Below are 72,089 nucleotides of genomic sequence, written 5' to 3'. Positions count from 1 at the left end.
ACTAGTTACTAGCAAATGGTAAAAATCAAAGTAATAATGTAAAAACGTTTAAACTGAATATCTGTGGTTTTAAACATATTTTATATCGTATGACTCAATCGCTAAATGTATATTATTCAAAACATAAGAAAAAATCAATTTTTAATGAATTTTAATTCCCACTGTTATCTAATTGTAGAACAATACTATGTTATTCTAATTTTTTATTTTAAAAACGAACATAATAATATGTACTGATATTGTATAACAAGACAGAACCCGTTCGTTTTTCGAATATGATATTTTCGTTAATTGTGTATGTATAACCCGTAAAATTGATATTATATGGATAAATATAAAACAGTATATTATAATAAATAATAATATATAAGTATAGTAAATTATATTGAGGTGGAAAGAATATATTTGTTATTGATTTGGAGCGCGAGCATTATTGTTTTATTGGCCCAATGGAAAAATATTGTCGATATCTGTTGTAGTAAACCAGCGTATGTATAAATGTATTATTTTCTCGGAAACGTAACAACGTATTTGCCGGTCGTTTGGCATTCTAAAAAGGGTCCATAAATCAGACATTTTTTAAAAACGCCGCCGCAACATTGTGTCCCGCAACGTCCCGAATCTCTCACGCGCACGCCGCACACTAAACATATTATACAGGAATACAGCCGCGCTTGTAAACGTCTCCGGCGATTAAAAACGGTTTTCACTAATCTATTCGACGACCTCAATAATTCATCGAGAACTGCGTAAGCGGCGAGAAAACGGCGGTGGGCGCCCAGCCACGTCCAGCTCACCGGTATTACGACGACACAAACACACGTCGCACACGCTCGGCATATACACACATAATATTATATATATTATATTTTATTATTTTAAACCTGTACGAGTATTATCTAAACGCTAACGTGGAGCATGTATGTGTATGAAAGAAAGAGAGAGAGAGAAAGAGTGAGATAGTGTGTGTATACTTTATTCTCGGCGTATGTGAAATAACGTATAAATCAAATAACCCGAACGGCAGACGCAGTAGAGTGCGGATGACGAGGGGGGTACGCCAAGTTTTCGGAAGGGCACCCGGTTGATATATGAGCCCGCAACGCCCCTTGAAAACGCCAACTACCTCATACCGTATACATATAAGTACCCGCCCTCGTTTACACGCCGCTTATTGCTGGCGTGCGGGACACTGCGTTTCGCAGTGAAAGGGGATTATTATAGTACGCCGACGATTTGTTTTTATGTACATTTATTACATAATACGGTCAACTATTGTAATATCGCGACGTATTATAATATTAATAATACACAATATTACCTGGCGTTATACGTGGTAGGTATGTCGTAAACGTATACATTCTATAATTAAGTCATAAATTTAAGATTTAATATAAATTTAAAATTTACTATTTATCTTGGCATTTAATTAAATCTTCTTAGATTGTTTTAGTAGTTTTATTATGAATTCAGCTCATACTAAAAAAAAAAAAATTACAAGAAATACTTATACTTTAAAATATTTAATTATTTAATTAAATACTTTGTTATTTATACACAAAGTAAGGTAATTTTAATTTTTCAGGAAATATAATTGCTTAATTGCTATAGTACCTAAAAACAAATTCATGAAAAATGTAATTAAAATTTAAAATTGTAAAAATAACAGTATAAGTTAATAGAAGAAGTTGATTAGCGGAGCGTGTAGTAAAATTTTTTTTTACATTTTTAATTGCATTTTTGCAATTTTAAATATTGAGAAACAGCAAAATATTATAATCGCATAAAGCATAATATTATCAACAAGAATTTTTTTAGCCATATAACGCTTAAACTAAACTCATATAACATTAACGTAGGTATCACCTATATTGCCAAAATATTGTGTTGTTTGACCTTATTAATATAATTGATTATTTACATCTTAAATAAACGCTGTAAGTCTAACTACATAGCTAATTTTTATCCACTAAAGCTTTCATCGGACACAAGTTTTTTTGAAACAAAGTATATCAAGTTAGAGAGTATGATTCACATTAATAGTACCTCGTTACTATATTGTACGTCTTGTACAACTATTCATAAAATACTACTATTTTTAAACATACATTATTTTCGTACAGTGCACAAGAAGTTATATAATAGAAATGCATAAAACCTTTGAATGTGTGAACATTTATAATGTATCATTATAAACAATATAATTATTATTTTAACTACCTCATATAATTAAAAAATTTTATCAGACATTTACAAACTTTTAAGTAAATAATATTACACAATACTCGATGTTTATTTCATATATATATATATATATATATATATATATATTGTGTGTTGGTGTGTTTATTTGAATTATACAATCTATAGAGTGTTTAGTATAATAAGCATAATAGATGGTTAGAAAGAGAAAACAAAATATAACAGAGGGACTTGAGTTGAGAATCCGCCCACTGGCGACACTCTGATTTTCATATAAAATTTTTAAAAAAAACATGTTGGATTTAAATAATAATTTCCGTATTTAATTCTTTAGTAATAAAATGTCATAAATGGGAACTATACTATACTTATTTTATAACACAAAATTAAACAATGCAGTAAATTTTAACTTATTTCTTATAAAATATTTATTACATCCCAACATTAAAATATAATACCCATTATCAATAAAACAATTCACAGGTCATCATATTATATTTCAACATTTTATACTTTTACAATTAAGTTATTATTATATAACATATATTGTTTTTGAAAAAAATGAAGATAATTATATAATATATATTTAAAATAATTATATTACCGATTGCAAGAATTTTTTCATAAATGTGTGTATGCAAATATTATATGCAATAATTATAATACGTATATATAACTACATATAATTATAATTTAATATATTACAAATATAAAAAAAAGAATATAATATTTTTTTTTTTTAATTCAAGTAAATATTTAGAATAATACAGTGAAAATAATTAAAAAATAATTCATTATAATATGTACTTATTATATATATAAATAAATATTTCGTGGCCTGGTGTGGCACGGTGATTGGCTTCAGTCACTAATATGTTCAAAGATCAAGCATGGGCCGGCGTCAATAGCTTTTGGATGGGTGACCACTTGAGTTCTTAGTGATTAATTCATGGCACACACACGTGTTTTAACCCTATTAATCAAACCTTACACAAAAAACCTAATATTCCTATGCCACAGCTAATGGCCTTAGTTTCCGGGCTTAAATAATATCAATAAAAAAATAAATAAATAAATATGTTTTATTACGTTTTAGTATTTAAAATAATAAATTTATTAAATAAGAAAATAATTATTAATATTATATCACATTTATATTTATATATATATACTTGTACACATAACTCAAGAAACACCATCAGTATTATATGTTAGAAAATAATAAAACAAAATAATTTCAATATAGAATGATTATATGATAACGATTTTTGAGTGTACGAAAAACTTTCTAAATAATTGAGTTCCAGTTGGTAAAATAAATAGATATTTCAATTTTAAATAATGTTTAAATAATGTTTTAATTACATTACATACTTACGGAAATAATTAAAATAAAAAAGATGTGTATGAAAATATTTAAAGTGTATTTATATATCAATAATAGTAACTAATTAAATCTAAAATTCAACTTCAATAAAATCCCATTAGTTACATGAATTGTTTAACTTTTAAACATTTTATTAGTTTATCTTTATTTACTGAGAAAACTAATAAATCACAGAAACAAATTATCATATTATCCTATAATGGATATTATATATATTACGGTATAAAACAAAATTATATCCTTACTAACTACTTAACACATCATCAATATTTTAATGTTTTTTTTTTTTTTGTGCTAAATGTTGTATTTATAAGATAATAAATAGATATCATTATGTATTTTTTTCTTCGTATTTATATTGCCTATACAACGCGCCGTCATAAAGAGCTTTGTTTTAACATTATTACGTAATTGTTAATATATTTTGTAGCAATAATATTATTTTAGAATTTACTTTTTATCTAATCAATTAACATTACTTTATTATCTATATGTATAACAATACTGATAAAAAAACTCCATAAATTAATATATAATCTTATATAAACACTTCAAAAAAAATTATATTTATAGCTTATAATTCATGTATGTATTAGATTCAACGTATAGATGTATGTGATGATATAAATAAAATATAAAAATAGACTGTTATTTTAAATTAGATTAATTAGTAAATTATAAAAATCAACAGTAAAATATTCAATTGTATATAGAAGGGTACTTTATTTTACGAAAAGAAGTACACAACATCTTGGCATTTAGTCAACATTAACAAAATATACTATTTTTGTCAATTATAAAAAAAAAAACATAACATATTATTCAGAAAAATCTAACAAAATAATAAAATTTTAGGTTTAGACTAGGTATAAAAATATATCACTTAATAAAATGTTTAAAATGGATTTCAAAATTGATGAGTTATATTCATTAATTTAAGATCAAAAATGTAAATATATATTTATAATTAACTCAAAGTTCATAATAATATGTCGAAATGTAATAATTTTTCTAAAATAACCAATTCAATAATTAAAACCAAACATAATATTCACCATAATATAATATTATGATGGTTAATAATAACTATATCAAAACTATGTTTATGCAAATATTATAATGAGGTTAAGAGGAAAATTAATAGATTAAAATAAAACCGTTTGATTGAATCAGTTATACATGAAAAACTAGGTTATATCACTAAATTATTTTTTTAGATTATTATAGAGTAGATAAAAAAATATGTAGATTTTATCAAAACTTTAGTTTTGAGATAACTTATTTTCAGAAAATATCCTCGTACCCTTATAATATTCTCTTTAGTGAGTTAATAATTTCTTCCTGGAGCAAAACACAACCATTTCATTACAAGACAATTTAAGTTTCCGGAGAATCGTTTTCCCGAGTCATTACGGCGCGGTGGCGCCCCATCGACCGTCGTGAACTTTCAACCGAAACGATCTCGAAGGCTCAAATTACCGGAAGTGCATGCGTTTCCATTACAGATAAATATAAGGGCTGCTATTCGAAAATATATAAATATAATTTATACGATTAAGTGATTTTTCTGACTTCATGTTAGGCACATTATACAGCAGTATGACATGATCTTAATATATTTATATATTACATAATAATCATATTAAAATTATAATACATGGATATCTATTTAATAATTAAAAAGGTGCATAGAAATTTTCATGGATACCAAATATTTTTCACTCAATGTACCTATCAAAATATATAAAAAAATTATTTATTTTAAATTATTTAGATTTTACATAATTTTATTAAAATATATGAATATCTAAAAATTGTGGAATTAATAAACACAATTTATTTCGTTAGATGTTTTTTCTACTAACTATAAATTATATTAATAACATATAATAATATAATTCTGAAAATAAATTAAATTATTCAACAAGAAAATACATGAATTAAGTGCAAAAGTTAAAAATTTTATTTACGTTAAAAATACTTTAAGAAATAACTAAAACTATTAAACATTTTTCTACGCTTAATTAAAGCAGTAACACGAGTAATTCCATATGAAACCCTTGCAAGACAACTAATTTAAGGCAACAATAAGCTTAAAAATACTAAATATTTATACATTTTCTCATTAATATTTATAAATTATGTTTATTAAACCAATATATTTTATAATTTAAACTTGCAAAAATGCACTCATGTATTACTTGAATTTAATAATTAATTAAGTTTTCTATACTTTTAATAATGACATTTATATTGTTTCTAATGTTTCTATAAGATTATTATCGTTAATTTAATCTCGTGGAAACATGAACTAGCTAAGATACTTCCGACGCATACACAATAACTAGCAATCGGTAAGTTGGCATTAGACAAGGCAATTTCCGATGTTTCTACACCGGCTTCCGTTTCAATACTGGAACTTAGATAGAAACATAAGATTTGCTTCTAAGCTGTCATTATCATTCTACTTTCCACTCGTTATGGTAGAAAGTAACTTCAAAAATACAGAAATCATTTAAATAATTAGTTTTGTAGCTATCTACGATTAAAATGCTTAAAGAAAATCACAATTTTATAATCATATTATAAAGGTTTAAAATAACATGAATTGAAGAATAAAACATTTAAATTTAATCTAAAAAATTATAATTTATAAATAATAATATTAGCGACAAATATCTTAGTAATAAAATAAAATAAATTTAGCTTAACAAAAAAAAAAATAATGTAATATATTTTTTCTTCAAAATAGTAAAATGACATATTTCCTCTTAAATAGCTAATATATATTTATGATAGATATAAATCACTCAAGTGCCCGTTGTTATTCTCTATTATAATTAAAACTATTGGTACTTAAATAAATATAATATATTTAAAATATTTTGGCCATTTTTTCAAAAACAGTAATCATAAATTGATCAACCGCCTTGGTGAAGACTTTATTATGATACATTAAGACATATACTAGATATATATGTATTATGAAAAAAAAACATATTTATAGGTCAATTATATCTTTAATATCTTAAGAGTATATAAATGGCTCATATCATTATAATTAAATGCTAAATATAAAAATTAAAATGATTCAATATTTTTTACAATACCTATAAGTTTTTGTAACCCCATTGACTCAAAGACTTAAGTAAATAAAGTAACATGTAAGTATTTTATTAATCTTAAATTATAATTAAGTTTTTAGAAATATATTTTTTTTCGTGCACGGCAAACACTAACACATTATTTATATCTAAAAACAATACACAACTTGAAGTATTACAAAAATGCATAACAACAGAGATGAAAATTTAAATACATATTTATAGGGTTAATAAATAGATAAATATTCTCAACTTTGAATCTGGAGGATAAATATTGCTCATGCTAATTTAATATGATTGATTTAAAGACCTAAAAATTCATAAAAAACAAACTTAGATAAATAGATAATTATAAAATTATTATATATAGTATGATTTTTGATAAAAAATAATTTAATGTTTAATTCAAAACAATTTTAAAGCGTAAATATATGAATACAATAAATACATCCTCTTTTGTAATTACAAATAAACAAATATCATATTTTTAAACTAACCAAACGTTAAACTAATGAACAAAAACTACCATGGTAACTTTAAATTCTCGTGTGCAGGTTTGTGACCTCGAGAATATTTCTTAGTGGATAATGAGATTTTAATTTTTGTCCTAATTGCACAATTAATGATGTTCATAGATAAAAATGTTTTGTAACCCTAAAATTATATTTTGAAGGCGTTCGAACATATCGTGACGGTAATTTAAATGAAAACGCAAATCAAATGTGAATTACCAAATATAAATTGATACTTTGAACCCTACTGTAATCTACATTAAGCACTATTAAACGCATCTGTGCTCGAACATATTACAATATAGACAACAATGTTATCAACCCACTTGGAATTTTTACTGTGTTTATGATATCAACTACCAATACATATATAAGTATTCTTCTGATGCAGAACTATTACAATGGTTTTTAAAGTTACGATCAAAATATAATAATAAAAGTTGTTTTAATGTAATATATTTATTTATATATTATTTATGTGTGTCAAATATTTATATATATATATATATATTGACTACACATAGTCACATAGATATAAAATATATATCAAAAAGGGACTTTGAGTTTTACTCGTAACTCATTTGGCTGCCGACATTTTCAACCTTTCTGTTTCACTGAACCGTAACGATTAAAAAACGCCATCAATTTTCAATTGGTAGACATGGCGTAGGTAATGCACAACAGCTGATGACGCTCAGACTTTCGAAAAATCATTTTCATTCTTTCTCAAAGTGTTGTACAGAAACATCATAAAACGTGATTTATCATAAGACATGTAAGCATACTACTATTCACGAAATCGAAACATAATAATTCAGTATTCAATCCATTTACATTAATTAAAAAATATCAGTAATATAGCCTCAAATTTAGAACGTTCTATTTCATCATTTGGTTGGTGATAAACTATTATTAAAATGCCATCGCAGGTTATTTTATTTGGTACCATCATAATGTCACCGTAATGTATTAAATTTAAACCAAGCCATTCAATTAAATTGTTCAGTGCAATCAGTAGGATGGGAATGGAGAGCCGTCGAAAAAATTACAAATCGGATACGTGTCAATAAAATGATATAGGTACTTTATTAATTTCTCCTTACACTTTTGTTTCCCACGTATGAGATAATAGCAATGATGAGGTTTTTTATTTTTTTTATTCGTGTAAACATTTTTTTTCCATCATGTATAATAAACATTTACGTTCAGGCTTTGATCATGGGCATATTATCATATTGTTTCTTTATAGGGTGCGGTTGAGGAGTTAGGGTAAGTTTATAGGGTGCAGTTGTGGAGCTAGAATAAGTACAAACGCACCCACGAACATAAATCATATGCGCCAACAAGCCGTTTAGGCATTTGGGTGCGGAGATCAGTCGAAATACATCACCAAAAAATCTCAGGCTGTTTTAAATCAATTCAATCCGAGAGAAGATATTATAAAACATATACGTGTGTATGAAGTCTGACTACGGGAAATTACTACCGTTACCGATAGCAGTTCTAAAAATCCTCTCCGAATTCGGTCGCATCCTGTACGTCTGATAGTTACGCAACGCCAAAGCTACTTCCGGCGATTTAACGCGCGCATACACGTGACTGGTGACTTTCTGCGTTCAATTCGACCGTCTATTGCGGGCTTTATCGTTTAACCAACACCCTCTAGATTGTGTATTATATAAGGCCCAAATTAGTACACGAAAGGCGAAATGTTATTGCACGTTCCAACCATCGCCGCGGCGTTTGATTAAACTTTTCCGATTTATCGCGACCCCGTAATATTATACATTTATAATATTGAATTAATTACTACTATTATTATTTTAATGTGGACAACTTATATAATTTAATATTAGTGTGGGTTTTGAAAAGCGACTAGAACGTCGTCGATTATATAGTAACTTCTTGTCACGTGGATAAACCCTCGCCGGATGGACCTTATCCGATCAAGTTTAACCGCTTTGAACGACTACTGCCGTGTTTACAATTCAAAAACGTTTCTATATTAAATAATTATAATAATAATAAATATGATGGTATGCGTATATTAGTACCAATAAATTATTTTTAACAATTTACAATTATTTGACGGTTAGTCAAAATATTCACTGTAATTTTATACAAAACTGTACGTTTTAAAACTTTTATTATTGATCATAAAAGAACATTTGCTTTTCAAAAGTGTATTTATATTATTTTACTTTTATAACATTTCTATTTTAGTTTAAAAATAAAACAGCTATATGTTAACTTGTAAATAATGATATTATGTTCAATAATAAGTTACGAGTATAATTATATAGTCTATTCCTAATAAAATTATAAATCAAAGCTCTATATAACTCGAGATAGCTCGGTTAGGTTAGGTTAAAAAAATCGCAGTTATTTGAATAAAAAGATACATTTAGGTATACTCAATAATTCAATTTAAAATTTAAAGTAAAACAGCCGCTAATAGCAACAATTTAGGTTCCTATATCAAACAAATTTATCATGTTTTTGTTTTATATAAATATGCTTTATCCTTCTACAGAGACTCCAATATAAAACACAAAACAACGGTAAAACAAAGTACCTATGCAGTTACTTCAAGTAATACGTGGTAAAAATGGTAACTTCTGTCGAATTTAAATGTAGTTATAACATATTTTAGGTAACTCGGAGTATTGCTTACAATGCGCAAAATAAAATAAAAATGTTGGAGACGGTCGGTTGATAAACAATGGCAATGACTATGATCTTGCTTCCTATAGAGTAACTGCGTCAGATTGGTGTCGTATACAGAAAAAGTCTTCTGAGTATAAGAACTGATTAATTTTTGATTTTCATACAATTTATTTTTATTTTCATGATACTTAGACTAATTTATCTTTAGTATAATCTAATTATTTCGATTGAAACGTCTGCTAACTGACAAATTATCTAAAAATACATTCAAATAATAGGTTAGATTATAAAATTACCTAAGAATAATATAACGTAACTTGTGATTTCTGTCACATTAACAGAATTGATTTTACTGGAAAATTTTAAGTAATCGTGATGATCGATAAACACTTCGATAATTTATACTCAATTACTATGTGTTTATGAGCATAATAATATAACGTAAAAAATATAATTGATCTTCAATCGATACATCTGCCAAAAATAAAACGTATGTGTATTTTTAAGCACTTGTATTATTTATATTATTTTCAATATAGTGACAAAAACCTTATAGAATTTTACACTCAATAAATTCAATAATAGTAATAATCTAAAAGTTTAACACCAAACATCGAAATAGAGAAAAGGCAATAAAAAATGCATTTATATTTTCTAGAAAATAAAAGTAAAATTAAGTTTATTCCATTTTAATAGAAATTAAATTATATTTCTAAATACATATGTTGGCAAGTGAGTACTATTCTGCTGTACAGTATATGTCAAGTAGGTCACTGTGATGGATGTTTTAAATTTTAGTTCAATGATAAATCATAATGCATACGAAAAACGATTCTGAATGGAAACGGTATATCAACCTATCGCTTCGCTCAGAATCTAAAATTTTTTTTTTCAAAAGCATTTGTTTTTAAATTTAAGTCCCATCTTTATAAGTATAAAAACAAATCGAAAAATGGCCTTTTTAAGTACTTACTTACAAATTGAAACTTATATCTAAAAGTCTAAAAAAATCTCATAAAGCTTTTTAAATATTATTAATTATACACATACAAATATTTTTATTGTGCAACTTGTATATTTTGAGTTTATTCGTGATCAAAAAATACGATAAATTCTGATAGTTTAAAAGTGGATGATTATATTTTTAAAATCTAATTTTTTTTTTTATCTAATCATTAAAATTAAAATAATTTACAATTTACTTTAAAAATAATCCAACATCAAGAAAAGTATATTTTTTTATTTATTAAAATTCAAATTTTTAATAGTAATCAATATGTATGTATTTTGATAATATATGTTTTTTTTAATTTTTAACTCGTATAGAAGATATTTATACAAATAATTTAAACGAATTCATTAACATTTGACTTTTTATAACGAAATAGTTATTTAATTAAAGAGCTAAATAAAAAACACACTTATTAATCCACTATTATCTTGCGCTTTTCACACTATAGAATTTTTAACTATTTATTTAAAATATATACACCAAGAATTTTCGATTATTGTTATTTCATGCAGTTTATAACTTAGTTATGAACTTATTCTACTAATATTTATTTGTAAAAGCTAAATAATATCATTAAGTAAAACATGTTTATCATATGATTATTCATAAAAATATTATATCACACAAATTTTTATGATCTATCGTCAGAATACTAAAGAGATATATATTTTACCGTTTATTTGAATAAAAAAACACACATATATATATGTATATATATACAAACGCTGTTACGTTTTGTGACTTATAGGGTCGATCTAATATTTGTAGATGACTTCATAAATGAAATATGTTATCCAATGATGACGGCGAAGCATATGATTTGAAAATAATGGCCGCAGTTTCCTTATCCTGTTGACGTGAAGTTCGTGATTTTTTTTCTGCTCCACTGTACTTTATCTAACGAGCGTTATTTTACCGAGTTGTATTATTTTTTGGGGAAAAGTGTACCACATCAGCAGCCGCGAGGCGTACACGACAAATTGCGTCTGTATAATCGAGCTTGTGAAGATGTGCACAGAAAAAATAATGCTGAAATACTCGGTTAGAAAACGGCTTTCTAATGAGAAGCTTTTATAAACTATTTGAAAAAATATATAAAAAATGCTGAATAGCAATAATCCAAGTTATTTGTGGACAGATAAAATGCATAGAACTGGTGAAAATGCTTGTCTCAATAAGTATTTTGGATCGCTTTTAAAATACCATGTTACCATTGCCAGTCTAATGGAACTAGTGTGTGGTTTTCAAAGAACCGACAACTAACAAAAATTTACAGTATATTGTTATTCATAGTTATTGATAGTTTAGCAAAAAAAGGTTTTTTACTATAGTATATCATATTAGTCAAGGTGACAAAATATTTTATAAGTACTCAAATTTAAAGTATATTCTCACTTTATGCATTAAGTATCAAAATATTTTAATTACGTCTTTTTTAAAATTATATTGTATTAAACCTTGATTTTAAAAAGCTTGCTTCACAATATTCTTAGATTTTTCAATTTTTATAAAAATTGTCTACTCCATTCAGACACAATTTCTTCAAATTATATAATCCATCTGTGTTTAACTTCTGATCTATAAATAAGAATCTACGAGTATATAACATTAATTTATTATTAAAATAATATTTTTCCAACAAATTATAGCACACGTTTGTAATCAGAGGTATATTTTTAAGTGGCATTATTGCCCCAATTGGATCTGTATTTTATGTGATAAAATATTATATGAAAATTATGATTTATCTATATCAAATAATTATATTTTAATTATATATTTGCCATTTTAAACTAAATAATCTGAATTAGTAAATAAATAGATACACTGAAACTGGTATAACAGTATAATTTTCAAAATAATTTAATTAAGTTAGGGGTTTTTATTTAAAACTCAAATAACTACACCGTGATAGCTTATAATATCCTCTAAGACTTAGACTAAGACTTAAAGTCTGAGTAATACAAGGGCTGCCAGATGCGATGATTGGGCAAAACCCCTACTGTGATCAAATCAAAAGACCAAAGGTAAATTTAAATCTATTGTATCTACTCAAATATTGAAGCTGAACAGTACAAATTTCACAGAATACTATAGTATAAAATAGCATTCACTGTACATAAGAATTACATTTACGCATGGCAATGCATTTTATAAGCCATGTTTGTGTCAGGGAAATTGTCATTTCAATAATTCATCGTTGAAAACAATCTGCTTAAAACTATAATAACTGAATAATATAGCAAGCTATATTTCTAGAGATATGATTCTTTTCCCTCTTAAAAATGTCATATTATAAATACGTACATTTAAATATTGTAAAATATACACAAAATCAATTGATAAATAATAATAAAATTATAAATACTAAAAAAACTGTTCGATTGTTGCCAAAATAAATATTCTTGTGAGTAAAAACAAAATAAAATATAAAATCATTAGTATGTAAACTTTGATTAATATTGTAAATTTACTAAAAAATATCAAAATATAATAAAAATGTAAGAAATTACAATATTTTAAAATGTATTTCTATCATAAAAACACAATTATCTCATTCTGCATTTCACAATATTTCTTCGCAAATTCACTAATACTAATAAACTAATTTTATAATAATTATATAATGTTTAATTAAAGACACTGAGCTAATAAAAATATGAAATGTTTATTTTTTATTCATATATGTAAAAAATTGTTTTAAGAAGTACATATTTAGAAAAATAATGGACTTTTTTCAAATTTTTATATCATGTTAAATACATTTTATGGCTTTTGAATTTAGACTTAATAATGTAATAGTTTAAGTTTCATTATTTAAATTTAGACTCGATATTGTTATCACATTTAAAAAAATACTCTAACTGCCAAACTGAATATTTTAAATAATTTTTTCTAATATTTTATAAAAATGTTTACCAAAAAATAAAAACAAAACCAATTTTTGTTAAACGCCAATTTTTTTAGGTTTTTTTTTCATATAATATGTATTCATAATAATCATATTTAAGTAATTCATTAATGTTTAATGGTTCAAAAAATATAGTAAAAAAAAAATAACAACATATGAAAAAATGTTATAATTCATTTATATGTTTCTTATCCCTTTTTGTAACATTTATTTCGAAAAAACTATTTTGAGACTCATAAAACAAATATAATAATAATAAAATCATTCATGACTAAACATAATAATAGCACCTAATAAATGTATGAACCGAAAAATAATTCAATCATAAATGTTAAGTTTTAGATTATTTAAAGAATATTTAAAATATTTAAGTATAAAATTAAATTAAATTATTTTTGTTTAACAACATTACATTTAAAATGTTTAGGTAATATCTTATATATGTGTGAAAAACAATATTTAAGTAATACATTGATCGAAATTAATGAATTAAATATACAGCTTCAGCATAATATTTTAAATGATATATGTTTTCTAATTATATTTCCATAAATAATCTTTCTGAATCAAGACGAATAAATCTCTAAAATTAAGGAATAATTGTAGGTAACTAAGTAAATACTTACTAAAATTAAACTAGGATAAACTACAAAACATTATTTATTTATTAAACATTAATTTTTTTATTTTTGCATAGCAATATATCTTTGAAATACCTACAAAACAATCAAATAAATATGCATCTCTGTACGCAAATTCGTTATTTTCCTAAAACATTTTTATATTAATATTTGTCAAGCAAAAATATATGCCACACATAATTTCAGTTTAAAAACATATAATAATTAATTTTTACACATTTTCATATTTAATATAATATATATTAAATATCTATAATTATTTATTGGGTTACATTTTATAAAAGCTAAACAAGATTAGTAGTATTTAATATTATTTTTTTAAATACCTAGGTAAGTGTTTTTATTTGTCGAATTTATAATATCAATATAATTAACTATAATAAGAAAAATAAATGATCGCGAACAAAAGACATAATTAAATAAACTAAATTTAAAAAGTAGTGTGTATTTTGTATGAATATTCACCACACATAATATTGAGTTTTCATTTACTTTAATCGTTATATTGACCATAAAAGTGAAGATGTAATTTGCAACACGGTCGGTTGCCACTTGTTGGTATTCAGTGTTCGTTTTTATTTTTCTTAGCAGATTTCTATTATTTCTTATTTTTTAATATGTTTTAACACATTTTTTGGATAATATAATTATTATAGTTGTGTATAAGAGAGCGCAATAACTTTCAAACTCCTTGCCACTTACCAGTTATCAACATCTACGTGCCACTCACCTTTTACACTGTATAATGTACAATTATATTAATCGCGGAAGATTAAAGTACGAGTAGGTTGCCGAAATCCACCGCCAGCTCACACTTGCCGTCATTGTCTAATTGCATACCGATAACAATAATATTTAATAATGACCCTATGCCAATGAGGCAGGATTAAGGTTCTGTATCACCTCAAGCTACACACACGCAAATCCCTTCGATTATAGAAATTATTGTTTTTATTAATGATCGACGACACATTATGTTATAATGCTTTAAATACGGAATAATCATTTCTCGTTACGCCAAAATGTCAAGCATATGAGAATAATGATAATATAATAATAATAATAATAATAATAATATGATATGACAAAAATGACAATATTATTGTTATTAAAATTATTTAGTAACTGTTTTTTTTTTCTATGCTATTCGACTACCAATATAGTGAAAATGTATGTGTGAGGTATAAATCTAATTTCTCGTCAAATGTCTGACGCAATAATATAAAGTATTATTTTAATGTACATTTTTGGATATGAATTCGAATTATATTACGAAATACAAAACATTACAGTCTGCACTCTGCAGTCTAATTTGTTCTATCACGTGTTTTAAAATCAAAAAGTTCTTAAATATTTTCCCCCAATAAACATCAAATTCAAACACTTAATGTATTTAAACACTTTTAAAACATTTGATTATGTCTGCTTTTTGTATTTGATAAATGACGATGTGGTCATATGATTTAACAATACAATTTCTTTTTATCCAGTCGTCTTTGATACTTGCTAAGAATAAATCCCAGTTACTGAGGTACAATAAAGTACACAATTTAAGGTATTTAAATATTAAAATGTGTATACTATTCAATGTATGCATTAATACAACAATCTTACGACAAACCATTCAAATTCAAAGGCTTGCAAACAACATCAATTTTAAAACTGATTAACTTTCGCTATGATAACCATAGACACCGTAACACAATAAACTTTATCATCAATTATTTTAAATTCTCAAATATTATTTATTTAGTTATGATTTAGAAGAGAACTAAATAAAAATCAGTACTTCTTCAAAAATTAAGTTCTAATATTTTCTATCATACAAAAATAAATAACTATCTTCCATCAAACAAAATTATCTGCTATAAATATAAAGTATTAAAGCAAAAAATAATTAATTATATTATTGTGAATTTTAGTTTAATCAAAGATTACACTAACTAAGACTATTCCTGTATAAATATTATTTCTTACAATCATTTATTTTTTATACATTTATTTCATAATTAATGTTTTATTTTACAATTGGTATATATCACTTATTATTTGAACAAACTAGCTATAATAAACTCTAAACAGTAAAATATAATTACTTTGATGGATAACATCTCAATTTTAAAAAAACCAATATTACTTTACCCTACGTGACACTATTAATAAAATTGGGATTTAAGCCAAGTATTTTCCCATCATCATAACTTGAGTTCTGATTAGCTCTGAAATTATATCCTGTTCTAAGCAATGCATTCATATACGCATTCAAGATATGTGACAGTTGTGGATACCCAAGAGCTGTCGACTAATTATTATTGTTTATTTATAGCTACTAAATATTAATTGTACACTACTATATAATTATAAACACGTATCGCAGGAAATTAAATCTGACTATATTTGAAATAAGTAATTACATTTTAACTTGAACTACCTATACAAACATATCTAAAATCATTAATCATAATATATTCTTATAAATCATAAAATCATAAAATAACTCGTAAGATAGTTTTAATTAATGAATAATTAATATGGTGTAGGTAAGAGCTAGTTACATTTGATTTTTTTGTGGGGAATTTATATTTTTGTATATTTATTAGCAATTAATTCCTAATAGTGTACTGTATAGAACGCTTTCCTTTCTCCTACATAAATTATATAAACAAAAGTACATTTGAATTTAAATCATCACTTAAATTACTCCACGTCTATTTACTTCAATGCAATCTTAACGCATACCAAGAACGTCAGGTAACAGATGTCAATGGCTCACGGGTTCATAATTTGCATTAAACCATTATCATTCGATAATGGATACTTGTTTGTGTATGGTTTTATCTAAATAGGCATGTGATTGATAAAGCAATAGACTTGAAACATATTTATTGTTTTACCTAAATTAAATTAATATATTTATGTGCATTCACGGAAAAATAAATATATTTTTCATATTTAGGTTAGAGTGTAAGGTGTAGGTACTACCTGTCAATGCGTTGACTCTAAAAAGTTAAAATATAAAAAAAAATATTAAGACAACGTTAATTTTGGTAATATTTTATAGTAATTTTCACAGGATTTTACATGATAATTTTATAATTATATATTTATATTATTTTGTAATAAAAAGTAAAATGTTATGTGCTTAAATAAATTCAATATAACAATTTGTACAAACCATGTATAAATTATCATAAAGAAATGACTGATATTTTGTAGTAAATTATATGGCTAAAATTTTATGTTATTATATTTCATCATTATAATTTTATAAATAACTACAGAATGATATCGGTCGTTGCCACAATAATGTCTTCATTATAATAGCCATATGGCGTATACGCGGAATTGAGATTAAATCTCATCCTAAAATGCCTATTTCTATTTTAATACCTGATTTATATAAAAAAAAAAAAGAATATAATATGTATATTTATTTTCCTTAAAAATGTAAATGTAAATGTAAAGATCCCCTAAAATAAATTACTTTACAAGCAATCAACTACATGCACAAATAATTTATAAAACTAATGGCTATATATATAGTATTAAAGTTGTAATTTTATATTCAAGACATTTAATTATTTGCTTACAAAAATATTCACATTGATCGCTAATTCTAATAAATTGTCATACTATGTGTTCTAAGACAGATTAATTCAATCTATAAATGTAATAATCGAGCGTTTTATTTAAAATAATACAAACAACAAAATTTTAAAATATATTAGTACATTACTCAAACAGTAGTATTATAATAACTAGAAAATAGCTTTGAATTTTTGAAAATTTAAATATTTATATATTTAAATATTTTTTATGAACGTTTAATTATTCTTTAAATATCTCATTTAAAGGACTATATTGTAACGTTAAAATAAATAAAATTCTATCAAAATTACATTCAATTCAACATAAAAACTAAATTTGCATATTATATGAGTTACATTAACTATGAATTATGATCTACGAGTGTCTGAAATTCTACAAAAGTTTTTGTTATATTTATCATTTATTCGAAAATATAGAATTCCAACTAATACACAAATAAATTCTCATCAAATATTATCAGTCAACAATATTTTATTCCTATGAATAATTTATTATTATGATTGTTAGACACTTATTTTATGTCGTGTTATAATATTATTATTTGGTATCATACTTGGACCTTAAATTATTCAATTCTCGTACATTTGATGGCCCAGATGACGAAGATTTCATCAGAGATACTCGAAAAATATTTCATTTTGCATGTACACCAATTTATATAAGTGTGAAAAATAATTAAGTGGCAACAGAGCTACCATGATTAATGATACATAATACAGTATATAAAAAATATCTATCCAATATAATGAGACGGTTTATGAATATACACAGGCATATTATTCTCATTAAACCCAACAAAAATAATTACATAACTATCAAGAATGATACACATTGAATGAAAATGAATGCAAATATTTCCTAAACATAAGAAAAATAATCATTTATGTAGCTTATAATATCATATTCTCACAATCTCAATAAACATCAATGCAAACTTGATTAATTTAATTTAAAATAATGTTTTTAACTTAACAAAAAAATTCAATAATTAATTTTCTATTTCATAACCTGGTTATTTCATAAAAATAATAGGCTGCACTTATTGGGTTCTATGTTATAAACAATGCTTATTATGTTATTTGTACTTTCATTAATTAATAAAGTCTTTTTTCACGATTTGTTTTTGTTTTAAAATTGTTTAGTTTTTTATGAATAATACTTAAATTTTTTAAGAATATTCCGTTGAATATTTTTTCTAGCATAGTGCATATATTTTAAATCAAGTTCAACCGTTATATATTAGATTTTCTATATAATTTTATATTTATTATAAAATAACTTAAACGGCGTTTCAAAAAGATTTTCTAGTGCTTTTCTTTTTAAAGACTTATTCACTGTCTGTCTGATTAAAATATTTGCTTAATCAAATCTATGACTGTACGAGATATTTATTCAATAATTATTTTCTTTCACTTTAATAAAAATATTTACATGTTTTTTTCACACGTCACCATCATTTGATATTATTTTTTAGATACTCTTGTAATTAAAATTTAAAATTTATACGCTTGTATTTTTCACTAAACATAATACTACATGACTTTCCTATTTCCCATTATTTTTTATAAAATGTAAACACTTAGTGATATAATTAGTATAGACGCATATAATATTAATTAACCGCAAAAAAAGTAAGGAATCTATATTATACCTAATCGTACTTTATATTTCTACGAAAAAAACAAATAATTGTATACGGACCAAATTCAAACACATAATTTTATACGACCGTACAATTTAAAACTGTAATTTGGATGCAACTATATTTTTGAGAGTCAAAAATGAATTCAACTTACTTAATAACTAACAGAAATATCTTTATTATAAAATAGTCTTAGACATATTAGCTGAAAAAAAAAATTGTCTTCACTTGAGAATTTAATACATAAATTACAAAAGACTTACTTAATCCATATGTTATTCTCTATAAAACAGAGCAAGTGCTCCGATTTCCCTGTTTTTTTTTTTTTTTGTTTTTTTTTACACATTATATTTATAATATTCCTACTGTAAATATATTTACAATAAAGCAAATAAGTGCATGAGTTTTTGTTTATAAAATATGACTTGACAAACTAAAGAAAATCAACCAACCAACGATGACGCTATAATTTTATACTTAGATTCGATTTTTGTTTCTTTGATTATGTTCTGTTTTTTTCTTATTTATTTTTTTGATATATTTAAAGCCATTATCAATAAAAACTAGATCATAAAAATAACAGTCGTGCATATATTTATAAGAAATATTTGAAACTACGACTTTTACAAAACAGTTTTTCAAATACAATGATTTAATATTGCTTTTAAATTTATAAAAATATACTACATCACTGTCTAACAGCTTATGGTACCATTAACCAAATGTGGCAATAACCACCACTCACATCAGGTCACCGAGTCCTGTCTGACATTAATTTATACTTATTGAAACATTTATTATATAAACTGTGTTTTTTTTTTTGTTCGTAGCTACTGAAATTATTTACTAATATAAACCTGATAAGTATTTAATAGTTAGAAATATTTAAAAAAAAATGTTTAAATGATTTATTTAAATACTTCAAGTTCTTAATAAAAATACAACTAATGACTGTAATTCCGATAAACATCATTATTTATTCAAACAATAACAATTTTATAACAATCAATATCCTCTAATATTTTCTGTCTTATATTATATTAATTAATTATCATAATGATTACTGTAAGCTATGCTGTATTTAGTGATGATAATTTAAGCAGTTTTAGTATTGTTCGTATCAAATATATTTAATATACAAGCAGTTAATGTTTTATAATGTTTTAGATTACTTGCACCCTATTTGTATGTATATTTTCCAACCTATACAATCTGACATCATTAGACGGGAATAAAGAAGAATAAATAAAAATAAAAATAAAAATTGATTTAAATTTTTAGTTAAATAAATTTGCGGTATGGATTTAAAAAAGCTCATGCGAACATAAAATCTTAAACCAATATAGCATAAAAATTTAAAAGACGTAATATTATGTATTTTATTTAATCAAAAAAATAAAACAATAATAATGATTGAATATACAATGAATAATAATGATTATATGATGGATTATATTTGATAAATAGAACAATAAATCATAATATATAATAAAAGTAATAATTCATCAGCAAAAATATCAGCAACAAAACATCGTAAGAGCTAAAGCACTATTTTTATTTTTATTAGAAGGGTTTGTTTTCTAATAATTTACTTACTTATTTTTGCTCAATGTTTGTGATTTTTAAGCAGAGATTTGTCAATCTACTCCATCATTTTGAATAAAAAATATGAAAAAAAAATACAATTTTTTTTTATCAATCTAAATATTATGTAAAATAACAAAATAACGGATAATTTTCAAAAATATATAGCCATTAATGGAATATAGGTGTCCCAAAGCTTTACAATATAACTTTCAATTTATTATTTTTACAATTTCTAATTTTCATTAAAGTATTTATTTTTTTTTCTTTTTTTTTTCTTTTATGATATTATGATTAATTTATACATTAATTTAACAGTTTTTGTATAACTAAATTACAAACAATACATATACTAATAGATTATAATCAATTAAGTCACTTCATCAAAATGTTTACGTATACTTTTTAAATTTTTAAATCACTACATCTTCATTTTGTCGACAACACTTAATCGTACTCCACCCGAATGTACAACTTAGAAGCGCTTCTATTACATACTTACCTTCTATTTAATATTTAAACATACAATTTTAGTTGTGGTTTGATATTTTGTTACGTAGCAGCTTTTTGTGAAATATGAATACAAATTATAGGGCTTTAAATTTAACAAAGACATATTAAACAAATACAAAAGTTTAAATTTAAAATATTGATAAATATATTATATATTCCATATAAATTGAAAAGTTTAAGGACTTTTGAATACTTTCTAAATATCGTTTCTCACACAAAGTGGTTTTTCAAAGTTTTTATGGCTGTAAATCAATTCATAATTTTCAAACAGTTTAAGAATAATAAAATCTTAAAAAAATCTTAAGATTGCTTAAGCTAAGTTTTCTTTTGAAAAAAATAAAATATCCGACAGTCAGTAAAATGTATGTGCTTCTACTAACCGAAACGGATCAAATATATTTTTCAAATTCTCGTCAAAAATAAATTAGCTATTCGGAGCAAATTGAGCGGCGAAGACAATAATCCCGACGAATAGCCATTTCATGAAATATATTTGTGCTGGTATTTTGTTCATTACTTGGAGTTATTTCTGATTAGAGTATTATTCTATTTCCGGGACTGCCAATCGGCGGTGGACCCCGACAAATAGGATTGTAGTCTCATTGACTCACTCACTTTATCTTTCTCTTTCTCTCTTTATGCGATCCTCTCCGTAGCGTGTATGTATATTTCTTTTCAATATATAAATGCCACTATGGGGATTTGGGTCGTTTGAAAAGAAAATAAGCTTTTATCTTGTAGGCATTTCAATAAATCTCGGGTCTGAAAATAGTGTCACGCATTTAACTATACACTTTGACGGCCTCCGCTTGTCCATAAAATATTGTCTGGAGAGAAATTAGCTGGAATAGTTCCAGGGCCGGAACGTTCAACCAAACCTAATAGTAACCTAAATACATTAGCTCGGTCAGCAGAAAGTGTGTGTGTGTGTGTGTGTGTGTGTGTGTGTGTGTGTGTGTGTGTGTATTATCACAACACCGTCAACTATGAACAGAGAAAAGTAGTTTGCTAATTCGAGGAATTTAAGGGCTTTTTTGCATTTTAAATATATTTGATAACTTAAAATTTTTTCCCAACCATCTTCATTTATCTCTATTTTTTATCGTTAGATGAATTTACATGAACGTATTTTTTTCTGGAACAGCCACGGTTCCGGTACCGGTATTAATGAAGAAAACACAAATTTAAGTCGTAAAAACTGCATAGAGGGGTGCGCGCATAACAAGATAATTCATGAAAATGATAAATAATTCTTTGGTGATGGTATCGAGTAACCACCCACGTGATGATCGTTTTTAAGTTACTGATAAATGTAAATCATTGTTAACCACTATACGGCACTTTGCCAAGTGCTTTATCAAAACGTGATGCCATCAAATTGTAGCGTAATGAACATAGTGTTATCGATTGGTCACACCTATAATGTGGTTATCTCAATTATTTTTAACTTAGGGTTTACGACTAAACCAAACTGCAAGCCTGATATGGATATTGGTTTAGTTTTTTCGACCCTAAATAAAATACAAAGCAGTGTGATAAATACGACAACCCAACAAAAATAGTTGCTATTATTGAAATCACGTACCAAGTTTAACCATATGAATAAATCATGCATCATTATACAAATAATATTAACTATTAAAACAAATAATCTATAATACATTATGACTTACGTAGCGTTGAAATTGGTTATATTTCATTTGTTATTTAAATACACGTTTTATTAAACCCAAAATAATTAAGTTCTACAACACTATATTATATTAAAATTTAAATTAACTATCACACTAACTAATATTTTTGATTAAAAACACAGTATTGGTTATTCTAATACTTCGATATTAAATTATATTTTATACTATCAAAAAATCTAGAGTAATGCGATTCCATATGACTACAGCCATTTAAAAGATTTATAAAACAAATGACTTCAAAGCATCAATATATTAACACTTTAATCTAAATGTATCGTTTTTCAAATTGGTCCCTTCGAGTACACCGTGCTTATACACGTTTAATCTAATGGTGAATCTAGGGCCAATCCTTATGAATTTATGGGAAACCAAGGTGGTTCCCTTTAACTGGTAATACCCTCGTAACTTCGATACTAATGAACCCGCACAGTTCCCATGACTTCCGGGGGATGCTGAATAACGTCAATGTGTTTAATGGTTCACACACGTGCGAGCATATCCCTATAGTAGAAACGACCGAGACCTTCCGGAAAATCTATTTTATAATATCCTTCAAGGGTCGTGATACACTGATACCCCATACATAAGAAATTTTGAAAGGCTTAGAACGTATAAAATTATGCGGACATTAATGCAAAGGATGTGGGATCTGTGGAATATGTATATACGAGTAATATGGGTATAGCTGACGCTTAGTCCAATATTTTGCACGACCGGGATGTAATAATGTACTTAGGGTATATTTCCAAATTCTTTGTAAAACGAGAAAACAAATTTTTAGTTTTATATAAAATTACATGTATCAGTTGAGTCCATTATGCATTTTTCGATAACAGCTATTTCAATATTTAGATTGAAATATTCAAAGTTAATTATATCAATTTTTAATATATAATACTCATTTGTATTATAAATACAAAAAATTACAAAATTACAAAATACAAAATAATTTGTGGTATATATTATAATATATTGCATACTTTTACAATCCTTGGTTTTTACTTTTTTATATTAAAATATAAAAACACAATTTAGTAAAAACTGTTAAGATTATAGATATTATATTAATCGTTTTAATTTAATTTTAAACAAAATAAAAATAGAGAGAACAATTTTATATGTATGATAACAGTTGTAATTATTAATATTATTATTTTTTTTTTTATTATTATTATTGAAACAAGTTATAAAATATATTTTGTTTTATCACAATTACTTTAATATATCCTTTATTATCATTTATCATATTTATTATTTTTATTTAAACATTTTCCCATCCAACAGTAGCCTTAACTACTTATTTTTGTGTAATTGTGCTCTGTAATCTAAATTTTGACATAAGTTAGGTAAGTTTTGTTTATTTTTAAATGTTCAAATTCTTTTAGTTTTTTTTTATTGTTTACTTATGTGTAGGCTAAAATAAGGTTAATTATAAGTTAGTCCTTTAAAAATTCAAAAATAAAAATAATTCATGTTAAAATTATTTTATTTTTTTTTTTTTGTATAATTTTAAAAGTTCATATACTCGTACTTATAGAATTTGTCAAATTCATAAAAATTATAAAATATTATATATGTTTCTAACAAGTTAAAAATTTATTAAATTTAAACATAAGAATACAATTTTTAGAAGTGATTTACAGCAAAACAGCTAGGTACCTACTTATGTGTTATATAACTTGCAGACTTTTTTCGATCATTTTATTTTTATCGTAATAATTATTTTTATGAAACAGTATCTATAATGAATAAAAACAGAAAAGGACAGGAAATATCTTCAAGAATTAACTCTAACAAACTTTGAAAGTCATCTCAAAATCTATAACACTTTAAATAACAAATGCGTTTGATTAAATTAAATATTGACTGTTAACCTTGTGCTGCTAAGTGCATAAGGGTTATAAACTAGAAACAAAAATAAAAAGATCAACTAAATTTGGAACATCATCGGTAACACCAACTTCAATGAATCAAAATATATTTTAATGATTCTTAACCATCAACTGTGGAATGTTGATTCCCTGCAAAACGTGGTTTTGTGAGTAAGTACATATAGTGTACTCGCGTGAGGGAGATAGAAAGAGACGGAAATAGAGACAGAGATTGAGTGACAAAGAAAGACGATCAGACAAACAGATAGAAACAAAACTATACGCTATTACAGGAAATATATTCGTTCGAAATCGAAATTTATTACATCTGTGGAGCTGAGTCCAAAGAGGTACGTCATTAACAACGTCCAACCAACGTGCGTATTTATTTTTAGCGTACGGCCTCGTTTCGATACGCGAAAGATATTAATTCACTCTAACCCTCAAGTTATTTGAGTGAACAAAGCTATTGACGACGAAGATGACGACGAAGACGATGAGAAAAGAGAATTAATTATGTACGGTGGTTTTGGAAAACTATTACCCGCGCGCACGTCACTCTCTCATTGCCTGGTCGTCATAGTCATCGTTCTTGTTGTATTTTTATCTCAAACACCACATGGAAGATGTTCGATTTTTTTTTTTACAAAAAATTCGTACACTGAACAAAAAAAATCGTAATTGGTGATAACAAATCGATGATTCGTAATTTATGCTACTTGATTACCATAACAAATCGATTAAATTAACAATAAAATTAAGAAACAGATACCGGTTAGATATTATTTAAATGTAATACTCATATTATGCATGAGTATACAAATAAATATGTAAAAAACTATATATCACGTATTTTGATATAATTTTTATGTTTTTAACTTTGTATAAATTATTTCATTAATAATTAAACTGGCTACTACAGTCTTTTGGTTACAAAATAATATGAAAATATTTTTAAATACATTATTGTTTTCCACATACATTATAATATTAATATTTTTTTATTTTTAATATATTTAATTACTTAGAATATTTTATAAAAAAAAGTCAAGTCAAATTCTATAAAAAATAGAAAACGTTTTTATCTCAAACAATAAACATGTATATGAATAGAACAGTAAAAAAATATAATTTTAAAGTAAATTTTCTAAAACTAGATATAATAATAGAAGAACACAACCAAAATAAGGCAATAAAACGAAAAAGAACCGATGGAGGCGAAGAGACAATAATATGGAACTACAAAAATAAGAAACCAAGATACAAATAGGGATAACTTTACTATAATAATTTTTTTTTTTAATAAATTCAATTTTAAAAGAAACGTATGTTTATTTATGATTTAAGATTATACTCGAATTTCAATTAAACAGCGATGTAGTTACAATAGTTAGTGGAATGATTTTGTTGCAAAGTCACAAACCTTTAAAACATACAGGACTTAAAATCAAAATTCAACTATTTTATAAAACTAACTTGAGAAATACATTATTTTCATTACTAATTAATTATATATTTAATTATTCACTTACTTGAACATGCGCATAAACAAAAAACTCGTACAGGACTATACAAGGATGAGAATTCTTTACCCTCTAGTCAACTATAAGTCAACACTACAAATTAAGTCATCACTCCTCCTATATACCTCAATAATCAGACCACTGTTAACGTATGCCTGCCCTGTAGAATTTGCCTAAAAGCCCCCTGGTTTATGAGGAATCACCAAATACACAACGACACTGGAATACCCGTAATAAATATCTGGATTAACACACAACTTACAAACTTCCACGCCAAGCTGAAAGACTTGGAGGAAACCCGACATTTTCAACTAGAAAGAAAAACTCAAAATAGGTGACAGCGACCTCAACTGTCCCAAGACATCCTCCAAACGAATACAAAAGAGCTCTTATCGGAAAATGAAAATATTCAACAATAAAAAAAACCTATAACAATGAATAATTATATCTTTGTTTTTATCAGTAATTTAAATATAAAAGTTAAAAAAAATAAATTAATATTAAATTGTAATTATAACTTACTGTACTTGTAATAGAACCTAATGTGCTAAAAAAATTTTATAATAATAAATAAAACAAAAAAAATTATTCATTCGCTAATTAATACCGATACAAAAACAATACCTATTACATATAAGTACTATTTCTTATTAGGAGTTAAATTATTAATGCTACACCATTGAATAAGTTTTGATAGTGGATGTAATGACCTGATTATATGTTAACAGCTCTACATACTCTGAGAAGTCAAATCAAAATAATTAAATTAATATGCTTATACGTAATGTTCATTTAAATTTTAAAATATGCTAAGAAGTTTACTTAATACCTATTTATTAACACTTAAGTATTCGTAATTTTTCTAAATCTCGTATACCAGAGTATTTATTTTAAAAATCCATTATCCCATGTTTATATTTTTATTTAATTTTAATTTCAAATTGTATATATTTAAAATAATTTTAAGTTTTAACTATGATTTTTTTTTTTTATAAATTCATTATAATATTAAAATAAAATATACTCAATGATTATAAGTAATAGTAACCAGTAGTACAATATTTTTTATTTTATATACAATTTATATATTTGAGAATTTATTTGAGCATATTTTTTATATTTTAATAATGATAGTGTATGTTAGCGAAATAGATAGGTAATAATGATTGTTTACAAAATTGGCAGCTATACACCAAAAATTTATATTGTAATCAGCAGCCTGCAATACATCAAACAAATAAGTTTAATTTTAAAGTTAAACTTCACTTCGAAGATCTATATTAATAACATTAGTGATTTCCTAGTAATATTTTGACGATAATATTTCTTAGTAAAAATTATAATTTGTTAGGTTATTATATTTTTTTTTTATTAATCTTTTTGAATTAAATGTAATACATCACAACTATATAACTCATTTAACCGTTAACTTTGCTACTATATAGCTGTTTGGGATGCTACCAAATAAACACATAACTTGGCAAAATGTTTCACTTTAATATTATTTATGAGTTACAACCCTGAAAAATATTTATCTGATCAATTACAACATTAAATATTTAACCCAGATTCTACAATAGATTTATTTTCTAATTTTCTAACGTCCATGACAATTTTCTGCTTTAGTACTCAAATTTCCTCTTCACTCTGTTTTATACATTAGGATTCTTTCAATTTAATTTTATTGCTAGTAGTAAAATAAATTAAATCTAACCAGCACTGGCATTTCTAAACCGTTACTATTAAAACAGTTTCATAATAATATATTTTTATGACTGTTTTTCATAAATATTAATTTTATATCATTTATCAATACAATAATTCATGTAATTCCAAATTTTGTCTTAACAAAATAGCGGCTTTATATTGATTTTTCTATTTATGCCAAATGTTTTTTTTGTATCGATTTTTTAAGAATTAAAACTTAGGAACTGGTTATGTTTTTATAAATACATTGGTTAATGCAGTCAATTAAGTACATTAAGTATGAAATTATACACAATAAAAAAATAATACCAAACTTATGTTTTCAGTGTTTGAACATAGTTTTGGACTTTTTAGTGGTTTTAACTTTTAAGCAATGTTTTTAGTTTTAAACTAACTTTAAGAAAAAAAAAAAAATTTTATTTTATTAAATAAATTTACTCAATTCAAACTATTGTATACATATTATTGTAGTATTTACGTATCTATAAATTAATATATAACTTGCAATAAAATATTGTTTTGATCGCAATACACAATAATAGTATACACCTTATTGGATATTAACACAATTTTATACTTGTCCATAATATTTATTTAGTTGCCTTATTATTTTCTTTTCAAAACCAGAGATTAAAAAAAAACCCAGTCATATTGGCAGGAATTTAGTTTTTCCCCTTTTTCTGTATTATTTATACGTCAAGAACAGCCGCCAACTCTGAATCAACCCTCCATTAATGGAAACGAGGGCGAAAGTACCAAAAAGGCCCGTTGTTAAATGGACAGAAAAGTTTTTTGTCAAAGTAATTAACTTTAATTAAAAAACATGACCGATTTTTTTTTTTTTTTTTTTATTATTCAAAAAGAAACATCTTAGACAATCAATGTTGAGGAAGGCTAAATAGAAGAGAAGGCAAAATAACGATTAAACGACTTGGCGAAGCCAGAATGAATTTCGAGGTTCATTAGTGTTTCAAAAACTCCAACTATTAATTATGGCAATGCATTATTCGGATCAGTTTAATTTTCCCAACATTAATTCACGTTCTTGCGTTTTTTTCTTGAAGATTAAAATCATTCTTTCTAAAATGATACTTATTTGCTTCATTAATAAGACTTTATGCACATATTGTTACTATAATAAATGTATTATACTATTAAGTAATAATAAGGTAGCTTTTAAATTATAGCAATTCCCTTCATTGTTTATTATGAGCAATTAATTAACTTAATAACAGGTTTTCTTTGACAAATAAAAAATTATTTTTTTAATTAATTTTGATAATTATTTATTATTAAATATAATTTATTTTGTAAAAATGATCAAAATAAAATAAAAATTTAGCTAATTTGTCAGTTAAAATTATTTAAATAAAAGTGAAATGTTTTCTTTTTATCGTAAAATTTTATAATACGATATGATAACAAATATACTTGGCATCATTTCAAAATGTAATATCCAATTTTTTTTTTCATAATTAAATTATGAAAAATAACTAATATTACTCGTCCATATTTTTATATTATTCAACAGTAATTAAATACTAGATATTAAAATTATCTTTAAATTATTTTTATTTTCGTTGACGATGTTTTATGCTTGATATTTTTTTTACAAAAAAATAAATATTTTAAACATTTTTCTTATTATTCTTCAACACATAAAATCTGATTTTAGTACATTGAACTACAGGGCCCATTTTTTTCATTTATGTAAATTATACTAACTAATACAATATTCAATATTTCATCGTACAATTACAATATAAACTTTAATATCATTCTTATTTATTACTGCATACATTTATAATAAATAATGGGTGAACAATTTCAGTAAATCGATTTATCACTCTACACTTTTGTGACATTTAATTGATCCACTCGTAACTGTTAGCATAAAACTTTCACTGCATTCGACTGCTGCACAGGCGTTAAACAAAATGAGTTTTTTAAAAGTCGCAGTTTTTATGTAGATTTTCTATCACTACAAATAAACTTCATTGCCGTAGCCCTCGTCTGGCATAATGGGTATTCGTAAAAAGATAAATAAAATTACCGTCCTAACTTTACGATCCCATTTCCGGGGTTTATGACGAAAATACTTTTATAATATAGTAAAATCACAAGTGTATGTACTACATATTTATTTTCTCTTTTTATGATTTCATATCTTTATATCCTTCCTCTACATAACACCCTTATAGATAGTCCAACAAACATTTTTGCTGATTTTAAGAACTCCCAAGTCCTGATACATGCACGTTATATGAATACAAAATAAATAGAGCATATTCTAAATTGTACATTGAGTGTTTTTTATATGTATGTCTGACAAAAAGATTCATACGAATATTTATTGTTTTTTTTTTTTTTAATTAGTAATTTAAAGTATTTTTTTTTTTTTTTTGATATATATATTATATGTATTAAATATAAATTATATTTTTAAATAATCACATATTTGTATTAAACTTAGCTTCAGTAACATTATATTGTAATTTATTTTTACATTTCATTATAATAATATGTACAATATAAAACTAAAATAGTTTATCTAATCCCGTTTATTTGAAAAAAAAATAGAAGATATTCTATAGGTCTCGATTATTTTAAACAGATTGATTAGAGTTTGTAATGTCGTATGAGTCTGTTCCACTTCGTTTTGCTTTTACTATATAAGTATAATATATAATGTGATTAATTAAAACACTAAGTTATAAGTTATAACATAAGAATCAGTGACTAAATATCATCACTAAAATATCGCAATGACAAAATTTCAACAGTAAAAAATATAACAGCAATATAATTATAATATAATATACATAACTTTAATTCAAGTATAATTAATATTTATCATAATTATAGTATACAATATAATATAAAATAATAAATAATATACAAATATTACAAAATAAATAGCAGTATTATTCGAGTTATATATTATATAATGAATTTATGTACATTGTACATTAAATATAGTAAAAATTAATACGTTTATTTTAATGAACAAAAATAAAAATTTAAAAAATAGTTATTTTTTTGTTTAAAAAATGTATAACTTTACCACACTTATATCAATATTCTAAGTGTTTTATTTTATGACCAACGTTTATTAAAACAAAATAAATGTTCTTTCAGTTGAAAATAAAATAAATATTATTTAAAATCGAGATAATAAAAAGTAGAATTTCACTGATTCAAGTTACGCACATGGTTAGAATCATAGCTGATATTTAGTATTCCGGTCATGATTCAAAAGAGATAATCTGTTTGATACTTTACACATACATTACTTTTTTTTTTACTACCCTCAAAGATATAAAATCCATATTATCACTCGTCATACTAACTTGTGCATCAACTCTTATGTACTCTTATTATCGTATTATACCTTCTACATATTGTACTATAATGTAATTGTAAATGATACATTATTTTTAGATACAAACCATACAAATGAATTAAGAATAAGACAATTTATATTGAATTCTACAAAGTTAAAATCAAATTTAAAAGTTTACTACTGCAGCATCTATGTCAGCAAGAGATTTTAAGTTTGATTTTGTTTTATAAAAATGAATTGAAAGTTTCCCAATCCATTTAGCCTTAAACTAGGCAAGATTTAGTTGGTTTGATTGAGGGATAAGGTCGATTATAAGAAGGACTGAGTAGTAATCGGAGTAGAGTTCATTCAAGTTTGTTGTTAGGCAATGTATGTTATTTAGAATCTTTGTTTTCAAGATATCAAGTATATCAGTTAGGTTAAATTAAGTAAAAAAAGGTTAGGTAAAAATTAATTACCTGAACGAATTTGATTTCTAACATAAAATTTAATCATTCGCTCAAGTAAGTACCAAATATAATTTTTTTCATAATAATCGGTGAGTCACAATATTACATTTTTAGGTTATCATTCTGTTAAACTTATATTTATGTCTGGCTGGTTACGTCCAAATTTTATAACATTCTACTTAATATTTTATACTATCTAATTATTCTCAATGCTAATTATACAAACGCAATTTCTTAAAATTGTATTAAAAATATTTTCAGGTTCTTATAAAATATTTAAAAATAATTTTCATCATATTTTTTTTAAAGTATTTAATAAATAAGTGTGTAACATTAAAAATATAATTTCCCCGACTTAAATTAGATAAATAAAATTACTCATTTCATATATTACATAAAATAATTCTCAGTTAAAAATGTAATTTATTGAAAATGTTGTTTGTAACGTTTATTTTAAATATCTACAAAATTATATGAATTAGATATTAACAGAATATTGTACTTTCTGATAATAATTACGATTGTCACTTATAATATAATATATTAGGTACGTTACTTTAAAAATTAAAATAATTGATCGTGTACAAATGAGTAAGAGTACATATTAATATAACAGCGAGTATATAATATTTCTGGGCATAGTAGGTCGTCAAAACGTTTTGAAAATTCATTTTTCTATTACCTACGAGAGTACCTACAAGACACAATCTACCAGTAAACATTCAGTGGCGTAGGTACTATTCTACACTACAAACACGCGTATTACGTAGTTTTTGGTTATTGTTTTCACGACTTTTTTTTATAATATACCAATAGTCATCTCGCGCAATATCACGCTAATCCTGATTGTTTGGTCACGATATCTACGAGTTTCGTATAAAACTAAAAAACCGTTAGTATAATATTTTTTGTGTCTCCGTTACAGTCGCGGCGACACAAATACAAACGGTTTTTGGCTCAGGTTCAATATCATATTGTTTGGCGCATATATATATAATAATATATTATTATATTAGTGGTTTTAAAATTTTTTTTCATTAACCGTCGTGCATATATATATATATATATATACATATATACTTACAGACACCGCGACTGCGGTGGTTATTAATCGCTATCACGTGGCTGCCGGCGGTATTTTGGACACGCAGTGTGTGTGACAATTATGTGTTCTTATGACGATCATGATGATCATAATAATACTAATAATAATAAATAATATACTCATTCAACATAGGATATATTCCGCTCTCCGGCGGCGACGTTGGTTTGTTATTTTTGTTTTGATAAAACGCGCTCGAATGTTCATACTGTACATCACACATACATACAAACCTAATACACATAATATTATATACATATGTGCCGTATGAGTTATCCAGGATACTTCTTTCCTGTGCTACTCATAAATCCGTCCTCGAACGAGACTCGAACGCCGCTGTTTCTCGCAGTAACAGTACCGTGCTGACAAACTTCCGGTTTGAGATCTCGTGTATACGCGTGTGGCATCTCATTCATGGTTATTTTATCACGTGTTTAATATTATTATAATATAAAGCACTTGCACACGTTTTTACAAGTATAATATATTATCATCACTATAGTATATAGCTCGTATAGCGTACCCGCATCGTAACGGGTTGCTTGGTCTAGAAATCCTTATCGCCGCCCTTAGACAGTAAATAGATCCATTTAGTATTCAACGACTCAGAGGTGGGCGATTTGTTTTCAACCTAAGTAAGTCTCAAATGCACATAAGTACACGCGTAATTAACATCGCGGTTTCTGAGTGTAGTCCAACGGAAAACTTTGTAAAATGTGCAATCATTTGCGTACCTAGGTATTACGAATGATTTCAGCATATTATATAAATATTGGATGAATAATAAATGGAATGTTTGTGATGGATTTGGCAACCTCCATTACTTTAATAATTTCCAAATATAGTCAAATACCATGACGCAATTTCGATGATAAAAAATTGTAAAAAGTTTATATGACTAGATTAAACAATGGTTCTTAAAATCTGAATTTTTAGTTTATTGAAAATATTACAATATTTGTGTTTTCCATTAAAATATATATGGTTATTTTAAAGAAAAAAAAACATTAAAATTTAGTTATTATTTTAAATAATTGTTGTTGTGGAGTAAATCTGAAGTTTATTTAAGGGAGTAAGCGAATATTTATAACTGACATTCAATGATAATAATATAATGACTGTATTTATGCTATTTGCTGAAAACATTGCTTAACAATCTTAATTATTATTTTCACGACGAAAACTATTTTTATGTTATAATTCCTTAGTCTGCTCATATATGGACACTGGAAGAAAAATCAAATGGTTAACAATACTAAAACTGATTTAAGAAGAATTTAAAATAATGTCGCAATAGTTTTGTCATTATCTATCACACAACAATCTTTCATATTAAGCTACTTAAGATTGACTTTCACATATTTTATTTCGCTAATTTATAAGATAAAGATACAAACAAATTTTATTTGACAATTTTGAATGTATGTGATAGTATTTATAAACACTTTTTAGAAGTATCCCAGATACTATATCTGTATTTATTTTTAAATCCTTTTTTTTTTTATCAAGTATTAATATACATATATTTCAAATAGGTAGATACTGTTCAAAATAAGTATCTGTAATAGTACCTATTTGAATACTTTTAGAAAGTATCTTTTACAAGACTAATGCTTTCACTCACTTCAAATGTAAGACATGCCATCAAGGTTGTCATAGATTATTAATTAATTACACATAAATACAATTTTTAATATTAAATAATTTAATAATATTTTTGGTTTTTAAATACTGGTGACGTTTCATAATGGAGCGATTATGTAGATAAAAAATATAATTATTAGTGATAACGGTCGTCGGTCAATCTACAAACTTTACAATTATTATATCCAGACATCCAATGTTTGAATTAGGAAAAACTAAGTAAAGAAGTTCAATCCAATAATTTAAAAACTGCGTTCTAAATGTAAAATAACTAGGAAACCCGAGGAGGATTTTTCCCTCACACCTACTAACCACCACTAAATTGTTTTAAATATAATATTTCTATTTTTTATACGAGTATACTTAAATAGTTTTAATAAACACATGCATTTATTTTCGCTTAAATATTCAACTATTTTAATTAATTATCACTCAATACAATAATTTTACATTACAATTTAAACTTTGTGGAAAATAAAAATGTTTAACTATAAAACGTATTAAATTTTTTAACAAATCGTAATTACAAAATCATTGAGAAAAATTTAAATCCATAATTGATAAAATATTATTATGAGTATTAGATTACGCCATTTCCCTCCATCAAAAAATAATAGTTAGGGTAGACAAATAAAAAAAATATAATAGGAGCTTCGTCCTCTTGCGTACCCCTCTAATTCGTGCTCTTATTACACCTTTTAAAACAATTTTAACAGTTAATCGCTATGGGTAACATTGATCACAATAATATAATATAACATACTAATTACTATTACCAACATTAAAATATTAAACGAGTTTAAAATAATTAAAAACTACTGTTTAGGTGCTGCACTCTACTGATCAAATTTTTGTAACATACAAAATATTCCACAGTAAAAATTGATCTAATTTCGTTCAGTAAATCTTTCTTTTCATGTTCAATCAAACAAAAAATTATAAATACTAAATTTGTGGTTTATATTACATTTCACATCAACTGTGTATCGTAGTCACTAAAACGTGAACAAACTTCCGTTTCTATCGCGAAATTATTCAAAATTAATTCGATTTTTCTATCTTTTAGTAATCCAAGTAATTGAATAGTTCAAATTCTTCCATTTGATACCTACATTTATTTGTAAATGAGCTAGGTATTTTTTCGTGTATTATTATACTTTAATTTCGATGTAATCTAATTAATTATCACATAGAGATTGCCTGTTAGAACTAGAAGCATATTATAAAAATAGAAGTAAGGCATAATATGGCCCATATATCTGCCTATGTTTTAATGTGCATAAACTTAAGTGGTAAGTGGCTATAGGCTTACATTTTTTTTCCAGATCTCCTCCCCCAGCTCCCCCCCTATACAAAAATTATGTATACGACACTGGTTGGAACTCGGATGATTGTAGACAGGTAATAAAGAATTTGGGTGACCTTAATTGGACTAAAAAGATATTTTTTTTAAAAAAAATACATTCAAAAAATTTCAAATAAAATTTTATTATTTTATTAAATTTTCAATATAATTGATACTCCACTAGATACTTACTTACATAATGATAATATTACGCATTATATAAATATATAATGCGTAATATTATCAATAACAGACTAACACTATTGTATGACAATACCTGTATTTATTACTTTATTAGTGATATAATAATTAATACTATATAATATACCTAAGCTGAAACCAATGATATCGAAATCTACTACCTCAATGATATTCCAAAAATCTTAAAAATTAAAAAAAACTAAATCCGAAGGCAGAGGTCTAAAGTAATATTAATAATTTTAATATTTTTTTTTTAGAACCTAATGTAAACCATAAATACAATAATCGGCATAATAAACCTTCTGTTTATACCAATTTTAATTTTATCGGTTACTACTTACTACCAAAATATTCAAGATCTTCGTATCAAAATTAACCTATTAAAATGTTTAATTCTATCTTTTTGACATAATTTTATAGTTCTCACAAATACATGGCTAAATAATAGATTTTTTAAACAACGAATTAAGGTTTACTCAATATTTCATATTAAGAGGTGAGCGATGTAACACAAATTAAAAACCCAGTCCACCATTAGAATCTATCCCTCTCTAAACATAAATAACTATAAATTAGATTGTCTAGCTATTATTTAAGACAATAATACGACCAAATATTTATTAAGTAATTTATACTTCATAGTAAAGTTTGAATACATATGACTAATACGGAATCCTCATCAAACTGGATTAATTAATAAAATTGAACGCCTTCAAAATCGATTTTTGAATGTACTTGTTTTAGGACCAACAAGACTAACGTTTAGATTAGATTAGATCAGGGGTCACCAACTGGCGGACCTTGAGTACTTTTTTTACGGACCGCGAGCGCGTTTTCATTTTATATTAATAAACGAATTTAATATGAATAAATAAATAAATATAAATACAAATTTAAAAAATGTATTTACCTACTATTTATTAACGTGTATATAATACAATTTGAATAAATAAATAAGTATAATCACAAATTTATAAATTATAAATACCTATTTATTAACGTGTGCAAAAGTCATTAAAACTGTTTGGACCGCGTAAAGTTTGGTAAGTTTCAAAACGGACCCCCATAGAAATTAGTTGGTGACCCCTGGATTAGATGAACATGCTAGTAAGAGAGTATAGTACGAGTCGCTTGAAAAAAAGATAGAAACTATTTGATGTACTTGCCTATACAAGCTATTTAGTTCCTAAATTATATGTCCTGAATTACTTAACTAAATATCTTTTAATGTCCCAAAAACTATTACTCGTTTGTTTAATAACACCTATTCATCGTTAAAATTATAGTTTATTTTCTCCGATAAATATAGTGTTGATCTCAAATAATTCAATAAACAATTTTGATTTTTTTAATGATAGTTTATCCAGGTTAAAATCACTTATTTAGTATTGTAACGTTACGTCGGATTAAATGTAAATTTTAGTTAAACACATGTTGTTACGTTTTTTATTTTTATAAAATAACTGTCCTGAGCTCAATAAATTGGGCGTATTCTTGATACTGGTTTGTTATAGTCCCGCCATTCATTATAACAATAAACACATCGTATAAATATAAAATAATTCGACGAAAAATACGTACCATTATACTATTAAGCACCTAAAAATCGTCAATCGACCAAATGAGGTAACAAAAAACGTAGAGGAACAGACAGAATTTTTTTAGACTCTTACATGGCGAAATGTATGTGGTGATCAAAACTGAATAACAGTGATCTGTATTACACCATTTTAAAATATGTAGCAATAACCATAAACATTTTTATATACATTATTTATACATTTTTAACATTATCATATTTTTTAAATTTTTTTTCATATTATATCATTGAATTATTAGATTAATAAACTCACTATTTTATATTTTTACGATGTGTTTATTGTTATATGAATGGCGGGACTAAAATAAACCTGAGTGGTGGGGCTATAAAGTTTTCACTCGCCGCGGCGAGGTTATAACAAACCAATACCTTAATAATTTTAATAATAAATAAATAATGAGTAAAATGACTACTATAAAATTATTATGCAAAACTACTACCAAAATAATTACCACGATATATACCTATATCTACCATTGCCAATTGCAATTTAAATAATGTACATGAATAATTATCACGAACGAGTGTATACGAATAGTTTGCACGGACAAAATAAGTAGGTATAGTCATTTACAGTGATGACCTAAAAATGTATTTTTTTTTTCTTTTAAAACTATCTAGCATCTGGTGTTATTTTCGTTTGCTTAGATTCAATATAATGGATGTTTTAAAATGACGTATAACAGGAAAAAGTAAAATAAACATTGAGTTTAGGACGTTTAGGTTATGCAAACGGTTTTTATCTTCAAAAAAATCTAAAACTAACTCTTAAGAAAAACTGTTCAGAATTTATTTTTTGTGAAAATATTTTTTACGTAAAAATATTAATACCCGAGGCAAACGTTTTGACTTATTAACCGACAGCAGATTTTTAGGTCAAGTTGTATAAAAATATTTTCAAGTGAAACCCACAGGTATTATTATATAAACTATGCACCTCCCTCAGCGCATTGTGTCGTTGTGTACTTACAAGGTATTTTACTATAAAATTTGCTCATAGATATGCATTGTACTTTACTCGATGTTTAAAAGTTCAAGCGCAGTTCATATTCGATTACCATTGAATAAAAATATAGTAACTACTTTTGGAATAAATATAGTTTAGTCCTTAAAATACATAGGTACTGATTTTTCAGTTTTTAATTTTTAATCAAAATGTATGATTTAAGGTAGATACCTACCTACTGAATATGAAAGTGTTAAAAAAATATTTATAAATTCATTTTACGTTGTAAAAAATCGTGATAGCCTCATTAAAAATGTCAAAAAATTATTTATTATTAGTTTGTTTACAATCGAATCTTGAGGATTCTCGATGTATAATTCGTATAAGGTACCTAGCTATATAAATATTAAGCTGTTTTAAGTTCACAAAAAACTATATCTTTTTGTCCAGTGTCATCCGCAAACCGCAGTGTATAAATTGTACATAACTTATAACTGCTGTACATTGGAACATTGTTTTTATTACAGTTTGAAATTCAAACAGTAAATACAATTCGTTAAAACAGGAAAAATCGTAAATAGTTTGTAGCTAAAATTAATACCTACAATTTGGATTTAAATACCTGACTTGAAAAAAATTGAATAAATAATTCCTCAGTGTTTCATACTTTTAAAAATTAAATAAGTTTAATAGATAGCACTAACATATTAACTAAATTGTGTCTATTGTAATATTTGACTACGATGCATATCTAACAGAAAATGTTGAAAAATGATGAATTTTTTTTTTTAGACATTTAAAATATGTATACACAAATTGATAGAAGAAGAAAAATAAATAAGTATATAAGTTAATAAACAGTGCAATATAAACTATAGATTAATAGACTTGAAAAAGGTTGGAAAGGATTATCTATAACACAAACATAATTTATTTTTTTATTATTTAATAGCCATACTCCATAGATTACATTATGATTGCTCAACAAATAATAAAAAGTTAAAACAGAGAATATTAATTACAATTTATTAATAATTATTAAATAATAAAGCCAGCATCCTATAAAAAAAAAATTTATTTTATTTTGTATTGAGAATGGAGTAAAGTTAAAAGAAATAAGCTTATTAAAATTAGACGTTTAGCCTGTAGAAGTGCAAAACAACAACATAAAATGTTTTAGATAATATACTGGTTTATTATCGACCAATAATAAGAGTCTGTTGTCTGCTTAGATCATATACAATATATATCGTATATGATCTAAGGTTGTCTCACAGATATATAAAAATACTAGATAGCCGACTTGGTATTATTATTGTCGCCAGTAAAATGGCCGCCATCCTTATCTAAGAGGTGAATGTTTATGTTTCTTAGTATTGATAAGAACGATGTTAATATTATTTATTATTTAATACTAGGAATAATAAATGAACATTTAGAATTACATTTAAATACTTAAAGCTATTATTATTTTGTGTAACATTTTAGAAAAGTTTTTGTCTTTTTGAGTGGAATTAAATTTTCCTTTATACAAGGGAAATGTTCATCAAATATTTTGTCTGTGTTCTTGAAGATGAAGTTTTAAAGATAAATGTAAGTTAGGTATAACTACCTACTTATAACATAATTTATTGTAATACAAATACCAGTACATCCAGAAAGTATAACATTTAAAAAAATGATCACGTGCTTTATTTATTTAATCAGTACAATATAACTTTAATAAAATAATATATATATATATATATATTAAAATAAATCTTGATTCCTTGTATTTATCAAAATGCTTAAATAATGATATAAAATATTTATAATAACAATAAAAAAATAATAGGTATTATAAACTACATGACATATGGGTAAAACAATTTTATTGATTCATAAATAAAATTTGTTTTGTCAATTTATGGCGGTTACTAATTAGATTTAAAATATCTGTAGAATACATTTTACCATATGAATGTAATCTCATGCTTAAATATTTCTTTATAAGTAATGCAATTAAAACCATTTTATGGGGTCTAATGTAAAAACATTATTACATTCTAAATATTTAAATATATTTTTGTCCACTGCAAATTTTTTATTAACAAAGCAATAATAAACCATAGTAATAGATATATGTTTAAAAAATATTAATAATTACTGTACCTACCTTTCCTATACATAAATCACAATTTATATTTATAAAATTTAAAAAAACATGCTTAATATGTGCATTAATAATGTTGGTGTATGAGTAATGTTTGGCATGTAGGTATATATTGTTATAAAATAATAACACAATGCATATATTTAATTATTATTTTTATTAAGATTTATCATGTTTGATAATCGTTTGGGATTCTTAATAATTATAAATAGCTCACAAATACCATAATATTGTTTTATTCAAATACATACAGTAAAATATTATATTATATTAAAATATATAATTGTGTAAAATATTAAATGGTTCCAAATTTCAGTTCCAAGCAAATACATTTTCTACAATAAAAGTTTCTGAGCTTACACTATTCAGACAAAAAAATTTTCTGAAGTTTTCGTTCCTATAAAATTTAAAATACTATATCCCTCCAAAATAGTATCTTATCATTTATCATATCAGTTTAATTTGTAAACAGTCACCTCTTAGATAACGATTATCGGCCATTTTGTTGGAGACATAATTTTGTATGTAAAACGTATGGCAGTCGGCTATCTAGTATTTTTATATATCTGTGGGTTGTCTGTATGATAATATTGATAATAAAACAAGATTTTTAACTTCAATTCTACGTTATTTAATTTTATGAAGCGTGGCCACACTGATCGGTCGTCATAGAAGTGATTATGTTTACAGTGTAACGTACTAACGTATTTACTATTTAACGGTCATAACGAATAATGATACCTCCATTCTCTAGTGATTTTTTTTAGTAATTACTTCGTTGTTTTTTCGATTATAAACGCGTAATTTATACGAATAAACAGCAAATTACATGTTTGTTGATCAATATTCAAGAACCTGATATTTTGAAACCATAATGGACAATTTCGAATCCACTTTTCTTCGTTGGGTAAGTCATATGAATTTAGACAGAACTCATATTATGATGTTGGACTCGGATAAAATAAATAAGTACACATTCTTGCATAACTATTATAACATTCAAAATTATTTCTTTTTATTGGGCCAGTAATTAAGTAAGTAATATTATTATTACTTTATGTTTTCCTTCAATATCTAAATACTTGGTATAGATAAATACCTGTATAATCTTACTACAGTACTGATATAATAAAAGTTAATAGTATACAATACTCATACAATAATAATATTTTGGCAACTAAATACAGTATAATTGGATAAACAAATCAATTTATTTAATTATTTTATCAATTCAAATTTAATTAGTTGTTAAGTTTATGATTTGTGTTGCTGATCTTATTTTACACGTTAACCTTTTTAAATTCAAATATATTGTAGATATTTAAATGTAAATTACCTGCTATATAGTATTCACCTGATAATAATTATAATTTATAAGATGTTAGGTAGTTATTCATGCTAATTCACTAATTAAAAGTATATCCTCTACCTTAATCATTCTTAGAAGGTTAAAAAGTTTAAAAATAATAATAACAATAATAAAAATATAAAACCTTAATTTCTTGTCAGGTAGCACTGCTGGTAACCTTCCTACTTTTTAATTAATGTTATTTTTAATTCAACACGCTTACTTATTATACCTTGTTTGTATAGATTGTAAATATACTATATTAAATTTAAAAAATAAGTAGTTATTTTTATTTTCAGATATGTTTATTTGATGAATTTAAAGACAATGAATATTCAAGTATAAAAAATCTTGTATCCAGTACATCGTTTAAGCAATTTGTTGATAATGTGTAAGTATTGTGTTTTACTTATTATATTTAACTTACAACAACATAAATTGTCAAATAACTTAACATACTAATAACTTTTTTTAATCTTTCTGCAATGTTAATTTATATTTGCTTAACATTTTATTTGATTTATCATAAGTATTTGTGCCAAGTTGCATAAACAATCATGAATATTTAATGAATTAATAATATAATTATGATCTCTTATAAATAATTTAGTAACTCATTGTTGGTCCATGAAAGTTTAATTAATTAATTCTTCTATAAAACTTAATAATATAGTATTACTAATTAAAATATATTTTGATATTTTATAGATTTTGTTTGAAATGTTCTTCAGATTTGAGTACAGAAGATACACAAGTTTACAACACTATAAAAGGTATTTTTTTAATTTTAAAGTAATATTTTTTTATTAATTATTAAAAAAAAAAATTTAACAGTGAATTATTGTGAGTTTGAAGTCCAAAAGTATGAAGACTTATACAATAAAGAAAATTCAATCTACACTTGTGTCGTGGTTTTGCTACATGCATTATTAAAATGTACAAATGACAAATTTAGAAATCAGTTAAGTGAAAGAATGAATAATGAAGAACAAGAATTACTTGCAAATTTTTTAAAAGCTACACAATCTTTATTGTTCACCAAACAAAATATTTCTGAAGCACTTGTATTAATAAGTGATTCTAAGCATACTTCTATTAATGTTTCAGGTAAACATAAAGATTAATATAAATATTTTTTTAATTTAATTATATAATTTGAAATAAATAATTGTATTGGATAAATATATCTTTGTGTATAGAAGTTTATTCAAATAACAATACACCAATCAAATCAAAATCAATGCGGCGAAGCTATTTACAAGAATTTTGTGAGGTAATACTAATATTTTTAAAATTACTCACTTTTTAAAGTATTATTTTAATTGTATTTATGTCTTTGTGATTAACCATCCAAATTGTGTGTAGTTATTAATATTAAATTCAATTGATTTATTATTAAATTTTAAAGTAAAGACATGTTTTCTCTTAGGTTTTTTACAATATTTAAATTTTTAAGTTAGTTATAAGAAATTTTAAATTGTAATTAATTACATACTCATAAAATACTTTCAAACTAAAATTTCAATAGTAGCCTAAAGGTTCCATAGGTAGTATTATTAACTTCATGTTTTATGATACATCAGTTTACTTAATTAATGGTATTTAAACAAAAGCCAGACAAAACTGTAGAAATTGGGTTTTATCAATTTTAATTTTCAAAAAAGTTTTGTTTGATTAATGTATTTAACTAAATTTTTGGAGAGAAAATTTTTAATATTCCAAAAGTTGTTAGTTTCATATTGAAAAATATAAATAAAAATTACTAGATTATTATTTATCAATATTGTAATTCAAAATTTAGTTATTAAAATCACTTTTATTAAAACCTATTGGAACTTGTTAATCAATTAAAATCCAATTTCAAGATTTAAAATTGTTAAACCAAATTCTTACAATTTTGGTTGAAATATTAACTTTTTTCATAGAAAAAATTTTATTAAAATTAACATTTGACATAAGTCTATACACGCATAAGTTCATTGATAGCATATATTATAAATAAGCTGATTAACAGATCTCGCAGTGTTATGCAATCCTGCAGATAGAATTTCACATATATTCAGTGAGTTACTAACCTATATAAATATATTGTTTTTTGGTAACCACATTTCTTTTAGAATCAATTCATAAGATGTAAGTTTTATATATTAATAAGACAGTAAATCAAAAAATATTATTTAAAAAAGAATAAATTATTAAAAGACCTGTATTAGTATTAATACGTTTTGATTATAATTAAGAAGTAAAAATGTAATAAGTTAAGAGAATGTTACACCTGTGTGTATTGTCACCCTCTTACATGCATATAACTTAGCAAATTTGCATTCAGTTAAAAATATTTGTTATTACTTATTTAAATAATATTAGAAAGAATTTACCTATTATCAAAATTAAAGGTTACAGAACGATCAATGTCGCAGTGTTGATTTTTTGTTTTTATTTTTAAGCTGAATATAAACATTCTAAATTTTTGATATTTTTCTTACATACCTTGATTAAAAATTAAAATATAAAAAAAAAAATCAAAACTACAACACTGATTATTGTGTAACCTTTAATTTTTATGATAGGCGATTTTTTTTTTTTTAATATTTAAGTTCACAAAATTTAAAGTTGTGGCCTTGTCTTAATAAACATTTCGTCCCTAGCAAATATTAATTTTAAATAATTGGTCCACAAATATTATTAGTCCTAGTGCATTTGGTTTCCAGCCTATTTTAATTGTCAAACATTCATCACCCAGTTTTTTTGAATTATACTGAATACTGGTTGTTAATTTATAGTACTTCATGTTATTGATACTTCCTAAACCAGCGGTTCTCAAACTGTGCTCCGCGGAGCCCTAGGGCTCCGCGAGAGTAGTCTAAGGGCTCCGTGGCTCCCTGAGAATTTTTGTATTAATTAAATTTAAATTATTAAATTATTATTATATTTCTTAGTTAAATTTTTATTTTTATAATCAATATTATTTAGACCGTACCAATATGAATTATTTTAAACGTTTAAAACTTTAAAATATTTATAAATCCACATATGTCATATTTTGTGTCATTGTCAAAATGAGATTAGATAAAAGTCGGGTTTTTCATTCATTTGACATGTTGTAAGATAATGATTTAGTTTACTTATCTACAAGAGTACAATCTACATTCTACGAAGTTCTAATAATTTCTTGATTCTTCAGTCATTACTCGTTATTCATCGGCCGCTAACGCAAATATTGTTATTTCGGTGTTTATTTCGTATTACGTGTTTCTTATTTTACCATCAATTGTTTTTATTGTTAACAATTTTTTTTGTGAATAAAAATACAAATGGATCGTATATATTCGTATTTTATAGAAAATAAAAATAAAAAGCAAATCATTTACAATTGTTAATTGTAATTACATAATTTATTTATGAATTTTTGTTGTCTCATATAGACATTTCTGATCTTTGGGGCTCCGTAATTTTTTTTAGGAATATATGGGCTCCGCGAACAAAAAAGTTTGAGAACCGCTGTCCTAAACAATAAATGATTTTATTTGTGTTTAATATTTACAGTTAATAATTTTATATTTATATTAATATTTACCTAATTTAATAACCTTTATTTTAGTCACCAAAATCTCAGTGTTTAATAAATCAAGAGAAAGAAAAATATATCACCAAACTTACTGAAGACTATAAAAATGAATGTGAAGAAAACTACAAGTTGGCTGAAAATGTTAAATATCTAAAAGAGCTTAATACTCAACTAAGTAAATATTGAAAAAAAATAATATTTTTCCAAGGTTGATTTTGTTATCTGAGAATATATATATACTATAATTAAAAAAATAATAATTTAATTTAAAATAACAGTTAATATGTCATTGTAAAGTAAATTATACAGGTTTAATAAGAATTGAGAAATTATTATTTATTAATATATAATATGTATTAAGTAGCTTATTATATTTTTTGCATAGTACATAAATTAAAAATAGTAAATTATTTTTAAGTTTTATTAATTATTGATTTTTAATTTAGGTAATAAATTAGAAGACAAAGATAAAATATTACAATTATTGAAAGATGAAATCAAAGAATATTCCAAACCAAATCAGTCTCCAGAAAATAAAACAGATAATACATTAATTATAAAAAAATTAAATAGGGACAAAAAAGATTTGGAGATGAATTGCAATGAATTAAAACAACAAGTAACAGAACTTGATAAAAAACATAAAGAGCTTAATGGAAAAGTATGTAAATTATGATTAATTATAAACTATCTATCAGGACTGTCCATTGTAGATTTATAGTTAAGACATGTAAAGCTTAACTAATATCTTAAAATGTTCTAGTAAACAACAATCCCACATTAATTTTTGATCAACAATTTTCTTTAATGGTTATAGCTTTATAATATGCAATAGGTATAAGTTAATTGGAATAAGTCATTGTATATAGTTGTCCAGTTTATTATAATCTAGGGAATAGTCACTGAATACCCAATAAAAGATGCTGCTTTAAATAATCATCAGCCTGTGTAGCTCGGTATTAAAATTTTATAACTTTAATATAAAAAAATGTACTAAAAATCAATTGCACTAAAAGATTTGTCTGTAGTATAATATAATGTAATTGTATTTATTAAATGTATAATAATAGCTTTTATTAAAGAAGGGGTAAACTTTGAAATCAATGAACTATTTGATCACCCTGATATATTTAATATCGGTCTTTACTATTATTCTATTTGAATTATGACTTATTATTACTACCATGGTCCCAATGTAAAAATAGTCATGGTACCAAATTATAATTTGAAAGTAAAATATTAAAAAATCAACTTTTTTAAACAACACTTGGTTTGAAATTTGAATACAGCTATCTTCCATTTGTAACTATCAGATGATTTATTTTTTCCTAGACAGAAGAACAGGTACTATAGCAATTTGGGGAAATTTTTCATTCACTAGATTAAGAAATAAAATTGGAGGATGAAAATGTTGTTAAGTTTAAAATGTATTATCTAGGCGCAAAAATAATGCAGGTAGAATACTTCTATAGCAATGGTGTTTTGTAGAACTATATATTATGAAAGAAAAGAGTTGATTCACTAATGCATTGATAAATAATTAAATATTACTATAATTTAAGATTAAGTCTAATAGTTGTAGTTTTACATTTATAAATTAACAGATACTAGGAATATTTAAAAGTATAATATATATTTGAACAACAATAACAGTAAAAAAAGAACTCCTATACCATGTAACTCCAATAATTTTAAATCAAAAAATTATATTACCAACACTTTAATAAAATTAAAGATCAAAAATTAAATTGAAATTTTTATTCAAAGTTTTTTTTATTGATATATTGTTTGTTTTTTTTTTTTTTTTTTTTTTTTTGTGATGGAGAAGTCTCTTGATAAACTATACTGCCACACTTACCATTGATAACTAAATAAATCTTATTCTGTTTACAATGTTCTAATTTTAATTAATAATTTATTATTTTTGTTTTTAGTTTGAAATGAAAACTTCAGAGTATAATAATCTTATTTTAACGTTTGATAATGTTGAAAGCGAAAATATGATGTTAAAAGAAAACATGAAATTATTTGAAGCAACCATAAAAGCAAAAGACTTAGAAATAACTGTAAGTTTAAAACTTGATGCCATAGTTTTAATAGTAAACAGTTAGATGGGCCATAATAAAAAAAAAAAACTACTCTACTTTAAAAAAATAATGTTATTATTATTTTTGATAAATTTAAAAATGAAAATACTATTATATTATTTTTTATCTACAATCTATTGAACTATTTTATTTTACAACTTCACTCAATATTTAAGTTATGAACTTAACTAATAACCATGTTTTTATACCATCTCCTTTCTCTTTTTTAAATCTTAGTTTCTTTATTATTAAAATTCTTTTGTGCAGATGATAACGATATTTCATCTTTGTTAGTCTAAAAATGTATGCTTAATGAATATAAGAATTACATACCCATGTGTTTAATGATAATGAATTTTTTAATTCTTTTCTATACTTTTGGCTAAATAAAAAAGTATAATTTTGAAACCTACAATTACTTCTTTGCTTGGTAGTCTTCACAAATTATATATTTCTAACACAGTATAATCAATGAATTATAATCATAAAATATTAAGTTTAATAAAATGTATAACTTTTTTTCATTTAAGTCTTTAAAAGATGAATTATGTAATAAATCAATAACAAATAATCCAACAAATATAAGCAGCCAAGAAGCTAATTCTATGCCTCCAAATACATTATTTAATGAATTGAGTTGTTTGAAATTAGAAGAAATAACACATGATAAAGAGAAATACAGACATAAGTACAAATCAATAAAAAAGGAATTATCAAATGTAAGTATAGTAATAAATAATTTTTTTATGATTTTTTTTATATCAAAATATAACTCATAGCTTATATATTTAGTGCTTTAACTATCTAATTAATATAGTTGTCATCAAACACCTTACAATTCTTAGTATTTTTGCTATTTTTTTAAGTATATGTAATAATAAAATTATTATTTTGATAGAGAATATGCTAGTTCTGCACTCATTTCCCTTTCCATTGACACTAGCATGCAGATATATGTCTAGTTGCAATATTTATTGTAGAGGAGTGTGCACTAGACAAAAACCTTTCACCACTTTGTCTATTAACTTTTTAAATAGAATATAATCTAGCTAAAACATAGTTCTGATTAATGCAAATTAGTCATATTACATGTTTGTAAGACATGAAAAGTAAAAATACATTCGTTCAATAAGAATAAAATAAACTAAAATAGCAATATTTATTTGTTTGAAATATACTTCTAGTATTTCATTTTATATCAGTTGCCAGGCTTATGAGTAATTAACAAACTTCGCTCAAATACCTGCAAATTAATTATCTGACAACTACTGACTACTTTAATAGCATAATTGTTTACTTTCCTTTAATGTTTTTCCAGACTGAAATCCATGTTAAAGAATTAAATGATAAAATAATTATATTAGAAAAAAAGTTGAATGATTATGAAACTCATAAAGATGAATTGATAGATCAATTCACAAACAAAAAAAAAGAACTTCAAGAATGTCAAAAGAAAAAAAATAATTTAGAATCAAAAATTAAGCATCTTAAAGATACTATCAAAGACAATGAAAATCATATTGAATCCCTTTGTTCTAAGTTAGATAAAAGAGAAAAACAAATTGAGATGTTATCTGTTGAAATGGATTCTGTGAAAAAATCAAAAACTATGATTGAACTAATTTTAAGCAAAACTAACACCGAAATTGAAGCAATACATGAAGAATATGATGAAAAAGTAAAAAAATTCCAGTCAACGATAGAAGAATATAAAAATTCGGAAAATTTATCTCATCAAAACTTAATTGACTTGGAGAATAATTTGAAAAATGTTCAAGATAATTTAGCAAATAAAGAACACATTATTATTTTTTATGAAGAAAAAATGGCTGAAAATTACCAAATTATTGGTACTCAAGAAGAGCAATTGAAAACTATGTATCAAGAAAAGCTATTATTAGAATCACATTTGAAAAATGTAAAAGTAGAAATTGAAACACAACAGAAAAATTTTAATGACAAAAATCATGAGATGGAAAACTATTTAGAATATTATTTAGATGAGTTGAAAGATATTAAAAATGAAAAAACAAAAATTGAAGAAATTTTACATTGTAAAAAAAATGAAATAGATCAACAACTAGAACTAATTAACTATCAAAAAGATATAATTAAAACATTACAATCAGAACAATGTAGCCAACAACTTATCATAAATGATCTTAATGAAGTTTTGCAGCAAAAATCTTCTGAAAATAAAGATTTAAGTGCAAAAGTACTTGAAACTACATCAGATTTAAATAAGTTGAATGAAAAACTTAGTGTGGCTCTGGCTGATAATGATATTATAGAAACAAATTTGAAAAAAAATGAATTGCAAATGAAAACTTTGAAAGAAGAATTTCAGTGTCAGATTAATGATATGAAAAATGTATTAGAAAATCAAAATAATCAGTATATAAAAAAGGTTGAGAAATTACAAGATAATTTAGATAAAAAACAAAATGATTTTAATGAACAACTTATAGTATGTAATAAACTAACTGAAACTATTTCTCAGTTACAAGTAGAAAAAAAAGAATTAGAGGAAAAATTAAAATTAAGTAATCTAGATTTAAATCAAAAACAGATACAATTTGAACAAATTACTAAAGAGAATAATAAATTGAAACAAAATGTTGATTATATTGAAAATCAATGTCTTGATTTACAACATAAATTAAATGATTTGAATAACATTATATTAAAAAAAGAAGAAGACATAAAATTATTGAAAGTTGATATATCAGAAAATTCAGTTTTGAAAGAAAGCCTACAGAAACAAGTTATTGAAGTACAGCAAGTTTTGAACAATAAAAATATTGAGTTAGAAGATCAAATTCAACAATACAATGAGCAAAGAGAAGCAATCATAAAATTAAACTTGGAAAAAGAGTGTCTTAATGATAAAATAATAAACCTCGAAGAATCACTAACTCATAACGAATACAAATTTAATTTATGTGAAGGGAAATTATATGATTGCAGTAATACAGTTGATGATTTGGAAAAAAAAATAAATGAGATAAAAAATGAAAAGTCATTTTTAGAATTGGAATTGAAAGAAACTATTACTAAATTATCAAAAGCAAACCAAGATCTTACCCTACAATTAGAAATCAATGAAACAAATTTATTAAACACTCAAGAAAAATTAATTCTTGAACAAGATGAATTGAAGAAAGAAATAGAAAAGTCAAATGAACAAATAAAGACAATATCTATTTTGAATGCGGAAAATGTTAGGTTAGAAGAAGAAACCAACAAACTTCAAAAATGCTTAAACATAAATGATGATACTATAAAGTCATTGCAAGAAAAAGTTCTTGCTTGTGAAAATCAGTATGAAGAATTACAAACATTGAAGACAAATTTAGTATCTGAACTTAGTGAAAAGCAATTGAAATTAGTTAATTTACACCAGGAGTCTAAGCAACAACTTGATGATATGAATATCAAGTATAATGAAGTACAAGAAAAGTATAATAACAAACAGATTGAACTTGATGAATTCTTTACTAGATATAACTGCCTTATGAAAACTGTTACTCATTTAACCACGGAAAGGGATAATTTAATTAATAAAACTGATACGCTTGAGAATAATTTATTAAACAAAGATATTATTATTACAACTAATCAAGAAAAATTACTTGAGTATGAAGAAATGAATAATAAAATTTTAACTGAAAAGACTGCAATGGAAGTAGATTTAAATCTACGTCTTAAAGAAATGGAAACAAAATTAGCCGACTTGCAAGAAGAACTAAATCTCATGCATTTAAGCTTAGAAACTCGGGAAAAAGAAATTGATCAACATTTAAAGACCATCTTCAGTTTGACTTCAGATAAAGATAATTTAATAAATGAAACAAAAACACTTAAAGATTGTTTATTAGAAAAAGAAAAAATTTTATCATTAAATGATACAAAATTTATTGGATTTGAAACACAATTAAGTGAACTACAAAGTCTAAAAAATTTCTTAGAAACAGAACTCAATGATACTAAAACACAATTACACAATATTCAACACAACCTAACTCAAACACTAGAAGTAAAAAATAAACAACTACAAGATGTTGAGGAAAAACATATAAATTTGCAAGAAGAATTGGATAAACAAAACAAAAAGCTCAATGAAAACCAATTGAAATTAATTAATTTACACCAGGAGTCTGAGCAACAACTTGATGATATGAATATCAGGTATAATGGAGTACAAGAAAAATGTAATAACAAACAGATTGAACTTGATGAATTCATTACTAGATTTAACTGCCTCATGAAAACAGTTATACATTTAACCACAGAAAGAGATAATTTGATTAATAAAACTGATATGCTTGAGAATACTTTATTAAATAAAGATATTATTATTACAACTAACCAAGAAAAATTACTTGAGTATGAAGAAATTAATAATAAAATAATAACTGAAAAAACTGTAATGGAAGTAGATTTAACTCAACGTCTTAAAGAAATGGAAACAAAATTAGCTGACTTGCAAGAAGAACTAAATCTCATGCATTTAAGCTTAGAAACTCGGGAAAAAGAAATTGATCAACATTTAAATACCATCTTCAGTTTGACTTCAGATAAAGATAATTTAATTAGTGAAACAAAAGCACTTAAAGATTGTTTATTAGAAAAAGAAAAAACTTTATCATTAAATGATACAAAATTGATTGGATTTGAAACACAATTAAATGAACTACAAAGTCTAAAAAATTTCTTAGAAGCAGAACTCAAAGATACTAAAACACAATTACTCAATATTCAACACAACCTAACTCAAAAACTTGAAGTAACAAATAAACAACTACAAGATGTTGAGGAAAAACATATTAATTTGCAAGAAGAATTGGATAAACAAAACAAATGTTCAATTGAACAAATAGAGAAAATCAATTCATTAATGTGCGAAAAAAATAATTTGATAAATGAGACTAATAATCTCAAAGAATATTTAGTTCAAAATGAAACTGATTTAGAGTTAACTCAGAATAAATTGCAGGATTATGATAAACAAAATAAAGAAATAGAAAGTCGAAATACATCTTTGTTGATAGAATTGAATCAACTGAAATGTCAGTTCAATAATTTACATCAAGAATCCACTGAAGAAATTGATAAAATCAATAAAAAAAAATTGGAAGCTCAAGAACAAATTAACCTTAAGCAAACTGAAATGAATGAACATATCAAACTAAAAAATGATTTAATAATTGATATCTACAAGAAAATAAATTACTTAAAATGTATGAAAATTGAAATGGAATCAATGCTAAAGAAAGAAAGAAAAAATTTTGAAACATGTTTTGAAACTTGTTTGAATTATTCATTTAACCATGTTAACAACAAACCCAAAGTGGATCATCATGATTCATTAATCGAAGTTATAACTTCTGCAGATACATTTATTGAACAAAATGGTATTCAACTTGCCCGAGTTGAAAACTATGATGAATACTTTATTATTGAAAAGGTGAAAAAAATATTTGAAGCTTTGAAAATGTTTATAATTAGTTTAAAATCACAAGGAAATGAACAAACAATTAATGACACTAGTAATGAGTCTAATGAAACTTATACCGAATTACTTGCTTTATCAAAAACGTATGTATTTCATTTAATTAAATTTACTATAAAATTAAGATAAATATTTAATTTCAGTCAACAAGCAACCATTAAACATTTAGAAAATGAAATGTCTACATTAAAATCTGAATGCAATTACAAAATGACAAAAGTCCAACAAAAAACTCAAGAGTATGTAACCTCAGAATATGAAAAGAAGTTTGAACGAAAACGAGAACAAATGGTAATGTTGAAGTAAAATTATCATAATAGATAAATATTAATATCAAATACTTCTTTTTTTTTTTTAGAAACAATTTTGTAAAGATTTAGAGGCAAAAATTCATCAAGATTATGAAACTAAACTGTCAAAATACAAAGATAAGGTGTGTTCTTTTAGGTCATTATTAATTTTCATTAACATTAATTAATTGTTATAAAACAGATAACCAAAGATGAAATTCATATTAAAGAACTTGGTCAGCAGTTGTGGGAAGTTAGTGAAAAATATTTAAAGTTACAACAAAAAGACAGAAGAGAATCAACAATGTCCTTACCATTTGAAATGTCAATGAATTCTGAAATAGTAAGTATTTTAAAAATATATAAATCATGTTTAAGGTGTTGAATAGTTATTTTTATGTACATTTATTTTACAGACAACTACTCTCCCAAAATATAATTCTTTTACATTGCCAAAGTCTAGCTCAGTAGGTCAAATCAGGTAAAAATACTTACTAATAATATATTTATTTGATACAATATTGAATATTTTCAATTGTTGTATTATGATTTTAGATCACTAGTTGAAGAGACCACTCGTTCTTATCAAGATAATACTAAACGAAATGTGCCTGCAGGAATCGGTAAAAAATTCAGCTTATCATCTGGTGCGTTACTAACAAAAATCTAACATATTAATATTTTTGCCTAGTTTGTAATTAAAAAAGTATTACCTAATATAATAATAATTAATACTAATTATTTCAATACCCATATTATATAAGAATATATTCAATATTTTATTCACTATTTCAAAAATGGTCATTTTTAAATTATGTTGTTTAAAACTTTAATCTTTAATCATTATTTGTTATAGCTGTTTCTTAAAGAAGCAGAAAACTAAAATTATATAAAAATGAATTTCAATGAAACAATTTTAGTTACATAACTATAAATTTGAATTGGATTTGTTTGTAATTTGTATAAATATAATAAATTTTTAGTAAAAAAATAAAATGGTAAATAATATGCTTTGCTACTTGAATTCATTAATATTCCTGCTGGACAAAATTAATTTAACTTATAAACCATCTATTCATGGACTGAAATAAATTATATTTAAAAATAATGCTTTGATTAATAGTATTGGGTATTCTTGTATAACTATTGCTTAATATGGCTTATTCATAAACTAAATATTATATTTTATCTTTATCAACATAGCAACTTCAAAACATTTATCTGAAAAAAAATAAGTAATAACAGTTAATTTGCTGTTGAAATTTAACAATAATTTTTTTAAATTAAATAGTATTTAATTGACTGATTTGCCAGTATTGTTTAACCAATCTTCCCTATGTACATTTTACAAATTAAATCTCTTCTTTTTTTCTTTTTTCTTTTTTTTTTTTTTTTTTTTTTTTTTTTTTTTTTTTTTTTTTTTTTTTAATTCATATTTTTAGTAAGCAACTTGATTTTTTTTTCTAGCTCTAATTTAATTTAATTGGACATTTAAGAAAAAAAAAGTGAATATTTTTTACTTGTTAAATTTTAGATTTATTTAAATTTTAGATCTATGAATGGTTTTTGATTATCATTATCATTATTTCTAAATAATAAATGAATTTGATCAATTTTATACTTTCCAAATATTTATTTTGTTTATTTTATTTTCATAAGAGAATATTATAATATATTACTCACTTTTTTTCAAGTACAGTCTGATGATAATACTGATATTAACTGGAAGTCAAGCTTAATGAGATTATAATACATATTATTTATTGTAATTATAATTTTGTATGTCAATAGATAAAGAGAATAATAAATACAATATCCTCTATAGCTCTATTAAAAGTCAAAATTTACTATGTATAAATTATACTGTCTCTATATAAATGTATTTAGAAAATCTAAGACATGTGCGTCTGTGTTATATATTTTATTATTATAGGTAAATATAATTGAAGTATATGAAATAAAAATGCCTAAATAAAGAATATATTTTTAAAATCTTACTTTGATTGCCTTCAAGTTAAAATTGTACTTCTTTTAAACTAAAAAAAGGTAGAATTATAATATATTAATTAATACTTATCTTTCTATAGCGATTCTAATATGTTGATAAACTATAAGCCATTAACAATTATTAAATGATTATTATCTACATTTTTTTTTTCAAATAAAAACTATTGTATTTAATTATATCATAAAAGAAGGTGTATAATATTAAGAAAAAAAAATAAGTAAATTTAAATCCTTCCATCTTCCAACCCCTTGTTAAATATTCCTAATTAATAATTCTATTCTTTTCACTTTGCTAAAGGTAAAATATTTCCCAAAGAAGAAGATGAAGAAGGTGAAATGTTCAATCACTCATGTCTTTCAGATTTAAAACAAGGTAAAGTAAGACTCAGTGATAATAAAAAACTATATAATGAAAGACTGTCAGAACTACAAGCTCGCAACTCACTTTGTCCACCACATTTAAGAAGTTGTTATGCTGTAGAAACCAATTTCTTGCCAAACACCTCATTAGTTACAGAAGAAGACATTAAGGTGATTTGTTATTATTTATTTGTCATAGCCAATCATTATTCATTATTATATAATCAATTTAATTTTTTAGTCAACAGCTAATTATAGTGATTATGAGACTGAAAATCTAATCCCAAATGATCGTACAAAAAAAAAAGATAGAAATCAGGTATTTATTATACAATATCTATTTGTTTAATTGAATATTATATTTATTTTATTTTCAGACATCTTATAAAAAACCAGGACCACCAACTCCAAGCAAAAATGGAGGTCGTGTTTCTTTATCGGTATTTATCATTGTTTCATTACTGTAGAGTTTAAAAATTTGTCTTCATTTTTGAATATTATTAACACTCTAAATTTTAGATAAATGTATCTGTTTTACAATGAGGTATATGTTTTTTTTTTCATTTTAAGTATGGTTTTGGATAGTAAATTGATCCAATTTGTACTTTAGAAAGGTCAAAATAAGAAATATTAGTTTAATTCTATTATTCAAAAATTAATGTTTTCCCCAAAACATTGTAAATACACAATTTCAAAAAAATGTTTAGTTGTAATGTTTTATTATAAGTATTTAAAGTTAGAAATTTGACAAAATCTTGAAAATCACAACTTTATTGTGGTTAGAAATTCAAATAAATGTTTATACCTAAAATTTTAAAGTACAAAAATATAAATTGCAAATCTTTATCAAAAGAAAAAAAAAATTAATTGCTGGGAAGTCAAATTAATTTCTAATAACATTAGTTATTCTGTTAAATAACTTTCTCTTCAAACCATCTTTATTTTTGTTGCAATTCAAAAGTAAATACTTAAAATTTTCACCAAATATTCATGTTAATTTTTTGTACATAGTATAACTTTCAAAATACTCTAACACTGAACTGTAAGCATAAAAATGTTTTTTTCTATAAATGTCAAAAAAAATTAGCTAGGTCAAAGTTCTTGAAAATTTATAATAAGATTTCACTTAAGTTTTTCTCATATCTGTATAAAAATTATAAAAATTCATGTGCATATTTCTTTTTTTTTACATATATACATTTAAAATTCAAATTTTTGTAACTTATGTAAAAAAAATTGTGTACAATATGCCTTATAAGTAGTTTATATGGAGACTAATAATAAGTTAAATTTTCTCAAAATGATTTCAGAGCAATCAAAAAATCACATTAAAAGAATCTAAAGAAACAAATACTAACAAAAGACGAGCCAGCAGTACACCTAACAAATTATTTAGCTTATTTATGAGCAAAAAGAATTAATTTTGTTTTATAAAAAATTGTTCAAGGTTTAAAATGTCTAATTATTACTTAATTATTTTTTTGTTTTATTAATGTATTATACTTTTTTTCTATTGTATTTTCATTTTCAATATTATTATTAAAAATTATTTACATATTTTTAATACTATAATTATTTGGTCAATCATCTTTGGTTGTTATATATATACTGAATACTTGTATTGTAATATTCAGCTAACTATCTTCCATGAAATAACTCAAATTATTCTTCTAATACAACCTTTGATCCTATTGACTATGCCACTGATATTCATAAAAATCATTACATTTATTGTTTGTTCCTTTTACTCATATTATATTATATTAATATTCACTATAAGTATTAGAAATAGATAAGAATGCAGAAAAGTATAAGCATAAAAATTTATAGACTAGAGACTTCAATATAGTTGATTAATTATAGGTTTTTTATAATCCTTTTTTCTTATTTTATGTATTTATTATTTTAAATAAACACAATTCCATTTAATTTATTTCAAATAAAACCATTTCTATACTTTTTCCTACCATTTTCAAGACTTAATTTTTGTATTCTTTTATTAAATAACCATTAATAACAAGTTGTTATTTTGAAAATGACTGTTCATATAGTTCTACATTTATAAAATTTTCTAAAACTATGCTTTTAAAATGGATTTATTTGCGAGAGTTTACTAACTCTTAATGTTTGTTTTTTTATATATATATCCATTTCATAACGGCATCGGTGTAGAATTAATTTAATTAAATTATTTACTCACTTATCATCATACCTATTTCATTGTGCCTCTATTTCTTTTCACTTTTTAAATTATGAGCGAAACAATGAATGTATTGATTTTAAACTTTGAAGATGATTTCTTGGAAAAAATTGGATTTAGTTTATAATTTTATAACTTATTCAGAAAAAAAAATGAAATAAAAAAACTTAATAGTTATAAATTATGACAAGAATTTATTGTATAAATTGGAAATATTTTATTACATAAGAAGTATTCAATGTCACATAGAAGATTTTTCAATATTACATAGGAAGTTTCCTAATGGCAATAGAATTGCATAGAATGAACGGATTTTGAATATTTTTTAAAAAAATAAATAAAAGTTCTTGCATAAAACAAATGTTTATTTAAAGTATTTTAACTATCAGCGTTTCTAAGGTATTGTGTTAAGTAATAGTAATTAGAAATATTTTCTTTTTTAATTTAAAACAATATTAATTTATTACAGCATAAAAGTTTAAAATCCTAAAATTAGTAATAAGCATTCATTGAATAAAAATTATTAATTACTTACCAATTACTGTATGAATTTAATTTAGTGTACATTTTTATTAATATTATCATAATTCATAAATATAATTTTATTATAATTAACATGAAAAAAATCTATTAGCAAAATGCCATACGTGATACCTACTATACCCTACCATTGCATACAATATTTCCTAGGTAATTATAACTGAATTTGTAATTGCATAGCTGATATTTCACAAACGATTCATAGTAGTCAATAGGTAGGTAACACGCTCATTAATCTTCCCTTAAAGTGCTCATTGGAGATTTTATCATAATGACAGTCTTATTTTTCTGAATCCAGGGATATCAAAATCTCAAAATTGTAAATTTGTCAAATAAGAAGTTATTCGTGTCAACAATACTATTATAATATGATAAAATCAAATTTTGTTTTTTTTTTATTTATTGTTCAAAATTATAACCATAGAAACTTACAATTTTCACTAAATTCTTATATTGTAATTTTTAAACATTTTAAATTATTTTATACGACAGATAAAATAATACATCACCGAGAAAAAATGCTTGATAATTTATAGTCCCAATATTTTTTTATAGGTATTTAAAATTAGCATTCTTACAAAATCTCGGCAATTCAAAAATTATTTTACAGTTAGATAATTATAAATTTATAAAAAGAATTCTCGTTAAATGTAAGTCGTAATCAAGTTAGTTTGTATACCTCTCATGAGTCAAACTATCGATTACGTCAACCGTAATTGCGACTCGGCCGGAGGGATTGCTCCAAGATGAAAAAGAGATCCTGCGGGTCCGCAACGCAGCGCGGTCCACCAGATATCACAACATAGATACTCTCATTAGATTTCGTCCTGGGGTCTCGTACTCTCATCGACCTTGTGTCTGCGTCCGATGTTCGCCCGCTGCCGGAACCAGAATGTCAAATTTTTGCGGGTCCGACGACACTGACGTCAGTGTTCCTAACTCCACTTTCCTCACTCACCCCGTGCTAAAGTTTCCACCGTCGTCATCGTTGCAGTTACGGAACGATGCCCACGTCGGTACAACTGGCCGCCGTGTCGTCGTCGTTGTCGTCCACTAAACAGTCAGAGTTAAGCACATTCCACGCCTACAAACTCGTTGCGACGCCACGGCTGGTCGTAAACTCGTAAAAAAAATAGAACGTGTACGGGTAACTTGCCGCCGCGTACCGTCCATGCGTCGCATGTCTTGAGAATTGAAGGTTGCGAACGCTAATAATTGCATCGATTGCAACTGCAATACACACACACACACTGCAAAACCCGCCTGAGGCTTTTCCACGCCGCAGTAAATCTCCGTCGGCGAAGTACATAGGTACCTATATATGATTAAATTATTGGATCTAACTAACCAACCAGATCTCCAAGAGAATTCCTCACTTCTACTCACTTGACCGGTAAAATATCCTACATTCCTACACTATCGCCATTCGCCATTGACTCTGCGACTATCTGCATTGCCTTTCGGTCAGTCATCGCAAATTTCTGCAGCCATTCCTTTTGTTCGAAATTTGAATCGACCGCTGGAGTTAAAATGTCCGATGATGGTGCGTTTCCATCGAGCGACGGATCACTAACATTGTCATAACATTTTTTCTAATCATTAAAACCTTTATCTTTATTCTCAAATAATGTTTTTTGTTACCAAACTATAAACGTTGAAAACAAAATAAAACATTTTTTTTACTGTAAATATAAAATTCAATCTCTAAAATGAGTTTCTTCATTTTGTATTTTTCTATTGAATATATTTAATGGAAGGTACCTCACATATTTACCAATTATAACTCTTTTGTTTTTTTTTAAATGCATTAATTTCAAATTTTGCTTTAGTAGTTTTAATAATAATCTATACTTAAGAAGTTGATTTCCCATAGTACTAGATCAATATTTGGATAATTATAATTTATAATTATTTATTTATTTATAGGTGTATTCTGTATAGTACCTATATTAAAATATAAATTATTTTAGAAATTATGGCAAAGAAGCGTTCAATTTATTTTGCCTCTGGCGTTTTCAACTCTTAATCCGTCACTGATTGCCACTATTCTACTGGAACAGCCAGACTACGTGCAAATAAAATAAATTGTGAATAGGTAAATTGAAGCATGCTATTTATAAAATACAATCATTTTTACAATATTCATCAAATTTGAATGATTCAATTTAAGTTATTAGTTATAATTATTAATTTAAAAGTTTTTTTTATTACAAATACGGTCTTTAAAGATCTAAAAATATTTATTTTATTTTATAAGACCGTGATACCTATAAAATATAAATATAGATTACTGGACTGGAAACAAATAATTCGAAATTTCTTTGTACTTGCACTATATTATTGCCTATTGGATACTATGTACGACATTAATAATTATAAATTATTATGTACGTTTACATAATTATACTATAAAAAAATCTTATATAAGATAAAGCAATACTTTTAAGTTTTAATGTTATAAATATAAATTAGAGCATGAATTTTATGCATTTAAAAGTATAAAAATATATCATAAAATATGCAAGAATTTTTTTTTATTTATTTAAAATTCACAAATTAAACAACTTATAACAATTAATTACTTAAAATTTAAATGCTTAAGAAAAAAATTTTCGCATTAGTATGCAATACATTTCGAATTTTGTAAGACTATGCAATAACCAATAAATATAAAAAAAAATTTACCATTAGATTCAAATAATTATGATTCGTAAATATAACTGACATAATCCAAATAAGTAAAAAGGAAAAAAATATGCCATTGCATTGAAATCCGTTTTCTGGTTAAAAAAGTAATATAACATAAAAAGATAGTTAAAATAAAATAAAGTTCAAAGACCGTAATTATTAATATTACTATATGACAATAATTAATTTAGAATGATAATTTTTATTTACCTAATCTAATAGATATTACCATTGATTATAGAATAGACTATTATAAAATATACTATACTATATACTATTATAGTCTATTCTATAATCAATGGTAAGACATTTTGATTAAGGGATGACAAATAGATCCCAAGACAACTATATCCATTTTGTTGCCAAGTATGGTTTGGATGTTGATGACTCTGGTCCTATTTGTTCATACACCGTATATGATATATATGATAATAATATTTTCTATCTGTGGTCTCAGATTTATCAGCTTTTGCTTATCAATATTCTACCGTTCACAAAATAAATAATGTTTATTTATTGTTCAGTAGCAACTGCTAACTGCCGACTTGTCGAGTGTCGACTAGCAAAATAGCAAGTAGCAGATACTTAGTACTGACGTGTTGATAAATTATATTGCAATATAATTATTAAATTTAATTCTTCATACACAATATACATATATTGTACTTATTCACAATTCACTTTTCATGTTAGTGTTCTACAATAAACATTCAGTACATTAAATAAATGATTTAAAATAAAATTTGTATAATTACTTTTATGTTTGAATTTTGTTTTAGCAAATAATTCATATTATTATTATTTTATTTGTGCTGTATAATCTAAGTTCTATCAAAATGTATACAAATCAATACACTCCTCAGTATTCACAGTATAATCAACAATATCAACAATATCCATCTAATTACTACCAAATGTACAATTATAACCAACAACCTGCTTATAACGTTCCACCACCAACACAAACAGCTGCAACGTTTATAAGTCCAAACGTACCTGTTCAACAACCACAAGTATCAACTCCAGGACAAAATGTTACAAGTTTATGGATGGGAAGTGTACGTCTTATGAAATCATTTATAATTTATAATTATTAACAATGAATTATTATTATTTTAGCTAGAACCGTATATGACGGAGAGTTTTATCACAGGTGCTTTTCAAAAGATGGGAGAATATCCGAAGAATGTTAAGTTAATGCGTAATAAAAATACTGGTGAAACTGCTGGCTATGCCTTTGTTGATTTTTATGATCCTGTATCTGTTATGCATAAACTCAACGGAAAATATATACCTGGTACTAATCCAGTGAGTAGTTATTTTGTTTAAGTCAGACTATAATTTTATAAATTTAGGTACCTAATATATAAATCAAATAAAGTAAATTTAAACATTTTATTTGTTAAAATAAAAAGAAATATTGACCAAGGAACTATGTAAAAAAAAATATGCTTTATAAAAATTGACTAGTACATTTACATAATAAAATATGCATTAATTTACATTTATTAAGATAATGGTTTTTGAAAAAATTATAAATATAATACACATTCAATAAATTTTTTACTTATATCATATACAGACTATTAAAAATAAAAAACAAAATATTCTTCATTAAAAGTAGTTACAGGCACTTGCATAATGATTTATTTGTTTTGCTATGATACATAATATATCATTGCTAGTGCTATTTTAGTTTCAAGTTTGTCTCGCCAATCAATGTAATAATATAATATTACTAAATAACCATTTACTGATATACATGCTATATGTTTTAATTATACTAAATATGACTCAAATTATTCATATTTATACTTTGATAAGCAAAGTAATATTTTAAATATTTCAAAAATAACATTCATTGATAAAGAAGTATAAACAAGTTATTTAATTAAAAAAATTATTCTTGTTATAATTTACTGATTTAATATTATGTATTATATATTACATTTTTGTATCATATGTATATTTAAGATGAGTCAAATAAAAATTTGTTATTAAATTATTAAACAATAAAAATAACTTTAAGTATTTTTTTAAGTACAATTTAAGTATATGTTATAGAATATAAATAAATAATTTTGAATAATTGTTTACAGCCTGTTAGATTTAAACTCAATCATGCTGGAAATCCTGGAAAAATTTCTACAAGTGATAGAGATTTTTCTGTTTGGTTAGGTGAACTTAGTTCTGATGTAGATGATTATCAGTTATATAAAACATTTGCTTGCCGTTATCAATCTATACGTACAGCTAAAGGTAATACTTGAAAATTTAAAATTAATAATAATATTTATTAGTATTATGTTTACTATAATAGTAATTTAATATTATACTTAAAACTTTTCAGTGGTTTTAGATAGTGCTGGTTACAGTAAAGGATATGGATTTATTCGTTTTGGTAGTGAAGAAGAACAAAAACACTGTCTTAACAATATGAACGGTTTTCCAGGTCTTGGTTCCAAACCCATAAAGGTTAGCAGTGTCATACCCAAATCAGAACGTCATATTGTTGTGTAAGATGATTATTTGTTTTTAATTGATTTACAGTTTATTTTAAAAATGTATAGCAATATAAGTATTTTTATTAAAATTAAAACTAATTATCTCAATCTGTTATAAACAAAATTAAATTTATTAACTAATAGAATTTTATTATTTTTATTGAAATAATTACAATACCAATTATATTATAAATTCAATAACTTAATTTAAATTTGTTTACATGATATAATATATAAACTAAAAAAAAAAAGTTTTAATGTATAGTAGAACCTAGTAACCTAGTATCTGCGGTATCATAATTTAGTTATTACACATTAGAAATTAAATTCAATATTATACAAACAATAATTTTATCATATAATTTCAATTAAATAAAAACTTTACCGATTTCCAAACTAAACTTCTTCAAATGTGATCAAGGAAAATTAATTAGTATTTAATGATTTTCACATGCATGATTTAATACTTCAATAATCAATATTAAAACAAATTTTTTTTTCTTAAAAAATGAAGTTAATAAGAAAACAAATTTTTTTTTCTTGAAAAATGAAGTTAATAAGAAAACAAATTTTTTCTTAAATTATAACAATAGCATTGATTATTTTGGCAAGTCTGAACACTCAAATTTTTGGATAAATCCAATTAGTTCTAGAATTAAGTGTTATTTTATCTTTCGTCTGTTAAATATAAGTATATGTTGTACATTTTTACAAATGTTCTAAGCCTACAAAAAAAAATCATATTGTTATAGATTTATTTAATTTATCAAATATTTTATATTGTTAATATTATTATAATTTATATTTATTTTATTTTAGAATTTCTTACTCTAAACTTAATTTTAAGAAAATTTGATACTAACTGTTCCTGTTTTTGTCTAACACATGGGAAACATTTTACATGTTCTTTAACAAACATACTGATAGATCTAGTGTAGAAATAATAATTCTGAAAAGATTTTGAATTTTTTGATAAATTGACTATTATTGATTTTTAACTATAACATCTTTAAAAATTAAATTATGATAATTTTTGGTTTAATTTTTTTTAGGATTTAAGTTAATGAAATAAAAAATTTGGTTAAGTCTCAAAACTTATATAAGAATTATATAACTATAAGAATTATTATAGCTTCTTTATATTAGTTAGTAAATTTGACAAAGAACTTATCTAAATCCCTATGCTTCTGTTATAATTACAATTTATTTCTATAAATAAAGAATATATTATCATTAATCATTATAATTTAAACTATATTAGTAAATTTTTATCTCTGTATCAGATAGTTTAAAAATTAGTTTCAAAAGATGTAAATGAAATTCTTGACTAGGCAAATATTAAGAGTTATAAGATCTATCTTTAATTACAATGTTCGTTAGCTATTTACAATATAAAATTATGTAATAAGATTTCATATATTGATTTATGTAATTTTGATTGTTAAAATTTTGTTGGTAATTTTTACGCTAGATCCTATAATTTATTAGAATTAATTAGTCGATGTCCCTATGTTTATTAATGAATAATTACAATCTATATTATATGTATAATAAGAAATTTTAATACCATACAAATGTATTACAAATGTATCCTATTATCATGAAAAAATTATTTTTATTGTTAATAAGACAATTATTATTTAATTATATTTTTTGATTTCATAATAAAATATTATAACTACAGTAATATTTAACAAAACAATTCAAAATTGTGCTAATAAATAATATATTTAACTAATCCCTTTCTTTAATAATTTTATATTATTAAGATACAAAATAATTAACTATTTTATTTTAAAAATATATTTTTTAGAAATCATTTTATTACTATTTAAATAATATTATGAAACTTATAAAACATTGGCTTAATATCAAACAATAGTATAATTATAATTCAAAATAAAAATTGATCAATTATTTCAGTGCTTCAAATGAATCTCAAGGGTATAAGGCTAGTCAAGATTATGGACAGTATTTTGAAACCAACTACTGGCATCGATACTCAATGTGGAACCAACCTCAAAGTCAGAATTGTGTGCTTAAGCCAGAATCAGCTATTGAAACTACTGCTATTAAAACTAATGGGAATTCAAATTTAGTTGGTATGTTATTATATCTCAACATAATATAATTAAATACATTTAAAATTGAAAAATTTTAAATTTTGCAGATTATAAAAAGTCAATTGATATAGATGCATTAAACAAAGAATTGGTCACACAAGATTATAATTTATGGGATGCACTTGAAAGTTCGAAATGGCTACCACTCGACACTATAGAAGTTATTTAAATTTGAATAAAATCATCAAATATTAAAAAAAAACATTTTGATAAGTTTATTTGCTCAAATATGTCATTTCTTGTATATACTTATAAAAAGTAATGATTCTAAAATATTTTCATGTATTTTATTTACAACACATAAAAACTAACTTTTGAGAAATATTGCTTAAGATAACTTAAAATTAATAAACAACTAATGTTATTCTATTCTTCAAGTATCAATTAATTATTTTTTTTATGTATATATATAGCATATAATGTTAATTCATGTTTAGATTAAATAAAAAAAAATAAATATTTAATCCATATATAAATATTGTTCTTTTTAATGCTTCCTAGTAAATAGTTTAAATCAGTCTATCCTTTTTTTTTTAGCTAACACTTGTTTTCTGAAATAATTCCTTATTATTTCTGTGTATGTTTGATACTTGAATGATTAAAGATTGGATTGATTTAATTGTTAGTTACATAATTATGTAAGTATGTTTTTTTTTGTTAACAAAATTACAATTCAGTTAAAATAGTAAATAACATGTTTGTATTATTTTAGCTTTTATTCTTTAATTAATGCTAATACAAATTAAATGTGTATTTTATCTATAATTTTGTTTTTATTAAATTGCATAGTTAGGTTTAGGTAGTCAACACAAATAACTAAAAGTAATTAACACTCAAACTACTCATACTTAAATGTTTGTATTAAATTTTTTTTTAGGAATTACTATTTTTACACAAAATGTAAATTATATTTAAGTGTGATTTAAGTTTTCATAATAAAAATGCTGTTGTTAATTCTATGTTTTAATTATATATTTTACATTAACTATTTAGTACCACATTTTCTAAAAATAAGTAACTTTAAAAAGATTATGTATCTTATATTTTTAATTTATACACAAATAAAAGAACTACCTTATGTTTTTATTATGTGCTTAAAAATATCTTGGTTATTGTAATATTTGCTATTCTAATATAATTAATTTGATTAAAATTCTAAAACAATATAATTCTATAAGAATATTGACTTAAATAAGGCAAATAATTTTTACACACAATTTAAATAATGAGACTCATTAATTTAAATAATTAGGCCCATTAATGTTATGATGCAACTGTGATATATTTGGTATGTAATGCACCTATTGAAAATAATTTGATCTAAACTATAAGATATATCAATAGTTGTATGTACCTGACTGGAATTAGTAATCTAGATTTTGAGATAGGCACAAGTTTGTAGATATTTTATGGGAATGAACCTCCCTCCCCCCAAATGTGTCACAAATAATTTTTAAATAAATTAAGAACATATTTTTTTAAAGAACTACGAAAATATTACTTAGATACCTGCATAACTAAAGAATAACATTAAATTATTAACCGATAATTTATTTGAAAAAATTACTAATATTTTTAGGATGATTTTGTAGTATAGGACATCATGATAGCTGAAAATTATTAATTAAACCAGATTTTGAGGTGATGACTCAAGTTCTAGAACTCTTTGTGGTCAAATTATTAAAAATTCCAAATTTTCATATATTTTTAGGTATAAAATATACCCTAATCTTTGTTGGTTATTGCAAGTATTATTAGTCACTATTCATAGATGATGATACATTCTATAAAATTTATGTTACAAGATAAGCTTGCCAGATTTTAAAATCACCAAACCGGGACATCATATTAAAATAAACTTTTTTTTTTTTAATATGTTAGTATAATTATATGGAAATAATAAACAAATAACATAATACTATTATCATGTAATGATGTAATGATATTATGTACAATATTATTCCATGTTTCGATATTAAATAATATAATGTTAAAGTTATTTTAACTCGGCTTCCATTAACCGGGACACCGGGAAATGTTAAAACCGGGACGAATGGTGAGCCTATTAAAAGATGTAAGCCCATGTTACGATTTTGCGATAATGAGGACGTTTCAAATACAAATTTACTTTTCGAATTTAGAATACAAAAATATGAATGAGAATATTTAAAATAAATAGTAAAAAAGATATTTTAATCATTGCTTGGTATTCGAGTAATTTAAAAACATGTTGGCAGAGGTGTATCAGAGACCCGTATAACATAAGTTGTAGTTCTAACCCACCATGAAAAAATTTCTTTTTAAACATAATTATAGGAAGACGCGTCGAGTGTGGAAATAAGGAATACTGGAATGGCGTTCGCTTGTGGCGGCAACGTTAGTGACAATATCTTGTACCACAGATGGCGCTGCCCACGGATCTGCCATAGATTGACCGGATACGGATGTCCTAACTACCGATTTTCGCACAAAATAATCAATAAATGACAACCGATAAAGATGTCTAGATGTTTTTTCTTTACGCTGACGTCCCATTATGGCCACAAGACGATTGCTAGGGAACTGTAGGTCAACGTCGAGTCTTACACAATATCCGACTCGCCATATCTCGGGCAGACCGCGCATTACATATAACCATTCCCGGGACTTTCCATCGGCATACTTACCTGGCGTGGAGGTTAACCGTGATCACTATGGCGGTTCCTCCAGGGCGAGGCCGACTCATTGCACATGGAGTCGGTTGACCCCTGCGAGTATCCCTAATGTGGATACCTCGGGCGCAGAATTTTTGGTAGCTGGGACTGCGTACGCGCCGTCCCTAATTTAACAAATGAGATTAATAATTAGAACGTGTACATACTGTACACTAATTAGACTGTTGTTGATGGCGATATCCATCAATCCGTGTTCTATAGATGCCAATATTTCCCTAAAATGTAATTCGTGTAGTTACCTTATCCCGATAGAGTAGTATACATTATGCAAAACCAATCATTCATAATCGATAGACATTAAATTTATTGTGTTTAGATCACAGTTGTCTGTATTATGAAAACAGAGGCGTTTATTTACAGGAAAAGTTGGTTTACGGAAATACGTGCCCCCCCCTCTTTTCCCTTGAATGTATACTCTTGTAAATGAGTTTATTTTTTCGATAGATTATAAAATACAGGGACATTTAGTATTGACTATTTTAGTTATATCTCCTCCTAAAAAAAATTCTTAATACGTCACTGCTATATTATTACTAACTCATCTGTGATATAGATGTATGCAATGAATTGTCGTGTGTATATCCGTGAATCGCCGATTGATGTTTTAACATTTTTTCACAATATTATAATTCGTTTTATGTATGTGGGACAGTGAACTGCAGTTTATTTTCATTATTATAATTACGTGATATGACCTTCTCTAGTTTTTCGGATAATTTAAATATTTATTAATGTTATTTTTTTAACAGATTAAGTTTAACTACAAAAAAATGGTATGCTTTAACAAACCGAGATAAAATAAACAAGACATTCGTATGCGTGCCTCATTCAGAATATTATCTACATTAATACTTATTATACTTATGATATTTATTTAGAAATGAGTAAACGCAAGAATGTGTATAAATGTTATAGATATACGATATACAATTATTATTTTTGTAAACTTTTAAAAACTGTTTATACCTTTGTAAGGACTGTGGACATGTGCATTAATAGTTTTAATCAAAGTTGTAAATTGTAATACATTTTACAACTAATCGACTGAACTGTGGAAGCAACTAGTAAAATTACGCATATTATATTTTAAAAATATGTTGTGATTCTACTAATTCTTGGTATATCTATTCTACATTTCCACAAAAACAATATAACCATCAAAATAATTTGACCTCAAAAGTCGTACTTATCTAAATTCAAAAACAACATAATGGAAACATTGTAAACTATGATGAAAATTGTGTAAATTAACGTTAATATATTAGGCAGGACCGTATTGCGCAATGACATACAATAATAATCTTAATCTTACATAGACTTTTTAAACTTGGCAAGATAATACGACATAATATTATACTATCATGTTTATTATGTTAAAATACGTAAATTATTATTATTTTTTATATACCGTGGTTATTGAGAATAAAAATAAATAATAGTGTACTATATTTTTTATTTGTGTATGACAAGGTGATAGGTCATAAATTTTAATATTTATCTATTTATTAGATGTAAATTAATTTTACATAGTCTTGCATACTATAACCGGAAATATTTTAAATACTTTAACTTCATATAGATATGTATATAATTAATATATAATAATATATTAATATATTTTTCATAGTAACGCATATGGCGTGTCAAATAGTTTATTCTAATTTGTTTAAACATTTTTTTTCTATAACTTGTATCCTCTACGTTATATCAAGGATAAATTATTTAATTTTCATGTGCTAAACCGAAATTCATGTGTGAGTAACTCCATAGCAATTCTATATAGGTTGAAAAAAAAGGCCTATGTAATTTTTTATACGAAATCTAGCGGGTCAAAAATACGTAATAAACAAGTTCAAAAAGTTTGCCGACTATAAATATAGAAGTATTTATAATTGTGTGATATTGTTTATTTAATGAATTGTGTTTATTAAACAAAAATAATTTATCTAAGTTTGGTAGCTACTTACATGATACATACGTCTATATGGTTAAAATAAAAATACACAATTAGAATGAACAATAATTTACATCGATTTGAAAATATTGTATGATATAGTTGTAAAGTCTTTTACAATAGTACCCGTGGACAATAAACACACATTGTTTTAACAAGATTTGATTTTAATTTAATTTGTATATAAATTGTTTGAACGTCTACAATTCTAACACGTTGGTCTTTTCGTATAATTGATTTATCAATTCTAATTTTATAATTTAATTTATTTGCTAATTTATAACATTTACATATTAAATTAAAATAGTAATATTGGTACCTAAATACCCCACACAGAGTAATATGAATATAACGCTAACTTATCTCGCAGGCTTCCTATCAGAGATATCTAACGGAAATTGCACTTAATGTAACGTGTATATATATATATATATATGATAACTAAAATTCACAAACCGCTAACTATAAATTTAAAATGTAGATAGAATTTTATTTATTTTATTTTCATTGGCTCAATAAAATGAACAGTTATGTTATAATTTATTACAATATTCTAATGTTTCGTTATATTGAATATTATTTGTTTATGATTAATAAATTATTTATTAGTATAATTGCGTTGCGTAAAAATGTATTTATTAACATGTATAATGTATATTAAAAGCGGTAAATATAAAGTATTTAATTTCAAACGTGAATACTTTGATAATATTATATGTTAAGTATGTTAAAAAATTGTATTTTATACAAGAAGAGAGCGTATTATTAACGTGACCATATTTTTTTTTCTTCAAAGCGGGACACTTGTATATTTTAATAAGAATTAAGAAAAC

The 72,089-nt window shown here is 24.5% G+C and overlaps 2 protein-coding genes and 1 non-coding gene across 4 annotated transcripts; all 3 read left to right on the top strand.

Moving 5' to 3' along the window:
- Positions 1-42,072: 42,072 nt before the first annotated feature.
- LOC112599413 (putative leucine-rich repeat-containing protein DDB_G0290503) lies at positions 42,073-57,988 on the top strand. Of its 2 annotated transcripts, none has more exons than XM_025346329.1 (19): positions 42,073-42,268; positions 43,009-43,100; positions 43,418-43,482; positions 43,544-43,816; positions 43,909-43,982; positions 46,311-46,452; positions 46,724-46,938; positions 48,212-48,343; positions 48,895-49,083; positions 49,683-53,962; positions 54,020-54,167; positions 54,235-54,309; positions 54,369-54,509; positions 54,583-54,647; positions 54,722-54,789; positions 56,472-56,704; positions 56,775-56,852; positions 56,911-56,973; positions 57,844-57,988. In XM_025346329.1, the coding sequence occupies exons 1-19, from the start codon at positions 42,236-42,238 to the stop codon at positions 57,952-57,954; spliced, it is 6,477 nt and encodes a 2,158-aa protein (XP_025202114.1). In that variant the 5' UTR covers positions 42,073-42,235; the 3' UTR covers positions 57,955-57,988. The 2 variants fall into 2 exon arrangements, with proteins under 2 accessions (XP_025202114.1, XP_025202113.1); XM_025346328.1 differs by having other exon boundaries at positions 54,722-54,813.
- Positions 57,989-62,463: 4,475 nt separating this feature from the next.
- LOC112599330 (tRNA selenocysteine 1-associated protein 1-like) lies at positions 62,464-66,988 on the top strand. The gene is made up of 6 exons (XM_025346189.1): positions 62,464-63,019; positions 63,081-63,269; positions 64,061-64,220; positions 64,312-64,477; positions 66,389-66,567; positions 66,636-66,988. The coding sequence occupies exons 1-6, from the start codon at positions 62,798-62,800 to the stop codon at positions 66,755-66,757; spliced, it is 1,038 nt and encodes a 345-aa protein (XP_025201974.1). The 5' UTR covers positions 62,464-62,797; the 3' UTR covers positions 66,758-66,988.
- Positions 66,989-69,246: 2,258 nt separating this feature from the next.
- Positions 69,247-69,409, top strand: LOC112599414. The gene has a single exon (XR_003114938.1). It is a non-coding gene; the product is annotated as a U1 spliceosomal RNA (small nuclear RNA).
- Positions 69,410-72,089: the final 2,680 nt, after the last annotated feature.

Source organism: Melanaphis sacchari, unplaced genomic scaffold (assembly GCF_002803265.2).
Source record: "Melanaphis sacchari strain LSU unplaced genomic scaffold, SCAv2.0 Contig50_pilon_pilon, whole genome shotgun sequence".
Taxonomy (NCBI): domain Eukaryota; kingdom Metazoa; phylum Arthropoda; class Insecta; order Hemiptera; family Aphididae; genus Melanaphis; species Melanaphis sacchari.
The sequence above is the reverse complement of the archived record's forward strand: the minus strand, read 5'-3'. Positions and strand labels throughout refer to the sequence as shown.

Excerpts from the sequence above, each read along its gene's own strand:
- LOC112599413 (XM_025346328.1), top strand. The coding sequence starts at position 42,236 with ATGGACAATTTCGAATCCACTTTTCTTCGTTGG. Across the intron at positions 49,084-49,682 it reads TAAAAAAGGAATTATCAAAT|ACTGAAATCCATGTTAAAGA; the intron begins GTAAGTATAGTA and ends ATGTTTTTCCAG. Across the intron at positions 54,510-54,582 it reads TGTCAATGAATTCTGAAATA|ACAACTACTCTCCCAAAATA; the intron begins GTAAGTATTTTA and ends TTTATTTTACAG.
- LOC112599330 (XM_025346189.1), top strand. The coding sequence starts at position 62,798 with ATGTATACAAATCAATACACTCCTCAGTATTCACAGTATAATCAACAA. Across the intron at positions 63,020-63,080 it reads CAAGTTTATGGATGGGAAGT|CTAGAACCGTATATGACGGA; the intron begins GTACGTCTTATG and ends TTATTATTTTAG. Across the intron at positions 64,221-64,311 it reads ATCTATACGTACAGCTAAAG|TGGTTTTAGATAGTGCTGGT; the intron begins GTAATACTTGAA and ends AAAACTTTTCAG.